This window comes from Jaculus jaculus, chromosome 9, assembly GCF_020740685.1.
Source record: "Jaculus jaculus isolate mJacJac1 chromosome 9, mJacJac1.mat.Y.cur, whole genome shotgun sequence".
Lineage (NCBI taxonomy): Eukaryota > Metazoa > Chordata > Mammalia > Rodentia > Dipodidae > Jaculus > Jaculus jaculus.
The window spans coordinates 112,004,282-112,074,056 of record NC_059110.1 but is presented as its reverse complement, the minus strand read 5'-3'; the positions used below and the strand labels follow the sequence as shown (position 1 = coordinate 112,074,056).

At 51.2% G+C, this 69,775-nt stretch overlaps 2 protein-coding genes across 4 annotated transcripts; one reads left to right on the top strand and one right to left on the bottom strand.

Annotated features, from left to right (window-relative positions):
- Window positions 1-21,532: 21,532 nt before the first annotated feature.
- On the top strand, window positions 21,533-27,132 carry Nr1d1 (nuclear receptor subfamily 1 group D member 1). Its single transcript, XM_004655452.2, has 5 exons — window positions 21,533-22,174; window positions 24,805-25,137; window positions 25,420-25,508; window positions 25,614-25,758; window positions 26,403-27,132. Exons 1-5 carry the CDS (start codon window positions 22,144-22,146, stop codon window positions 27,098-27,100), a joined length of 1,296 nt encoding a protein of 431 aa, XP_004655509.2. The 5' UTR covers window positions 21,533-22,143; the 3' UTR covers window positions 27,101-27,132.
- A 1,108-nt stretch (window positions 27,133-28,240) lies between these two features.
- Thra (thyroid hormone receptor alpha) lies at window positions 28,241-66,931 on the bottom strand. 3 transcript variants are annotated; one of them, XM_045159320.1, is made up of 10 exons: window positions 66,781-66,931; window positions 47,228-47,581; window positions 44,054-44,121; window positions 43,149-43,249; window positions 37,317-37,464; window positions 36,497-36,702; window positions 35,179-35,325; window positions 34,465-34,723; window positions 32,773-32,900; window positions 28,241-29,093 (listed from the first exon to the last, which is right to left on the bottom strand). In XM_045159320.1, the coding sequence occupies exons 2-10, from the start codon at window positions 47,278-47,280 to the stop codon at window positions 28,725-28,727; spliced, it is 1,479 nt and encodes a 492-aa protein (XP_045015255.1). In that variant the 5' UTR covers window positions 47,281-47,581; window positions 66,781-66,931; the 3' UTR covers window positions 28,241-28,724. The 3 variants fall into 3 exon arrangements, with proteins under 3 accessions (XP_045015255.1, XP_004655507.2, XP_045015256.1); XM_004655450.2 differs by lacking the exon at window positions 66,781-66,931 and adding an exon at window positions 63,911-64,067; XM_045159321.1 differs by lacking the exon at window positions 66,781-66,931 and adding an exon at window positions 63,911-64,067 and having other exon boundaries at window positions 28,241-28,976.
- Window positions 66,932-69,775: the final 2,844 nt, after the last annotated feature.

Here is a 69,775-nt window from a genome sequence, read left to right as displayed (position 1 = left end):
ATGGGTACTGGCAAATTGAACCTAGGTCCATAGGCTCAGCAGCAAGCACCTTAGCCAATGAGCCATCTCCAGCCCCAAACTCATGTGTTTTGACTGCCTAGTCAGTCCTCAGCTGGTGACAATTTGGGAAATGGAACATTGCTGGAAGAGGTTTGTTGGTAGGGGCGCACCTGAGTCCAATATGAGGCCCTGTTTCAAAACACAAACAGGGCTGGAGAGAGGTCTCAGAGGTCAAGGCACTTGCCTGTAAAGCTTAACAGCCCTGTTAAGCCAGATACACAAAGTGGTGCATGTGTCTGCAGTGGCTGGAGGGTCTCTCTTCTTTCTCTGCTTACAAGTAAATTTTAAAAATATTTTTAAGAAGCCGGGCGTGGTGGCGCATGCCTTTAATCCCAGCACTCGGGAGGCAGAGGTAGGAGGATTGCCATGAGTTCAAGGCCACCCTGAGATGACAGAGTTAACTCCAGGTCAGCCTGGACCACAGTGAGACCCTACCTCAAAAAACCAAAGTATGTATGTGTGTGTGTGTGTGCGTGTGTATTTTTTTTTTTTAAGAGGCTGGAGAGATGAGAGATGGCTTAGTGGTTAAGTGTTTGCCTGTGAAGCCTAAGGACCCCAGTTCGAGGCTCTATTCCCCAGGACCCACGTAAGCCAGATGCATAAAGTGGCACATGCATCTGGAGTTTACTTGCAGTGGCTGGAGGCCCTGGTGTGCCCAATCTCTCTCACTTTCTCTGTCACTCTCAAATAAATAAAAGCAAGCACAATATTTTTTTAAAAATTAAAAAATTGGGCTAGAGTGGAACCTTACCTCAAAAACAACAATTAAAAAGTTGGGGCTGGGGCTGGAGAGATGGCTTAGCGGTTAAGCGCTTGCCTGTGAAGCCTAAGGACCCCGGTTCGAGGCTCGGTTCCCCAGGTCCCACGTTAGCCAAATGCACAAGGGGGTGCACACATCTGGAGTTCGTTTGCAGAGGCTGGAAGCCCTGGCGCGCCCATTCTCTCTCTCTCCCTCTATCTGTCTTTCTCTCTGTGTCTGTCGCTCTCAAATAAAATAAATTAAAAAAAAAAAAAAAGTTGGGGCTGGAGAGATGGCTTAGTAGTTAATACATTTTTGCCTGCAAAGCCAAAGGATCCCTGTTCAATTCTCCAGGACCCAGTTAAGCCAGATGCACATGGGGACGCATGCGTCTGGAGTTTGTTTACAGTGGCTGGAAGCTCTGACGCACCCATTCTCTCCTCTCTCTCAAATAAATAAGTAAGAAATATTTTAAAATGTCGGGTGTGGTGTCACACATCTTTAGTCCCAGCACTTAAAAAAAAAAAAAAAAAGGGCAAGTATGGTGGGATATGCTTTTTTGTTTGTTTGTTTGTGGTTTTGAGGTAGGGTCTTGCCCTAGCCTAGGCTGATTTGGAACTTACTTTGTAGTTCCACGCTGGCCTCGGACTCATGGAGGTCCTCCCTCCTCTGCCTCCTTAATCCAGCACTTAATCCCAAGGAGGCAGAGGGAGGAGGATCTGGTGTTATGTTTATAGCAGCAAGACACACACACACACAGATGCAGATGAAAGAATTTTAAAACAGAGGTCATAGGAATGGAATTCTGTCATTCTTTATAAACCTAAGGGGAAGAGTTGGCATTAACTTTTTTCATAGCTTCAGTCTGAAGTCAAAAGGAGTGGTCATTATTCCACAAGGGAGAAAATAGTTTAGGGACTTTTTTGATGCGTACTGAATACCCATTTTTCCTAAATTCCTACACAGCTGACTACTTTCTCTCTCTTTTTTTCATGTATATATATACATATATATACACACACACACATACATACATATATATACATATATATATAATTTTACATATATGCAAAATACACACACATATATGTGCAATTTTTTAATTCGGGTCTCACTACAGCCCAGGCTGACCTGGAAGTCACTACGTAGTCTCAGGTTGGCCTCTAACTCAAGGTAATCTTTCTACCACTACATCCCAAATGCTGAGATTAAAGGCTGTGCCACCATGCCCAGCACAACACTCTTTTGTATCTAGCTTGCAAGGGTTCTGCTGAATTCAACCCTAGCTGTCAGGCTTTGCAAGCAAGTGCTTTTTCCCCCAGCAGACTTCATTCTTTGAAGAGAATCCTTACGTCGTGCAAAAAGCATGCAGTGAAGGCTGTGCCACCATGCCCAGCACAACACTCTTTTGTATCTAGCTTGCAAGGGTTCTGGTGAATTCAACCCTAGCTGTCAGGCTTTGCAAGCAAGTGCTTTTTCCCCCAGCAGACTTCATTCTTTGAAGAGAATCCTTACGTCGTGCAAAAAGCATGCAGTGAACCCTTTTATCTTCCTTCGGTCTTGCTTTCCCATACCAAAACAAAAACAACTACAAAAGCGAAACAAAACTGAAATAGCTATTTCAAGGCTCTTCTAGCATTGATTATGAAGTTGCGTTTCCTGCTCACGGTGGGGACGAACTAGGTAGTAAAAAGCGGGAATTTATTTTGGCATGTCCCCAGGTAGAGAGCATGCAGCTAGGTGAGCTGCGTGGCTGGCAGGAGCCGAGCCCCTCAGAGGGCCGAAAGGAGACCTCTGCCACCTTTTCCTTTTCGGAAAGGATGGGGGCTGGGAATCCAACCAGCCTGGAGCCTCAGACAGGCTTCCTGCTTCGAAGTTGAGCGGCTCAGAGCTCTTTCCAGCAGCGTCCCGGGCCCGAAGACCCCCACGAGCTAGATGATTGGGGCTCCCCTTCTACCCTCCACCTGGGCGTCTCCTAGAGCAGGGCGCACCCTTGTGTTTTTTCTCTCCTACCTCCCCCCCCAACCCCCAGGTTCACAACTCGAAGTTTGGTAGCTTCCCCGCGGCCAGCCCCGCCAAATTCCCTGCCTGTTCAGCCTGCTCCACGTGGACCTCCCTTCCCTGTCCCAGCAACCCTAGCGAGAACCTTCCCGTCCCCCAACACGTGATCAGTCGTCCTGTTTCCTTCCTGGGGCTTCTTTTTGGCTGGCACCGGCTAGCCACCCAGCAAAACTGCCCCCTTCAGGGTGAACGTGGGGCAGCAGGCTGGGCTGGGAGGAGTTACTGAGCGCTCAAGTACAGTAAGGGAAAGTAGCTGCCTCTGTAAAATGACTTCATACCCATCCTTAATACCCACATTGTCCTCTAATAATGTTAGGGATTACACAAAAGATGAGACCGAGCTGGACCTAGAGACGCCTATAATGCTGGTTACTCGGGAGGCCTAGGACGACAGCAAGCTGGAGGTCAGCCTGGGTAATTTTGCCAGGACCCAGTTTCAAAATAAAGGGCAGGCGTTGTAGCTCTGTGGTGATGTATCTCAGTGGTAGGACCAAGACTACTGGAGGTCCTGCAGTATGCCCCAAAAGGCTAATCCGGTTTAGCGGTTAAGGCGTTTGCCTACAAAGCCAAAGGATCCCAGTTCAATTCTCCAGGACCCGTGTAAGCCAGCTGCGCAAGGGGACGCATGTTTATAGCGGCTGGAGGCCCTAGTCTGCCTATTCTCTCTCTCAAATAAATAAAATACTTTAAAAAAGAAAGAACAAAAAAAGGCTAATCTGTGCTGGAGGGATGGTTTAGCAGTTAAGGCACTTCCTTCAAAACCTAAGAACCTAACCAGGGTTCGATTCCCCAGTACTCACATAAGCCATATGCACAAGGTGGTGCATGCATCTGGAGTTCGTTTGCAGCAGCTCAAGGTTCTGGTATGCCCATTCTCTCTCTCTCTCAAATAAAATAAATTTTTAAAAAAGGCAAATGCAGGCTGGAAAGCTAGCTTAGCTGTTAGGGTACTTGTCTGCAAAGGCGAAGGACCCAGGTTTGATTCCCCAGGACCCATGAAAGCCAGATGCATAAGGGGGCATGTGCGTCTGGAATTCATCTGCAGTAGCTGGAGGTCCTGGCGCACCCATTCTCTCCTTCTCTCTGTCTCTCTCCCTCTCTCAAATAAAAATAAAATATTAAAATTTTAAAAAAGCTGGGCATGGTGGCACATGCCTTTAATCCCACCACTCAGGAGGCAGAGGTAGGTGGATCGCCATAAGTTTGAGGTCATCCTGAAACTACATAGTGAATTCCAGGTCAGCCTTGGCTAGAGTGAGACCCTACCTCAAAAACAAACCAACAAAGAAAAGAGGCAAATCCGCTGGGCCTGGTGGTACACGCCTACAATCCCAGTACTTAGGAGGCAGAGGTAGGAGGATCATTGAGTTCCAGGGCACCCTGAGACTTCATAGTGAAATCCAGGTCAACCTGAACTAGAGTGAGATCCTACCTCAGAAAAAAAAAAAAAAAGAGGCAAATTCAAGCAAACGGGTATTGTTAAGGAAAACTATGTGGTGTGGAATTCAGGTTTTTATTTTCCCTAGCTGCAAATTCTTACCTCTATTCCAACTGTTTCCCCTAGGGTTCATTATGTTAGCATAGAACTCAGATTCATACCCGTGGAGAACCAAGAGTTCCCTAATTATGTGTACGCTGATGGGAACAGGGCCTCTCCTGGGGTAGGTGACATGTTTTGGCCTTCAACACTTTGTAAGCAATTCTCTTTGAGCTCAGGCTCCTAGTAGTGACACATCTCTAAAATCACTGTCCTGAGCCGGGCGTGGTGGCCCATGCCTTTAATTCCAGCACTTGGGAGGCAGAAGCAGGGGCAGGGTTCAAGGCCACCCTGAGACCAGTAGTGAATCAGCATGGGTTAGAGCAAAACCCTACCTCAAAAAACCAAAACAAGACAAAACAAAACAACAACAAAAAAAAAAACCCACTATCTTTCTCCTTTTTTTTTTTTTTTTTTTTTTTTTGGTTTTTCAAGGTAGGGTTTCACTCTAGCTCAGGCTGACCTGGAATTTACTAAGTAGTCTCAGGTTGGCCTTGAACCCATGGTGACCCACCTGCCTCTGCCTTCCAAGTGCTGGAATTAAAGGTGTGGGCCACCACGCCCAGCTGTCTTTCCCTTTTTTAGCACTGGGAACATTTGCCCTGCATGGGAAGAGCCCCAGGAGACCTCTGGAGGGAAAAGGGAGGGGCCAGGCAGCAAAAATTAGTCCAGTGAGCTGGGCGTGGTGGCGCAGGCCTTTAATCCCAGCACTCTGGAGGCAAAGGTAAGATTGCCGAGAGTTCCAGGCCACCCTGAGAGACTACATAATGAATTCCAGGTTAGCCTTAGCTACAGTGAGCCCCTGACTCCAAAAAAAAAAAAAAAAATTAGTACACATGGAAAATGCTAATAAAAATTAAAAAAAAAATTAGTACAGTGGGAGACCTTAGTGCACAGAATGAGGGAGCTAACCAGGAAAAGTGGGAAAACATAGGCAAATCCCAACAAGTCTACGATTTGTCCATTTAGAGAATCAGGGTTACAGAATATGCGGAGATGCACTGAAAAGGAAAGGTAGACCTAAGTAGTGTAGGGAGGCAAGGGTAAATTTAAAACCGATGGGGCTGGGGAGATGGCTTAGTGGTTAAACACGCTTGTTTGCAAACCCTGCTGGCCGAGGGTTTGGTTCCCCAGTATCCATGCAAAGCCAGATGAACCAGGTGACACATGCATCTGAAATTTGTGTGCACTGAGAATAGGCCCTGACATACCATTCTCCCTCTTTCACACACACACATAAAAATAAATAACTCAGCCTGGCGTCGTGGCACACATCTTTAAACCCAGCACTCGGGAGGCAGAAGTAGGAGGATCACTGTGAGTTCGAGGCCAGCCTGAGTCTACATAGTGAATTCCAGGTCAGCCTGTGCTAGTGACACCCTACTATGAAAAACCAAAAATAAATAAATAAAAATAAAAAACAAATCAAACAAATAAATAAAATCACAATTGTTAGTCTGGTGTGGTGGTACACATTTGTAATCCCTAATACTTGGGAGATAGAAACAGGGGGACCAGGAATTCAAAGCCAGTCTAGGCTACATTAGCTCTTTTGTCTCAAAAAAAGAAAAAAGTGGAGCCGGGTGTGGTGGCGCACGCCTTTAATCCCAGCACACGCATTCAGGAGGCAGAGGTAGGAGGATTGCTGTGAGTTCGAGGCCATCCTGAGACTCCATAATGAATTCCAGGTCAGCCTGGGCTAGAATGAGACCCTACCTCTAAAAACCAAAAAAAAAAAAAAAAAAAAAAAAAAAGTGATGGCTGGGCGTGGTGGCGCACGCCTTTAATCCCAGCACTCGGGAGGCAGAGGTAGGAGGATCGCCGTGAGTTCAAGGCCACCCTGAGACTCCATAGTGAATTCCAGGTCAGCCGGGGCTACAGTGAGACCCTACCTCTAAAAACTAAAAAAAAAAAAAAAAAAAAGTGGAAGCCAGGTTTGGTAATGCACATCTTTTTAAATTTATGTTTAAAGACACAGAGCATGGCATGCTAGGGCCTCTAGCCACTGCAAATGCCACCTTGTGCATCTGGCTTATGCGGAACCTGGAGAATTGAACCTGGGTCCTTAGGCTACATAGGCACGTGCCTTTAGCCGCTAAGCCATCTCTCCAATCCACCCGATACGGTTCTTGAATTTCCAATCTTCCTTCCCTGATCTCCTGAATGCTGGGATTTACAGGCATGCGCCACCAGGCCTGGCCCGAGGCACCTACTTTTGAGGGAAACAGTCCCAAAGCAATCAAGCTAGAAGATTGAGGACTCCGGCTGAGCCACTTGCTCTTCTATAACTCAGCATCTGTCAGCGCTCCCATTACCAGGTGCTATTTCCAGAGTCCTGGGTTTAGAGGGGAGGGTAAAGGAGGGGTGGAGATGGCGATGCTGAGACCAGATGGGCGCCTCCCCCAACCCAGCTGCAGTTGCAGCTTTTAACCACAGGGAGGCTCCCAAGCTCAATCCGAGCAAGGGAAGGAGAAAAGCAAGCCAAGTAAACCTCTAGAGGATGACTTGGGAAGTCAGGGATGACCCTGAGCAAAGAGGTGATCCAGGGTCACCCATGCGCTGCGGCTGCAGACCCCTGCATGTCTGCTGGAAGGCATCCAGCTTCTTCCCTAAAGGGGATGCGCTGAGAACTCCTAATCCTTCAACCTCAGAGTAGGCTCTGTGGTCGTTTTCTCCCCGGCTAGTTTGCTTCCCCTCACCCCCAATCTCATGGTGAGAACCATCCCCCAGCCGGTCAGAATGCTAAGGAATGCTGTGCCGTGGCTGGGCGCCAAGCCGTGGACTTCCTGGGTTTTGGGGTGGGGCTTGGCAGAGGGGAAGCCCTTTGGACAGAACACCACCCGGTTCTGCACAGCGCTCCCTCCCTCTCCCTCTCTCTGTGTCTCAAGCAAAAGGCTCCTCTGTCATGCCCTACGATCACTATCTAATTTCCTTCCCCGCCCCAGTAGGATTTCCTAGCCTGGGCAAAAACATCCACAGTGTGGTGGCGGGTGGTCATCCTGAGAATTGTGGTTTCTAGTGGGCAGGAGGGGAGGCACCTATTTTAGAGCCTGCCTTCCCTGTGGCTGGAAGGAGGCAGGGTCTCAAGGTCAGGAGCTATTAAGCTCCTTCTGGATCCTTCTCAGAACCCCATGGTCTGAAGAAGTACACCACTCCCTACATAGTTAAGCTCAGGAGTAAGCAGAGTTTCTGCCTATCTGACCTTCACTCCGCCTCCATGTCCCTGAAATAAACCGGTTGAAATCTGAACTCATGCACCCACACCAAGCCCAAGGCAACGTTCCCAGGCCTGTGTAGTGTACAGGGTGGGCTCCGCAAGCTAAGAGAAGGCAAACGCCACTTTCAAGAGGTTCTTATCCAAATGGTCACTGCCTAGAAACGTTTTTTTTTGCATTGGGGTAAGGGGAGGAGACTCTTCTTAGGTCCGCAAAGGCCTCAGCTAAAAAGTGAAAATTCAGTCCTGTGGCGCCCCCTACCTCACAGTCCCTCACTGCCACTTTTGCAGCCTGTCTGCCTGACGTCATCATCCACAGACCTGTGCCAGATTCCCAAGTTCCTATCTTGAAACCTCAGCCCCCACACCCAGGGCCTAGGGGAGAGCCAATGTAGGTCACTGCAGCTGAGCCTGCAGGGCTGTCTGCTCCTTGAGCCCAGAGCCTTTTAAGGCCCAGAGGAAGCGTTGCAGAGAAGCAAAAGAAAGAACTCCTGTAAGAATCAGACAAAAAATATATTGTTCAGAGAAAACGAAGCCTGGAGAAACCAGGAGTCAGAGCTGAGGCAGTAACAGGAACTGGAGCCTGCAAGCTGCCTGAGACGGAGGGGAAAGCCAGAGGAGAGGGCCTGGGCATGGCTCCCATCCTTGGCTTCCCGTTCTCCCTCTTGCTCTGTTTGTCTATGTAAGGAAACCCTTTGGATCTGGTATCTCTCCCCCATTCTCCAGTCACTTTCTAGGCTCAGGTTTCACTCTCAGGAGTCTGTGATTTGCCTTAGAGACCCTCTGCTTCCTCAGGCCACATCTGGGTCTCAGGAAGCTGGAATAGGCCAGTGTTGTCCCCACCCTATCCTATTGAAAGACTTTTCCTGCTTATTATCTGTTAAACTCATTTTACCAGGGAACTTCCAACCCTCTGAGGCCTCATTCTTTCCTTGGCTCTCCCTGCTCTTACCGCACAGCCCCCCAGATCAGTGGTGTATATTTGTATATACGTGTGCATATGGTATAACTAGCTCAGGGTGCCCATGGCTGGAAAAAAAAAAAAAAAGACATGGGACCATTTTCTGTTCTAGCCTGAAAACAATTTAAATCACAATCAATTGTAGGTTCTTGTTTTATTATTTATTACTTATTTATTTGCAAGCAGAGCTGCAATCAAACTCCTTTGTGCATCTGGCTTTATGTGGGTATTGGGGAATTAAACCTAGGTCATTAGGCTTTGCAGGCAAGTGCCTTAACCACTGAGCATCTCTCCTTGCTGTTGAGGCTTTTTTGTTTATTTGTCTAGCTCAGGCTGACCTGGAATTCACTATGTCATCTCAAGGTGTCCTTGAACTCACAGCTATCCTCTGACCTCAGCCTTCCTAGTGCTGGGATTAAAGCCGTGTGGTACCACACCCAGTTTGAGTTTTTTGGTTTTTTTTTTTTTAATGTATTTTATTTCACAGTGAGAATGTGCTTGCCAGGTCAGGGCCTCCAGCCACTGCAAACGAACTCCAGACGCATAGTGAATTCTAGGTCAGCCTGAGCTAGAGTGAAAAAGAAATAGTCACAGCAAACAAACTCCAGACACATTGCTCCCCTTGCATCTGGCTTACATGGGTCCTGGGGAATTGAACCCTGGTCCTTAGGCTTCACAGGCAAACTCCTTAAGTGTTAAACCATTTCCCCAGCCCAAGTTTGTTGTAGCTCAGGTCGGTCTTGAACTTCTAATCCTCCTGCTTCCACTTCTCAAGTGCTGGGATTACAGGTGTGTACAACTATGCTTAGTTTTTATGAGAAGCTGGGGACCAAACCCAGGCATTCCTGCATGCTAGGTAGGCACTCTGCCCACTTAGCTTCATCCCCTGCCCCACAACCAACTGTTTGAATAGGAAACTCAAGACAGGAAGAAGGGGATTCCCCAGTAAAAGCATCAGGCCAGATGTACAAAGGGCACTTGTATCTAGAGTACATTTGCTGAGGCAAGAGACCCTGACTTGCCTGTATTATTTTCTCTTTTCTTTTCTTTCTTTCTCTTTCCTTCCTTCTTCTATTCCTCTTCCACCTCCTTCTTCTCTTCCTCTCCTTCTTCTTCTCCCTCCTCCTCTTCCTTCTGCTTCTCTCTCTCTCCCAAATAAATACATTAAAAAAAAATACAGGAAGGCTGGGCATGGTGACACATGCCTTAAACCCCAGCACTCAGGAAGCACAGGTAGGAGGATCCCTTTGAGTTCAAGACCAGCCTGAGACTACATAGTGAATTCCATAGTGAATCCTACCTTGAAACACACACACACACACACACACGCACGCATGCATGCACAACAAACACCACAGGAAAAAAAATAGGGCAAATAGGGTAAATAAATCTAGCTTTCTCTTTCTGTCATTCTTCCCCCAGTATCCTCACACTCCTTAGAGAACTCAGCAACTCATTATTCCATTACTGTTGTGCCATTTGCCCTCATTACCAGAAATCTTGCACTCAGGAAGCACTCAAGAAGTGAGAGATTCTGGACTGGAGAAATGGCTTAGAGATTAAGGCATTTGCCTGCAAACCCTAATTACCTGGGTGACCTGGGTTTGATTCCTGAGTACGCATGTAAAGCCAGATGCACAAAGTGATACAAGCATCTGGAGTTCATTTTCAACAACTAGAGGCCCTAATGCACCCATTTTCTCTCCCTCTCCCTCCCTCTCCCTCTTCCTCCCCTTGCAAATAAATAAATAAAAATAGTTAGCCGGGAGTGGTGACGCAGAGGTAGGAGGATCACTGTGAATTCAAGGCTACGCTGAGACTACATAGTGAATTCCAGGTCAGCCTGAGCTAGAGTGAAGCCCTACATCCAAAAATAAAACAAACAAATAAAATCCAAACTGGGTGTGGTGGCAATGTCTTTAATCCCAGCATTCTGGAGGCAGAGGGAGGAGGATCACTGTGAGTTCCAGGCCACCCTGGGACTACATAGTGAATTCTAGGTCAGCCTGAGCTAAAGGGAGACCCTACCTTAAAAAAAAAAAAAAAAAAAAAAGCCAGGTGTAGTGGCACATGCCTTTAATCTCAGTACTTGAGAGGCAGATGTAGGAGGATTGCCCTGAGTTTGAGACCACCCTGAGACTACATAGTGAATTCCAGGTCAGCCTGGATTAGAGCGGAAACCCTACCCCGAAAGAAAACAAAAAACAAACAACAACAAAAATTTTTTTTAAGTGAGAGATTTTCTGCTCTTGGCCTAGGGAAACCCTTTGTTTTTTGGAGGGGGTGGTCTTTGTTCCTGACCTTTTGAACTAAATCAAACCAAGTTTGGTCATGCTGTCTGGTAAACATCCCAGATCCCAGGCTGGGAGGAGTGACGGTCTAGAGCAGTGCATCCATACTTCTTCACGCATCAGAATCCCTGGCTAAAACTCCGGTTTCTGGCCTCTGTTCCCAGAGTTTCTCATTCAACCAAGCCTGAGACGGGGCCTGAGACGTTGCATTCCTGACCCCATTACCCATCCTGACAACCAGCCCCTCACTTCCATGTTTATCATGAAGGCCTGGGTTGGTTCTAATTTTATTTATTTTATGAGGAAGGAATAGGTGAGAATTGTAAACACATGACTTCTGCTCAGCCCTCCAACCCCATCTCGCGCAGGGATCTAAGATAAGCCAAAGGGGCAAAGCAAAAGCCGGTCTCAGGCGGTTCCCCAGGCTCTATCATTTTGTATAGTCCATTGACTCCATCCTCACTCAAAGCCACTTCCCCCCCCCCAAAAAAAAAAAAAAAAAAAAAAAACATGTTTTGCAGCAGTCAAGGAGCACTAGGAATTTCCTGTGGCAAGGCAGCCCGGGCGGTGCTGGCAGGGGTGGAGGCAGCGCTGAGCCATCTGAGCGCCTTCCCTTGGCTCGGGCAGGGCCACGTGCCCCACCCCCTCGCTCGCACATGTCTCCGCCGCCACCGCCGCCGCAGCCGGGCTGTTTATGAGCGAGTTGTTGTGGTAGAAATGGAGCAGGCTGCACATGCCCGGGCCATGTGACCCGGGCAGCCCGCGTGAGCCTCCAGCCCGGCACAAACACGCTCGGCCCTGTCCTGCAGGGGCCGCGGAGATCGGAGGCTAGCGCGGGGGGGGGGGGGGGGGGGGGCAGGCGTGGAAAGGGCACTGGGCTTCTCGTCCGCAGGCCCCCGTGTCCTGCTTCTCTGTCCTTTCTGCCTCGATCCTGAGCTGCCGCCAGCAAGCATGGTTTCCGTAGGCCTGTCCACCACTCAGGCAGCCCCTGGGAGGTTACCAACCCCCCACCCTCACCCCAAAGAACAAAGGGTTTCACACACACACATACACACACACCCCTCTCCGCCCCAACCCCCGCAGGCCAAGAGCAGAGAATCTCCCAGCCCTGTAGAAGTGCTGTCCTTGACGGAGAGCTCAGAACTGGTTTCCCTGCAGCCTGGGTTCCCCAAATCAGGCTTCCTGATCCTCTCTTTCTAGGAAGGTGGAAGGCACACGCTCAGCTGCTGCTGCTAATGCTGCTGCCCACTGGGGGATCAGAACCAGGAAAGTGCTGGGTCCGAGTCGGGGACAGGGAGACAAGTTCGTCCCTTCGTGCAGCAGGGGCCCGTGGGGGTCAGGGGACAGGAAAGGGAAGAGGGTGCGCTAGTCGATAGTCGGAGCTGGGGGATCCCGGGTACAGTGAGTTGCCTCACCGACTCCTGCCCTGCCTGGGGGTGCAAAACACAAGCTTTAGCCTTAATCCCGAACGGAAGCGTCCCCTCCCCCCACCCCCGGGCACTGGAACCCCAAGACCCCTTACTTGCAGCCCTCTCTCTACTCCTGCCCCCTGCCCGCCGGTGACCCTGTTTTTGCGCAGCAGTCCCTCTCGTTGAGACCCAGAGACTGCCGGAGTCAGGCGGACAGTAGGTTAGCAGGAACAAGCAAATGAAGTGAGCACGACCCACATTTCCTCAGAGCACCGACAAACTTCGCAGATCCTGCATTGCAGAGCTAGCGCTTTTTTTTTTTTTTTTTTTTTCTAATCTCTGCTGGGCCCCTACACACGTCTGCATTTTTGCAACCAGCACAGATTTTTTTTTTTTCCCCCAGGGTGCAAACTGCGCATTCTAATGAGGCAAAGCTCCTTCCTGCAGCATTGAAAATCTCTTTGGTGAATTGCTTCTTCCACCACCACCCCCCTTCACAAATTTAGAAGAGGGGGGAAGAAGCCCAAATTTGTGAAGTCGCTTTCTCTCTCAGTCTCCTTCCCTGCCTCCCTCCCCCACGATACTGCAGACCTTCCAGCCCAACTAACAGCTGAAGAACAGGGGAGAGGGGAGAGGGAGGGGGGAACGTGAGCCTCCCTTCTTTCCACACAGGCTGAGCTGGCCGGGGTTGCTTTTTTTTTTTTTTCCTGGGCAGCTCATTGCACCCCCCTCCCCTTTCTCTCCTCATCCCAGCCAGTGTTTATGTAAGCCTCCCAGAAGCTACACGCGGTGGCCCCTGATTGCTGCCGAGGCCTCAGCTCCTCTGAGGTCTATTCTGCTCACGAGGACTGTCATGAGTCCATGTCTGGACTCCCCAAGGCAGCTGCATGGTGATGTGCAGAGGCCCCAGGAATGGGAGATGCTAGACAAGGAGAGGATCATGTGATGCAGCTTCGATGAGGAAGAAACACTGGCACCCTTCCCCCTCTCCTCAGACACACACGCATGCACACACACACACACACACACACACACACTCCCTACTTCTCTGCATCTCAGTTCACAGAAGCTCAAGGACAGCTAGTGGGCAGGTGCAGGGGCCTGGACGATGACATCACCACAGGTTCCAGTAATGATACAGCAGAGAATGGACAGGAAACTTTTAACATTGCATAGGCTGGATACCACTGCTCCTTTCACCAGGAAGAGGAATCCTATACCACATAAAAGGTCACCAAGGGCATATCACCAAGGACAAGCCCCTATCACCTCCAGGACCTTCTGATGTAGCTGAGATGGTGGGCTTGGAAAAAGGGACCCTCTTTTTGGTTCCCAAACCATCTGCTAAAGTACCATTGGTCCAGGATGATAGCTTTAAAAATACAAATTGCTCAAGCAAATAAATTAACAAGGAAGCCTTGTCCACAATTTCTGTTTGTCCTTGGTTGGCTTCCACACTTGCAACCAATCCAGTTCTCTTTCTTTATTTCCTTCCTCCCTCCCTCCCTCCTCCTCCTTCTTTTTTCTTAAATGTTTTTATGTATTGGAGAGGAGAGAGAGAAAAAAAGAGTATGGGTACCCCAGGGCCTCTTGCTGCTGCAAAGGAACACCAATCACATGAGCCACTAGTACACCTGGCTTTATCTGGGTGCTGGGAATTTCAAACATGGGTCTGGCTTTGTAAGCAAGCACCTTTAACCAATAACCCACTTCTCCAGCCCCCAATACAGTTCCTTTCCTTTTTCTTTTTCTTTTTTTTAAAGATTTATTTATTTACTAGAGACAGAGAGGGAGAATGAGAGACAGGGAAAGAACGGGTGCACCAGTGCCTCTAGCCACTGCAAACAAACTCCAGATGCATGTGCCACCATGTGCATCTGGCTTACATGGGTACTGAAATTAGACCTTAGGTCTTTAGGCTTTGCAAGCAAGCACCTTAACTACTAAGCCATCTCTCTGTCCCTTTATTTTTATTTTATTTATTTGGTTTTTCCAAGGTAAGGTTTCACATTCTAGCCCAGGAATTGACTACGTAATCTCAGGCTGCCCTCAAATTCACAGCAATCCTCCTACCTCTACATCCCTAGTGCTGGGATTAAAGGCATGTGCCACCACACCTGGCCCAATAAAGTTATTTTATTTTATTTTATTTTATTTTATTTTATTTTATTTTATTTTATTTTATTTTATTTTATTTTATTTTATTTTTCGATGTAGGGTTTTACTGTAGCCTAGGCTGACCTGAAATTCACTATGTAGTTTCAGGCTGCCTCAAACTCATAATGATCCTTCTGCCTCTGCCTCCCGAGTGTTTGAGTGCTGGGATTAAAGGCGTGCACCACCAAGCACAGCCCTTAATTATTTTTATTTATTTGAGAGAGAAAGACAGTATAGACACTATAGGGCCTCTTGCCACTGTAAATGAGCATGCACCATTTTGTGTGACTGGCTTTACGTGGGTACTAGGAAATCAAACCCAGACCAGCAGGCTTTCCAAGCAAGCACCTCTACCTGCTAAACCATGTCTTCAGCCCAGGATTTTGTTGTTGTTGTTGTTTGTTTTGGTTTGGTTTGGTTTTTGTTTTTTTGAGGTAGGGCTTCACTCTAGCCCAGGCTGACCTGGAATTCACTAGGTAGTCTCAGGGTGGCCTCAAACTCATGGCGATCCTCCTACCTCTGCCTCCCAAGTGCTGGGATTAAAGGTGTGTGCCACCATGCCCGGCTTATCCCAGGTGTTTTGCAGCAATGTCTCCCTTTAGCCCAGGTTGACTTGTAACTCCCAGTGTAGCCCAGGCTGACCTCGAATTCATGATGACCTTCCTTCCTCAGCTGCCCAAGTGTAGTTGATACTTCTAAATTGTTTATGTATGTATTTATTATTTATTTATTTGTGCGATACATGTGTGGTATCGTGTATTGTATGTGCAGGTATGTATGCAGTTGTATGTGTCCCATGTGCATATGGAGCCCAGAGGAGAGCATAGGGTGTCTTTCTCTCTTGCTCATCCACTTGTTTTGTTGAGATGGAGTTTCTCTTTGAACCTGAAACTGCTATTTTCGATCCAACTAGCTGACTAGTGACCCCCGTCGTTCTCTGGTCTCTGTTCCCCATGGAACTGGGATTACATGTGTGTGTGACCATGTCCAGATGCTTTTGTGGGCGTTAGGGAATTGAACTCAAATGGTCTCCAGCCTTCATGCAAGTAGGTAAGACTGAGAAATCTCCTAGCCCCACAGTTGGTACTTAATACATATATTATTTACTTTCCTTGGAAAGAACAATAGTGGCATAAAAACACTGAGGCAAAACACATTGGAGGAAGCTCACACCTCATCTTCTCTTTTTCCATCTTTCTAAAGAACAAGTTAGCTCAGTCCTTGCCTGTCTTCTGTTTTGAAGTTCTACCCAGATAGCAAGGCTTTGGGTGGGGCAGGAGAAGCTAGCTGACCTTTCAGAGACCAGGAAAAGGATCCCAGAGAGCAGGAAATGAGTCTCTCCCCAGGTACAGGGCTGACTCCCTAATTCAGGGGCATCCCCAGGGTTTCTGTCCAGGCTTACATCACCTGGGCAGACAGGTTTTTACCCTGGGCATTGGGTCCTTGGTGAGAAAGGAGGTGGATGGGAAGGCACCTACTGAAGTCTGACCTGTTTTCAACAAGGACCCACCCTCAGTCAGTCTGCCAGTCTGTCTGCCCAAGATTTAGGCCACCCAGGATTTGCACAGGGCGTTGCCCTGTTAACCAGAACAACTATTGACAAGGCGAATAGATCTTGGATCAAGCATATGCACACACACCCTTACATACACTCACATAATGCCATAATGCATACTCACACATGTGCATCTATCTCTACTTTATCTATTAACTTTTTAATTTATTATTATTATTTTATTTATTTATTTATTTTTTTGCTTCTCAAGGTAGGGTCTTGCTGTAGCCCAGGTTGACCTGGAATTCACTCTGTAGTTTCAGGGTGGCCTTGAACTTATTGTGATCCTCCTGCCTTTGCCTCCTGAGTGCTGGGATTAAAGGAGAGTGCCACCACACCCAGCTTTCACTTTTTTATTTTTATTTTATTTTACTTTTATAAGAGAGAGAGAGAGAGAATTGGCACACCAGGATCTCTAGCCATTGCAATCGAACTCCAGCTGCATGTGTCGCCTTTGTATGCACGTGCAACCTTGTACATCTGGCTTATGTGGGAGCTGGAGAGTCGAACATGGGTCCTTAGGCTTCACAGGCCAAGTGATGTAACCACTGAGCCATATCTCCAGCCCTATTTTTATTTTATTTTATTTTTGGTTTTTCGAAGTAGGGTCTCACTGTAGCCCAAGCTGACCTGGAATTTGTTCTGTAGTCTCAGGGTGGCCTTGAACTCATGGCAATTCTCCTACCTCTGCCTCCCAAGTGCTGGGATTAAAGACATGTGCCACCATGCCCAGCTATTTTTATTTTTGGTTTTTCAAGGTGGGGTCTCACTCTAGCTCAGGCTGACCTGGAATTCACTATGTAGTCTCAGGCTGGCCTCGAATGCATGGCAATCCACCTACCTCTGCCTCCTGAGTGTAGGGATTAAAGATGTGTGCCAGCATGCCCAGCTATTTATTTATTTTTGAGACATGCTCCCTCACTGAATACAGAGTTCATCTAAAGGAGCACAGTAGTCAGACAAGAAGCTTCTAGAACCAAGGAAGAGCTCTCTGCCTTTCATTCTGCTTCATTTATATCACTGCAAACTTCAACACCAGGCAGGGCATGGTGGCGCATGCCTTTAATCCCAGCACTGGGAAGGCCAAGGTAGGAATATCTCTGTGAGTTGCAGGCCAGCCTGAGACTACTACATAGTGAATTCCAAGTCAGCCTGGGCTAGAATGAGACCCTTTCTTGAGAGCTTGTTTGGAGGTTCTAGCAGGGGAGAGCAGCTACTTGTAGCCCCTTGACTCAAGACTGGTTCTCCTCTTTTCTGGGAAGACCATCCTCTTCGACTGGGGGCGCAGCTTCGGGAGGGACATACATGGAGCAGTGAGGGAGGAAGGGGACACCTGCCTAGTCAGCCAGATCAGCGGAATCAACCCTGGCGATCAGTGGAGTGACATTTGTCTCAGCCAGATCATCCTTACATCGAGACCTTTTCTTGAAAAATAAAAGCAAAAACAGAAACAACAAAAACTGAACACCAGGGCTGGAGAGATGGTTTAGTGGTTAAGCCCTTGCCTGTGAAGCCTAATGACCCCGGTTGGAGGCTTGATTCCCCAGGACCCACATTAGCCAGTTGCACAAGAGGGTGCATGCATCTGGAGTTCGTTTGCAGTGGCTGAAGGCCCTGGCGTGCCCATTCTCTCTCTCTCTCTATCTGCCTCTTTCTCTGTCTGTTGCTCTCAAATAAATAAACAAACAAACAAAAAACCTGAACACCATAGTTACTTCTTTCATGTGGGGTGTGGTGGTACACATCTATAATCAACACTAAGGTCAAAAAGCAGGAGGAGTAAGACTCCAAGGCCAGGGTTTGAGAGACGGCTTAGCGGTTACGGTGCATGCCTGTGAAGCCTAAGAACCCTGGTTCAATTCTCCAGGTCCCACGTAAGCCAGATGCACATGGTGGCGCATGTGCCGGGAGTTTGTTTGCAGTGACTAGAGGCCCTGGCACGCCCATTCTCATTCTCTTTCTTTCTCCCTCCCTCTCTCTGTCTCTAATAAATAAGTTCAAGGCCAGTCTGGGCTATATCGCTGGACCCTGTCTCAAAACAAGAATGTTCTCAGGAAAAAAAGGAGGGGCACTATATGAAGTGCAGAGGAAAGTGGGGGCAGAGGTAGTCCCCTCATTTGTCTCCTCTCTCCCAGCCTCTGCCTTCATACCTCACAAAGACTGCAAAACAACCTAGCTTCTTGCCAAAAGGAGTCAGGCCGGCTGGATTTCAGCTTTGGCTCCCTCTTCCTTCCCACTAGCTGCGAACTCCCGAGAGGAAGTCTTGACCTTTGGTCCTGCGCAATGTGGGCAAACACCCAGAAAGAGGCCAGGGCGTAGGCAGGACCACCAAAGCATCAGACAGAGCTGAGAGGCTTAGGAGGCCCCCCAGGCAGCTAAGGGGAGCATGTTATACCAACGGCAATGCTGAAGCTGGTGGGGAGCTAGACAGCACCCAGACTTTGAGCAGCCTTGACAGGTATGGTACTTGAGTTTGGCCCCTGGCTTTCAGAGAGCCAGGCAGGTCACAAACAGCAGGCAGCCAGGACTCAATTGCATACCTCTCAGCTCTCCTCCTACAGTGAGAGGAGGGAGAAGGAGTGGAAGTTGAGCTCCCAACCAAGTTTTCCTGAAAAGCCTCTTTCCTTGTTTGTCCTAGCCCCTCCCAGCTCCTCCCACGCTCAGGAGCAGCTTTCCAGCTCTGGGCCCAAGGGCAGGCCAGAGAATAACTCACTTTCTTTCCTCTCTAAGTTTTGTTGGAACCGAGCAGCAAAGCCAGTTCCTAGCTGTTCTTTTTCAGTATTGTTGAAAATAATTTTATTTATTAATTTGCAAGCAGAGAGAGACAGAGATAATGGGCGCACAAGGGCCTCTAGCCATTACAAATGAACTCTAGCCAGACATGTTGGCACACGCCCTGAATCCCAGCATTCGGGAGGCACAGGTAGGAGGATAGCCATGAGTTCGAGGCCACCTTGAGACTACATAGTGAATTCTAGGTCAGCCTGGGCTAGGAGTGAGCCTCTATCTCGAAAAAAAAAACAAAACAAAACAAGGGCTGGAGAGATGGCTTAGCGGTTAAGGCGTTTGCCTGCAAAGCCAAAGGACCTCGGCTCAATTCCCCAGGACCCACGTAAGGCAGATGCACAAGGTGGTGCACGCGTCTGGAGTTTGTTTGCAGTGGTTGAAGGCCCTGGCACGCCCATTCTCTCTCTCTCCCTGTCCCCCTATGTCTTTCTCTCTCTCAAATAAATAAATAATAAAATATATATATTTAAAAAGAAAAAACAAAACAACAACAAAACAAACAACTCTAGATGTTTGTGCTACTTTGCACATCTGGCTATATGTGGGTACTGGGGAATCAAACCAGGTTCATTAGGCTTTGCAGGCAATCTCCTTAACTGCTATGTCATCTCTCCAGCCCAGTTCTAGCCTATCTTTTGGGTCCCATAGAGTCAGTGGTCAAGACAGCTGCCCAGTCAAATTCATTGGTCCCAAAGCCCAGTTTATTCTTTCCTTAAGGAGCCTCTCCCCACCCTCTGCTTTGAGATGGGATCTTGTTAAGTTGTCCAGGCTGGTCTCAAACCCCTGAGCTCAAAGCAGTCCTCCTGCCTCAGCTTCTCAAGTACTGGGGCTAGTGGCACAAACCATGGTGACTATTTTACATCCTTTTCTTTGCTTCTGTGGTGTCAGACATGGTTCCCAGGCATCCATCACTATGGTCCCTGGAGCTTCCTGTAAACAAGCATAGAAAGCTTCCTGCAAGAAGAAAACCCTCCCATGAAGCACTGGGATAAGGAGGACTTGGTGAGAGTGGTACAGGTAGCTTAGGCTCACTGGCTGCTTAGTGATAATTCCATCCTCCCTACAACCCCAGCTCCAGAGGATAAACCTGTGCTTGAGAACTAGAGACCTGTTTTTCAACCCTAGAGGCAGTTACTGTTCTGAAGAGAGATGCTGGCTGTTTGACCTTGGCTCAGACTCTCCTTCCCCTCCTGTCCCCCAGGTAGGGACTCACTCTAGTGCAGGATGACTTGGAACTCACTCTGTAGTCCCAAGATGGCCTCAAACTCACAGCGATCCTACTATCTCTGCCTCCCAAGTGCTGGGATTAAAGGTGTGGGCCACCACACCTGGTTCAGTCTTTTTCTTTTAAACCTCATTCTCATTTTCATCTTCAGCAAAAGGGATTTAAAAAAATTTTTTGTTTATTTTTATTTATTTGAGAGCAACAGACAGAGAGAGAAAGAGGCAAATATATATAGAGAGAATGGGCACGCCAGGGCCTCCAGCCACTGCAAACGAACTCCAGATGCGTGTGCCCCCTTTGTGCATCTGGCTAACGTGGGTCCTGGGGAATCGAGCCTTGAACTGGGGTCCTTAGGCTTCACAGGCAAGTGCTTAACCACTAAGCCATCTCTCCAGCCCAGCAAAAGGGATTTTTAAAAATATTTAATTATTTGAGAGAGAGAGAAAAGACAAGGTCTTAGATGGGTATGGTGACACATGCTTTTAATCCCAGCACTCAGGAGACAGAGGTAGGAGGATCGCTGTGAGTTCGAGGCCAACATGGGAATAGAGAGTGAATTTCAGATCAGCCTGGGCTAGAGTGAGATCTTACCTAGAAAAACAAAACAAAAGAAAACCAAATAAAGGACACCGTTTGTCTTGCTATGTAGCTCTGGCCGGGCTAGAACTTGCTATATAGCCCAGGCTGGCTTCAATCCTCCCACATTAGCTTCCTGAGGTTGGAACTGCAGCTGTGAACCACCACGCCTGGCCAACAGGATAAAGGGTTAAGAAGATCCCTCCATTCCCTTCTGACTAAACCTCTGTGGAATCTATCTGCTACCCTCAAACGCTGCCATCCCCACTGCCCTGTTGCTTCAGGTCTTCAAAGCACTTTCACCACGCAGTTCCCCTCTCTTGTCCTTTTTATTTCCCACACAATGGGAAATGACTCACCCCAAAGTCACCTCGAGTGGGTGGTGGTGGTGTCATACAAGCAAACAGGGAGTCCCTCGGGATACCCCCACCTCTATGACACTCCTTTCCTTGGGTGTTCTCCCTAGGGGGAGTACAAGGAAAAGGGGGTCACTCTGCCCTTCTGGCTTAAGCTTTGTCCCTATAGCAGAAGTCAGAATAAGTTCTCTACTAAAGGGAAATCTCCCTCCTCTGCTCGTCTCTCCCCGAGTCCCCAGTAACCTCAGGGCGAGGTCAGTCCGGCAATCACGTGAAGCTCTCACGTTTGCTAGGTTTGCAGAAAAGGCCTGTTAGGCTTTGATCTCCCATGCAGCAGTGAAGCTTGCCAGGCCCTCCCCAGGAATTCACATGCCCCTGCCATACAGGCTTTCCAAACATGCCACCGTGACTCTTCAGCGCACTCCACCCCACTCCACTTTCAGCTCCTCCCCGCTGCCAGCAAGCGCTTTTGCAAGGCAGAAAGGGGAAATGTATGCAGTCCGCCTACTTTATCAGTGGACTACAAATCCCAACAATCTCGGCGGTGCGCAGGCGCACGGGGCTCAACGTGCCTGCTGTTGGAAAAGTGTGTCACTGGGGCACGAGGCGCTCCCTGGAATCACATGGTACCTGCTCCAGTGCCGCGTGCGGCCCGGGAACCCTGGGCTGCTGGCGCCTGCGCAGAGCCCTCTGTCCCAGGGAAAGGCTCGGGCAAAAGGCGGCTGAGATTGGCAGAGTGAAATATTGCTGCTGAGGGAACGTAGCAGGGCACACGTCTCTCCTCTTTGCGTCTCGGTGCCTTGTTTCTCCCATCACCTACTTACTTCCTGGTTGCCACCTCTCTCTCCTTCTGGGACGTCTGCACCGGGAGCTCAGATTCGCTACCCTGCTGCGCTGCGGAGCCGTCTGGAGTGGCCCCCGGTGCACTGCAGAGACCCTTCTAGCCAGAACTGCTGCAGGCTGATTATTTCTCCCCACACACTCTCTCTGCTCTTCCCATGCAAAGCAGACCTCCGTTGCTTCAGCTTCCTACCCTTCTGCAGGACTGCAGTCCGGCCACCCCAAGACCTTACTGCAGGATACCTCGAATCCTGATCTTGAGCTGCGGGGTCCACTCGCCGCCCTCAGCCAGTGCCCAGGGGGCGAGAGCAGCAATCGCAACCTCCAGTTTGTGTCAAGGTCCAGTTTGAATGACCGCTCTCAGTCAGTGAAGAAATGACGACCCTGGACTCCAACAACAACACAGGTACTGAGATAATTTTACTGCCATCATCCTTACTCTGTCACTGCCCCAATTTCCCAACCACAGCTTATAACAAGATGAACTTTGTAAAGGACTGGGGAATCCCTTTGCCCGGGGATAGGATAGCGTGCTGAAGGGCCCATTGGGTGGGATTTCCAGAGCGGGTTTTTCCTGCTGGAATGCACCAGAAGTGCATCATCACGAACCCTGGAGTCCCAAAGCTCCGTTGAGCCTAAGTGACTCTAATCCTGGGGCAGGTGAAATGGAAAGCGGGTACGAGTGGTGAGGTGAAGAATTTAGGGAGACTGAGGGCTTTGGTGCAGTGCTCTGAAATGGCTCCATCCGCCTACCCCTGCAGCTGTGCTCTCTGTCCTCTAAGGGAGGACCTCTCTCCTCTTTCCCCCTTCCTCTGGCTCCTGCAGATTCCAGGGAATCTGAGAAGCAGTGGGGCGATCAGGGCAGGAAGGATTTGGTGGGGGTGGGGGTGGCAGTGGGTCGCATCTCACGGGAGAATCCTCAGTGACTACTTGGAGCGGCACTGGAGGAGTCCGGAGCATGGTGCTTGTCCCCAGGCGAGGCACCCACAGCGCCCGAGCTCCTGGAGGGCTCACATGGCCGCGGAGCCGGGCCCACGTGCTGCATTTGTTTTCATTCAGCTCTAGCGGTGGCCGCCGTCCCATTGGTCGTTGCCTCCCGGCCCCGTTACATAATGAGCTCCGCCCCCTAGTTGCCCTGGCAACGCGTGTTCCCTTCTCTCCTCCCCTCCGAGGTCCCCGGACCCAGGACGCCCCGGAGGGCGGGACGAGGGCGGGGCTGCTGTTTGCCGCGGACGGGAAGCGGAGAAGGCGGGGTCTCGAGTTCCGGGGTTTCTCGTTGGGGAGCCACGTGCGAGGGGCACACGTGGAGAGGGGACGTGAGGCCGGCTGAGGGCCGGGCTCCCGCCCCGCCCCACCCCACCCCACCCCACCGAGATCTGGGTGAAGCTGGGCTGACTCACCGCCCCCGCCTGCCTCCTTTTCCTCTTTGCCTGCCTGTCTGTTTTCCCCTCCATCACCGCAGTAAAGTAAGATGGGGCCACCCCTAACCTCCCCCTGGCTTCAGGTTTATACTCCCCGAAGGAACCTCGCTCGTTTGACCCACTCCCCTTTTCTGATTGCACAGTTCAGTATACTGCAGAGCCAGCGCTTCCATGTCCCCAAATCTCACTGTCCCCCCCCAAGCATCTCTTTTTTTTTTTTTGGTCTGCAGTCACTTCTTCCCCCAAACAGCTACATCTGAGGATCAAAGCATAAACGGCATTACTTACTGCTTTTCACAACTCAACTCACTTTTCTCACAGAAAGGAAAACCCTTGAGACAGACCCCGAGAGGGGGACTCGATTGCTTCTAGGTCAGAAAAGCAAGTTGGTAGTGATCAGCCTGGATCAACTAGGGTCTTTTGAGTGGCCCTCACATCAGAGTCGGAAGACTCTTTGGATAATGGTCTCAATGCCCCCTTTGAGGATGGGCAAGCTAGGTCAAGTTCATTTTACCTCCAAATAAGTATCCCATCCCCCACTCCAGCCCTGAAACTGTAGGAGCCGATGATCTGTTGTTGTGCAACTATTTACAGAGAGCTGGGTTCACCCTGACCAACCTTGAGCTATTTTAAGGCTGCCCTGCCCAGTTTAGTGTGTGTCAGTGGGTGAGCAAGACATGTGCCTCTGTAGACACAGTGGCATGGCTTGTGTCAGCTCACACGTGTCTTAGGATCCTCCCTTCTCCCACCCCACCCACGGCAGGCCAACCTAGGTACTTGGCAGAGGTGTGACAGGCAAGTCTCTCTTTCTCTCTCTTTTTTTTTTTACCCCCTCCTGCAATAGCATGGGAGTAGAACCACTTGGTTGGCAATTTAACCAGAGGGCCAAAGACCTTGAATGGAGGGAGAGTGAAGGTTATCACCAATCTGAGATCTGGAAAGGAGAATTTCAAAGCCCTAGGCTGGACAATTTGTATTTCACTTCCACCTCCTGCAACTCTCAGGGCTAAGTCCTTCCTGGACTCAGAGTCACTCTGACTCATCTCTTGGAGGCCAGGAGAGCCAGTGCCTTCTCTGCAGTGCTCTCTGAGAATATGTGTTCCAGCTTGAAGGAAACGTGACTGACTTTTGTAAGATCTCTATTCTCTGCACTGGTAACTACTCTGCACAGCCTGTCCTCTCATCCCCAGGTGGATTTTTGTGTTAGAAATGGCAGCTTTTTTTTGTTTTTTTTTTTTTTTGGTATTCAGTCTTCAGGACTGGACATTATGGTTTGTCAGCGGCCACTTGCAACAAAGTCACTAGCTTTAGTTGATAGTGCCTCAGAAAAGTATCTAGGGCAGGGGTTCACTTGTTTGTGATGCCCAGAGGGGGTCATGTCTAAAACTCAAAGCAGAAGCTGAATGTATCTTTGTAAAGGGTCATGGGTGTTTCTTAGTGACTAGGTTAGCCATGTTATGGTGAGTATGTGTTGGGAGCTATTTATTAACTACAAGGTTGGGGTTCCACATGGTTAACTACTAAGAGGAACAGCATTTCAGGGACTGAGTAGCTGATATCCTCGAACCAAAGACATGATGACTGACACCCCTCTTTCCTTGCATTCTCCCATCAGGTGGCGTTATCACCTACATTGGCTCCAGCGGCTCCTCCCCGAACCGCACCAGCCCGGAGTCTCTCTACAGTGACAGTTCCAATGGCAGCTTCCAGTCCCTGAATCAAGGCTGTCCCACCTACTTTCCACCATCACCCACTGGCTCCCTCACCCAGGACCCCGCTCGTTCCTTTGGGAGCATTCCACCTAGTCTCGGTGATGATAGCTCCCCTTCATCTTCTTCATCTTCCTCCTCCTCCTCCTTCTATAATGGGAGCCCCCCGGGGAGTCTACAAGTGGCCATGGAAGACAGCAGCCGAGTGTCCCCCAGCAAGAGTACCAGCAACATTACCAGTGAGTAAATGGCCCGCTGATTTGGTGGGAGGGCAGTAGGCCAGGGCTTGGTTGATAGTCCCTTTCCTTGTGACAGTTTCTTTCAGGGCCTATTGGCCTCAGGGATTTTCCTTAGCCTTGTGTCAGCCGCTGTCCAGCCCAGCCTGGTCACCTAAGGTGCCTCTAGACATTTGGAGCTTTTCCTTACTTTTTCTCCTCCCAGAATCTCCAGCCTAGAAAGCTTCCATATTTTAGGCCAGTCGGGCCTCCCTTGCTGACCTCGCTGTCTGTCTCTTCCCACAGAGCTGAATGGCATGGTGCTGCTGTGTAAAGTGTGTGGGGACGTGGCCTCAGGCTTCCACTACGGCGTGCATGCCTGTGAGGGCTGCAAGGTGAGGTGGGTTGGGGCTGAGGGTCGGGCCAGGTGACACCCCTTCCACAGGGACACACAGGCTCAACCTAGACGGAGGTGCTCATTGGCTGCCCCTGCCTTCCAGGGCTTTTTCCGTCGAAGCATCCAGCAGAACATCCAGTACAAAAGATGTCTGAAAAACGAGAACTGCTCCATTGTCCGCATTAATCGCAACCGCTGCCAGCAATGTCGCTTCAAGAAATGTCTCTCCGTGGGCATGTCACGAGACGGTGAGACAGCATTCCCACCTCTCTGCTTCCCCCACACAATGTCTGACTTAATCATCTCTTAAAAAAAAAAAACAACAAAAAACTGCCCAGCATGGTGGCGAGTGCCTTTTTAATCCCAGTACTTGGGAGGCAGAGGTAGGAGGATCACCGTGAGTTCGAGGCCATCCTGAGACTACATAGTGAATTTCAGGTCAGCCTGGGCTAGGGTGAGCCTGTACCTCCAAAAACAAAAACAAACAGCAACAACGAGGAAACAGTCCCAAGCCCTCTGGAGTATCACCTTGAGTTGGAGGCCAGTTTGGGTTACAGAGTGAGTTCTAAGTTAGCCTGGGCTAAAGTGAGTCTTTGCCTCAAAAACAACAACAAAAAACCCAAGTCCCAAGTTGAGACATATAGATGTGTGAGAGTCATTTGTGTGGAGGATCCTCATAGGCTACCCTCCTGGGCAAAGGCAGACTTGTCTCTCATTGGTCACCTCCTGCCTGCAATCTCTACTTGGAAAATCCTTTTGGTGGGTGTGGCCTTGGTGGTTTCAAGTTTGAAGTGGAGCCCCAGCCTTTGGGGTCTTGCCCTTTCAGGAGGAAGGAGGGAACGAGTGTGAGTGTGTCTGAGAACTTCCTGACGCTGCTCTCATCCTGTTGCAGCTGTACGTTTTGGGCGCATCCCCAAGCGAGAAAAGCAGAGGATGCTCGCTGAGATGCAGAGTGCCATGAACTTGGCCAACAATCAACTCAGCAGCCAGTGCCCACTGGAAACCTCACCCACCCTGCACCCCACTTCAGGACCGGTGGGCCCCTCGCCACCTCCTGCTCCAGCCCCCTCACCCCTGGTGGGCTTCTCCCAGTTCCCACAACAGCTGACACCACCCAGATCTCCCAGCCCTGAGCCCACTGTGGAAGACGTGATATCGCAGGTGGCCCGTGCCCATCGAGAGATCTTCACTTATGCCCATGACAAGCTGGGCACCTCACCTGGCAACTTCAATGCCAACCATGCATCGGGTAGCCCTTCAGCTACCACCTCACATCATTGGGAGAGTCCCGGCTGCCCACCTATCCCCAATGACAACAACACTTTGGCCACACAGCGCCATAACGAGGCTCTAAATGGTCTACGCCATGGTCCTTCCCCCTATCCTGCATGGCCCCCTGGCCCCGTGCACCACAGCTGCCACCAGCCCAACAGCAATGGGCATCGTCTATGCCCCACCCACGTGTATGCAGCCCCAGAAGGCGAGGCACCTGCCAACAGTCCGCGGCAAGGCAACTCCAAGAATGTTCTGCTGGTGAGGGCATGGAGCCAGTGTGGAGGGAGGGGGCCTGGAAGGATGAACTTAGTGTAGGGCAGCCCAGTGTTCCTGGAGACTGAGCGTGTGAGGAGAACCTCTTCCTAGGAGAGGATGTGCTGCCCTGAGGTCTGGGCTGTGCCTAGGACTCCTTGATCTCTACTTGGCACCTGATTGCTGTTTTAGGTGAGACACTCACCCTTCAGGACCACATTCCCTAGCCCAGGCAGAATCTGAGGCCCAGTCCTGCTGGGGAACCCATGTAAGCCAACCTGGCCGTCATTCCCTTTCCTGTCCATTTTTTTCCCTCTAGGCCTGTCCCATGAACATGTACCCTCATGGACGCAGCGGCCGGACTGTGCAGGAGATCTGGGAGGACTTTTCCATGAGCTTCACGCCTGCTGTGCGGGAGGTGGTAGAATTTGCCAAGCATATCCCTGGCTTCCGTGACCTTTCTCAGCATGACCAGGTCACCCTGCTTAAAGCTGGCACCTTTGAGGTGAGTGATATTTTGTGTTCCCTGCTCTTGACCTTGAGAAGAACCCAGTAGAATGGCTTGGGTACTGGAGTGGGCAGAACTTCAGAAAGGCTTTGGGACCCTGCTATCTATCTGATGGAGGAGGTAGAACCCTTTGCCCGACTCCTCACCTCTTGGTGTTTGGAACTTCTGTCATCTCGACTGGTATAGATCAGAACCCCCTGCATCAGAACAACACTGAGGGTACAGTGCTGCCCTTATTCTAGACATTGTTACACTGCTTTTGGTGAAGTGCCTATTCCAAAGCCAATAGGATGCTTCCACCTGGGTCCCTGTGTTGCACGCCCCCCCCCCCACACACACACTGAGAAATCTAAAGCAGTATCCCTGAACCCTCTGGTGACTTTCTGGGGTGGTTTGGCAGGTTCCCCTCCCACCTTACTCAAAGTGACTGTCCCCGATTCAGGTGCTGATGGTGCGCTTTGCATCCTTGTTCAACGTGAAGGACCAGACAGTGATGTTCCTGAGCCGCACCACCTACAGTCTGCAGGAGCTCGGTGCCATGGGCATGGGAGACCTGCTCAATGCCATGTTCGACTTCAGCGAGAAGCTCAACTCCTTGGCGCTTACAGAGGAGGAGCTGGGCCTCTTCACGGCGGTGGTGCTGGTCTCTGCAGGTAGGTCAAGCTCTCGCCTGACCCGGGAGGAGGCAGACGCAGTTCAATTCAACACACCATTTATGGAGTACCTACTCTATGCCAGGCCCTGCACTGGGCACTGGGGATACAGACATGATTCAGACACAGTCTAGCTTGGGAAACAGACTCATGCCCGACTAATTATAAAACAGTGAGATAAGTGTCACAGTAGAAGCATGAACCAAGGAAGCACAGACAACTATTTCTGCCTGGGGGAGCTGGGGAAGGAGGTGACACTTGAGTGGGGCCTCAAAGGGACAAGTAGAATGTTGCCAGGCATGGAAAGGGGGAAGGGCATCCCAGGCAGAGGGAACTACAGAGCAAATAGCAAGGGAGCTTGGCCACTTGTGTGGCCTGCTTGGGGTAGGAGGGTGGTCTTGAGGGATGGGAGGGGCCAGCCTGTGGCCTGTGCTCCCAGCATTTGGGCACCCCCTGCTCTGGGGCAGAGGCCTGGGAGAAGGAGTGGCGCCCTCCTTCTCCTTCCCCTGTCGCCCTCTGAGGGGCCTCAGGGAGAGGAGGCTGCCTTGCCTGCCAGGTCCTCGCAGACCTCCGGGTCCTCGTCAGAGGAGCTCAGGGAGCCTGCCTCATCACTGCTGTCGTCTTCCCCACAGACCGCTCGGGCATGGAGAATTCCGCTTCGGTGGAGCAGCTCCAGGAGACGCTGCTGCGGGCTCTTCGGGCTCTGGTGCTGAAGAACCGGCCCTTGGAGACTTCCCGCTTCACCAAGCTGCTGCTCAAGCTGCCGGACCTGCGGACCCTGAACAACATGCATTCCGAGAAGCTGCTGTCCTTCCGGGTGGACGCCCAGTGACCCGCCCGGCCGGCCTTCTGCCGCTGCCCCCTTGTACAGAATCGAACTCTGCACTTCTCTCTCCTTTACGAGACGAAAAGGAAAAGCAAACCAGAATCTTATTTATATTGTTATAAAATATTCCAAGATGAGCCTCTGGCCCCCTGAGCCTTCTTGTAAATACCTGCTCCCCCCACCCATCACTGCGCTTCCCATCCTCCCCTATTTAAACCACTCTTGCTCTCCCACCCTCCTCTGCCCCCCCCCCCCAATTTATTCTGTTCCTGTCTCAAATCCAATACTTCACAGCTGAGCTGGCTTCTGTGGTGTGTGCTCGTTTGGGGGCGGGGGGTGGGTGGAGGGGACTACTGCCAAGGCTGGGGGGGGGGCACCTCTCCATCTGGTCAGCTTGTGGGGTGGGTACTCTGCCAGCAGATGGGAGGATTTAGGGAAACAGCACGCAAGTCTAACGGGGGTGCCCAAGGGGGTTATTTTCATCATATATTTATTACATAAATATATAGTAAAATAGACGAGCAACAATTACCATAAAAATATCTTTCTTTAAAATCCTGACCCAAAACACAACGGGGTGAAAAATCGCACATAACAGACATACTGATTGTCAACGTGGGGCAGGAGTAGGAGCCCCCGCAAGTCACCCCTACCGGTCCCACCCCTCCCTGGGGAAGGGACCTACCTCCTTCCCTGTTTCTGGCCACAACCCTCCTCCCCCCCTCCCCCCAGCACCAGCTTCTCATACATTCAGTAGCGCCTCTGGGCAGTGTCCCCCTCCCCCACCCAGGAGTTTCTAGGGCAGGAAGTACTGTCCCCCTGTGGCCGGTGTCTGTCACACGCCTGCCCGGCCCTCTCCCAGCCCTGCAGACCCACCACCCAGGAAGGGGTAGGGGCTCCTCCTCCCCCACCCTCCCCAAGTCTGAGCAGGGAGGAGGCTGGATGAGGTATGTGTGTTATAAGTGATGGGAAGGGGGGAATACTGAGATGGAGAGGCGGTGGTGGGGCGGGGTAGTGGTCATGGCTCTGGCACCCCCTTGTCCTGGCCTGGCCCCTTCAAACTACTCCCAGCAATCTACTGCCCCACCCAGCCTGCCCTAGTGCCCCGGGCCAACACTGGGGGAGGTGTGCTAAGCACCCACGCCAAGGCCATCCCCCCATTAGCACCAATGGCCCCCAGGAGAGGGCCCTGTCCCTCACTTCCACAGCAGGGACCGGGACAGCTGCCTCTCTAGAGTAGGTGCGAGGCACTCCTGAGTCTCTCTGGCTCCTCCCTGCCACGCGCACTCACACATTCGCACGGAACATACATACACACCGTTTCACTGAGGGGAGAGGAAGGGCACGGGAGGGGCGGGGGATCACAGCTCATATAATTGGGGAGGGTGGGGGGATTCCTAAGTGCCTGTAAGAGGCCATGTCCATGTCTAAGAATGGGAATGGAGGGTAGGTGTGGGGCCAGAGGAATGGGGAGACAGCAGGCAGGTCAGGAACTCCACTGGGCCCCCAGGTATGGGAGGAGAGTACAAGAGGGTTTACTCATGGGACTGGAGGAATATAGGAATCAGTACCCCAGGATGGGGGGGGGGGATAGAGACAGACAATGACAGTACAGGTGGCCTGGGAGCCCCAGAACGGTGGGGCAGGCACGTGCACAGGTGACAGCAGATGTTCCTTCAGACCCTCCAGCCAGTTAGAACACCTGAACTGTGGCGGAAGGACATTGCCCGGGATTGGGGGGGGGGCAGCATAGTATTGCCTTCCTTTCTCTCTCTCTCTCTCTCTGTGTGTGTGTGTGTGTCTGTGTGTGTGTGTGTGTGTGTCTGTGTGTGTGTGGGGGGGGGCTGTGGCAGGCTGAGGGTCAGAGTGGGGTGGCAGGTTCCCCACTGCTTAAGACATTTTTGCCCCAGTAGTGCAAAGCGCAGGAAGCCCTGGCACCCCTCCCCCGCCCCTTGCCCCATTCCCCATGGCTTCCGGGGGGCATCTGTGTCCACCCATCCATCCCTGCCGACATGCAGCTCTGAGCCCAGGGCCCTCTGGTCTGCTCTGTCCCTCCCTCTCCTCTCCTCCCTCCTACTCATGGGAGGGCCATCTCTTCCCTCCCTCCCTCCCTTTCTCCCCTAAGAAGTGGGCTGGTGGCCAAAGGAAGAGGAGGAGGAGGGGAGCTCACCCAAGTGCAGACCAACAGAGCACTCCTCACCAGCAGGTGGGGGGTGGCTCAAGCCAAAGTCCCTGAATTAGAGAAAAGATGAGGGGAGAGGGGTCCCAGGGGCAAAGGGGCGGCTGGCCTGAAGAGCTTCAAAGAAAATAGGAGGAGCACCAACTGCTTCCTGCCCTGGGCCCCAACTAAGTGCCACTGATAGAAACACTCCCATATGTGCCCACCTGCCCCAAGTCTGAGTTAGTGCATTGAGTGGGGGTGGGGAAGGAGGACAGAAGGAGCCCCGAAGACAGACAGGAAACAAGGAAACAAGAGTCCTACAGGGGTGGAGGCTCTGGAAGATGGTCAACCCTCCCCGCCCCGTGCAGCAGCATCTGGATTGTAGCTAATACTGCAGGATATGAGGAGGGAAAGAGTCTGGGCCACAGTTTTTCCTGTGTGGGTGCCAAGGTGTGGGAGAAGGGGGACAGGGAGGCCCCTGGGGCTGGGCACTTGAGAGGGAGCTGTGTGGGCAGCAGGGCAGGCAGGTGAGGGGCCAGCTGGCATCCAGCGTGAGAGGTAGATGGAACTCAGCGGGCACGAGTGGCAGAGAGCAGAGGAAGTACTGGGGTGGGGTGCCAAAGGGGCACGAGGGTGGGGGCAAGGCAAAGGGGTGCCAGGACCCTGTACTGTCAACTCACAGCTCTTATCGGCAGACCTACCCTTGGGGGTCTGCTGGGGACATCTCTCTCTGATCTGGGGTGGGGGGAGGAAGGACAACTTTCAAAGTGCATGGGGGTGGGAAGGAGGGGGTCCTTCCCCTCTGGCCAGCCTCAGCTAATAACTTAATATCATCTTTCTCTCTCTCTATCGCTCTCTCTCTTTTTTTTTTTTTATCTTTTTTTTTTTTTTCCTGTCTAGTTTTTCTTCATTTATCTTCTCCCCTTGCTTGGTTTCCAAAGTGCAGTTAGGATGACTATCATTTTTAGCCTCCAGGGGAGGAGCCGAGCCAAGCCAAGCAGTCCTTTGCACCCCAGGAATCTGGGGAAGTAGAGGCCTATTGCCTGGAGGGGAAACCTAGGCCAAGGAACTAGGCAGGGCTCTCTCATATGTGTATAGGGGTAAGAAAGGGCATCTGCCCTCCTCCCTCATGCCTCCTGGGCCTACAGTCAAGATGGCTTGTCCCTCTTAGTTCTCCTCCCCTCCCCTATCTTGTTAGAGGATAGGGCCCTGGGGACTGCAGGACTCGGGTCCCAGCCCGCCCACACTGTCCTTTCATAGCAAGTTCATTTGTTGCCCTGTCCCAGGGCTGGAGGTTCTGAGGGGGACTGGGCAGTGTGGGTGTGTGTGGGAGCTGCATCTATCCAAGGACGGGAGGAAGGAGAGAAGAGGTGTATGGGGGGGGTCTCCCTCAGCCCCCAGCTCTGTCCCTTCTCTCCAGGCTCCTCCCCACCAGCTCCGCACACCCTCTGGCCGCCTGAGGCTTTAGACTTCCTGATCCTCAAAGACCTCCAGGAAGAGTGGGGGGAAGAGTTCGGTGGGGCACTCGACTTTCATGTGGAGGAAGCGGCTGGCGTGGCAGGCCCCGATCATGCGGAGGTCAGTCACCTTCATCAGCAGCTTGGGCCAGAAGTGCGGAATGTTGTGTTTGCGGTGGTTGACGTAGTGCTCGAACGCCAGCAGGTATGCCTCCTGACTCTTCTCGATCTTGTCCACACACAGCAGGCCAGAGCGGTCTGGAGGGAGGGAAGGCATGAGGGTTAAGCACTGAGGGTCTGAAGGAAGCCCGGGGTAGAACACGGGGGACGGGAGAGGGTATGAGGCAGGTTAAGAATGGACACTGGGAACTGCCCTCTGATTGGACTGGAGGCCTGCTCCATGGGAGGGAATACATCCTTGATACTGGAAACCTAAAGCAGGGGTAGTCACGAGCCCTAGGGGTGTAATGTCTGCTGTTGTCTGGCTAAATGTATATACCATGCTCATCAAACTGCCCAGTAAGCACTTCTCTTAATGTTCATACCTATATATTAATGCTACTCTCACTTTTGGTAGAGACCTTCTCTTTTCAGAGGGCAGTGACCTCTGACTCAGAAGGCATTGTGGTGCTGGGAAGAAGTGACAGGAGTGCTCAGCACTGCAAATCTCTATCACACCTTCCAAGGCTTAGGGTCCATTGCGGAAGAGGTGGTGGAAAGAACGTAAGAGCCAAAGGAAGGGTAGGACTCCTTACAATGTGCTCCTCCAGTCACAAAATGGCCTGGATATCCATGACTTCACAGTGCCTGACACTACCTACAGAAGACCATCATAATAGGAGGAAAAGATGATGACATCAAAATAAAAGAGAGACTGATTGAGAGGGGGAGGGGATATGATGAAGAATGAAGTTTCAAAGGGGAAAGTGGGGGGAGGGAGGGTTTTACCATGGGATATTGTTTATAATCATGGAAGTTGTTAATAAAAAAAAAAAATCCTTCCCCCCCAACAAAAGGAATGGACACTGGGTCTGGGTGGCTGGAATAGACTGAAGGAGCAGCCACTTGCCTGAGGCTCAGAGAGAGGCACTGAGGACCTGGGGGAATGGAGCAACACAGAGAGAGGACACAGAAAAAGAGGGGCAGGCTTGGAAGGGGAAGAAAGCTGGGGACACAAGGAGGTCCATCCGCAGAGGGCTGGTGGTCAGCGAAGAGAGATGGAAACAGGGAACTGGAGGCTGGGCGTGGTGGCGCACGCCTTTCATCCCAGCACTCGGGAGGTGGGTTCGGGGCCAGCCTGAGACTACATAGTGAATTCCAGGCCAGCCTGGGCTAGGGTGAGACCCTATCTTGGAAAAAGAAAAAAAGAAAGGAAAGAAGGAAGGAAGGAAGGAAGACAGAGAGAGAGAGAGAGAGAGAGAGAGAGAGAGAGAGAGAGAGAGAGAGGTGGCCAACTGGGGCATAAGTGATAGGGCGGAGAGATAAGAGGGACTGGGGTAGATGGTAGATGGGAACAAAGCCGAGGGAGAGACAGGACGGGGCCTACAAATGACAGGATGGAGGGCGGAGGGAGAGTGTGGGGCAGACGCGGAGCGGCGACTGGGAGACCGTGACGGCCCCGGCGAGCAGAAATGGAGGTGGATGACGGAGCACAGGACAGGGGACAAGATGATGGCCAGGGTGAAACGGAAGTGGCCTGGGAGAGAAGGCATGGGACACAGAGTAGGTGAGATTAAGGGAGAGGGAGAATGGCAGAGCCAGGCCCCAGACAAGCTGTAGGATCCCTGAGAGCCTCTGAACCCTCCCAGCCAGTGGCAGGTACCTGTTGACATTAACAGCACAGCCTGCAGCAGAGCCACTTCCGTGTCATCCAGGTTAAAGGCAGAGAGTGACTTGCCCAGCTCGAAGATGGCATCAGAGACTACGCCCAGGCCACCATTCTTGAGCTGCTCCCGCTTGACCGCCATCTCCCCGCTCAGCGTCAGGGTGTCACTCTCGGGGTCATAGCGGACAGCTGCCCGCAGGGACATGATCTCCATGCAGCACCCTTTCAGGAGGATGATCTGGTCTTCGCAAGGCAGCTGTGGAGCAGCGGGACCAAAGATCACTCAACACCCCCCAGTGCCCCAGAGTCCCCCCTAGGGCTCTTTGTGCCGCTGGGCCGTGCTTAGACCTCACTGCACAGTTATACCTAAGAGGGAAGTTCTAGCCCACTACAGAACAGAAAATGGAGTTGCGGGGAATTTGGTCACTTGGTCAAGGTACTACCACTAGTACGAAAGCCTGTTTCCAGTTAGCCATATGAAGAATGAAGAGACTAGGCTTGACCCCTGAGGTGAATGGTCACTCTGTGGTGTGTGTGGGTGGGTGGGGGGTGCACATTCCTTCCATGTGCTGAGTGTCTGTTGGTCTACAAGAATCATTCCCTGCTCAGAGAACCTCATATTAGCACCCCATGGGGCTGGGTGACCTGGACAGTTGGCCCATATTCCCTTCAACACGGCTCCATGGTTTTCCCCTTCCATCTGCCACTCACCTCGGAGAACATGGGCAGTTTTTTGGCAAAGTCCACCACACGGGTAATGGCCGGGGTGATGATCTTGGTAAACTCGCTGAAGGCCTCTAGGTCCACCTTGTCTCCATCTGGCATGGAGACGATGGGTGACTGGCCAATGTCATCCGGCTACAGGGAGAGATGAGGGTCAGGTGGGGCTGCAGACCCCTTTCAGCTGCTCACTGAGACGCCCTGCCCGCCAGGGGGAGCTCCAAGGCAGTCCACCTAGCACCGTGTACTACAGTAGTGAGCTGTGTTCCAACCCTGAGGCCTCAACCTTGGGGCAGAGGATAGATCACGGTGAATGCTCCAACTTTGCTAATAATAATGGTGAGAAGCTGGGCGTGGTGGTGCACGCCTTTAATCCTAGAACTCGGGAGGCAGAGGTAGGAGGATCGGAGGATCACAGTGAGTTTGTGGCCAGCCTGAGACTATATAGGGAAGTCCAGGTCAGCCTGGGTTACAGTGAAACCCCACCTTGAAAAACCAAAACCAAACAAAAAAAGGTGAGAGAATGGTAGTAACAGGAATATAATAAAAATACAGCTACAATGATTAAAAACACATCACCAGGCATGAAACTGGTTATATGTTCTTCATATCTTATGTTAATCCTCATCACAAATCTACACGGAAGGTAGAATTATTACCATTTTACAGACCAGAAAACTGAGGCCTACTGCAGCTTATAAGGCCAAAGTCACATGGCTTCACAAACAATGATCTGGCTTTGGAGCACAAGCTTTTAGTGCACTGTCCCAACCCCTGGCAGGAGCTGTCAGGAGCCCCAGTTGTTCCTCTCCTTCCAAACTCTTGGCAGTTTTTTCTTTTCTTTTTGGTTTTTCGAGGTAGGGTCTCTCTCTAGCCCAGGCTGACCTGGAATTCACTATGGAGTCTCAGGGTGGCCTTGAATTTTCAAGGATCCTCCTACCTCAGCCTCCTGAGTGCTGGGATTAAAGGCCTGTGCCACCAGTTTTGTGAGTCTAACATAATGCCTGGGGCTCTCCAGGTGCTCAAAACTACTGCCACAGGACTGTGTCCTCATGGTCCCTGGCTAAGAAAACGAGGAGAGGTCATCCCCGCTCTAGAAATTCACTGAGGAGGGCAAGGTCCTGACCTCATAGAGCATGCCATCAGATGGGACAGGTGAGATCCAGAACACAACAACATACACACACAGGTGCCCACAATCAGGACTGCCAGGGATGAGAGTCCCAACTTTGGGCTGGATGAAACCCAAGAGGCTTCCTGGAGGAGGCAAGCCTTTGAGCCCGCTCTCCTCACGCTTCCCTTTGCCTACCAGAAATTTCCGCCTCTGCTTCCAATGGCTGCCCTGGGCATTGGTGCTGCGATGGGCTTCTGTGGCAACGTGGATCAGATCCCACTCTTCAGGAGTGGGCTCTGGTCGCTGCTGCAGTGATCGGATCATCTCCTCCTTCCGCCGCCTCTCCCGATTCTGCTCGATCAGCTTGCGTTTGGCCACCCGCTTTGAATCATCTAGAACCACTGTTGACAGAGACACAGGATCCTTTGCACAGCACCCTCCCTCTCCTCTCTCCACAATTTCCTCAGAAACTATTCGTTCGTCATGCATAGGTCAGGGGGAAACTGAAGGCCAGAAAGGTTAAGTGACTTCCCAAGTCACCCAGCAGTTGGGTGGCAAGAAGTGGACCACACTTAATCACCAGGAACAACACAACTCCAATTTGACTCAGAGGAATATCACGTTTCTGGTCTAATGGGCTTTCGTGAGGGAGCCTATGCTACCTAATCCACCCGCCAAGGAAAGCAGTCCTCCTCCGTCAGATGTGGGGTACCTTCCCCGAAGCTCAGAACCCTACTAGGTTGGGTGCTTAGGACTTTTCTTTTCTTTTTTCTTTTTTCCTAACTCAATCAATCCCTCTCCAAAGCCCTCAAGAGGTGATAGCAGTGGGCACCGAGGCCATGTGCCAGGCCCACACAGGATCCCATTATCCCTGTGGTGAAGGCACCCAGGCGGCATCATCAGCCCGACCTAGACTTGTCACTCTCCCCCGGGAGTACCCTGAAAAGAAGTTGTCACCCTTGAACTCAGCCCCACCACCGCTGCCTGGCTCCGCTCCCCCACTGGTGCCCCTTACGGTCCATGGCCATGCCCACAGCGATGCACTTCTTGAAGCGGCACAGCTGGCACTGATTCCGGGTGATCTTGTCGATGACACAGCAGCTGTCATACTTGCAGGAATAAGTGGGATGGAGGTTCTTCTGGATTGTGCGGCGAAAGAAGCCCTAGGATGTGGGAGGCAGAGCTGGTTCTAATCGTGACCCCTCCCCACCCACTTCCTTCAACCAGCCATGGGACTCACTAGATGAGAGGGGAAGGGAGGCAAGTACCACCTGGCATCCTCCCTCCTCCTCCTCCTCACACTGCAGGCCCAGGATTGTTGGGTCCTGCCACGCCAAAGGACCTGAAAAATACATGCTCCCAACCCCAGGCCGCAGAGAGATAGGGAGTGTCTGGTGTAGCAGAGGTAAGAAGAGTGGCCACTGGGCAGGAGAGATGGCTTAGTGGTTACTGCACTTGCCCGCGAAGGCTGAGGACCCAGGTTGGGCTCCCCAGAACCCACATAAGCCAGACGCAGAGGATGACACACGTGTACAATGTCATGCATGTGCACAAGGTGGTGCGCGGCCGGAATTCCATTGTTGTGGCTGCAGCCTTGGTGCTCTGTCTCTCTCATAAAAGTAAACAAGCCGGGCGCGGTGGCGCACGCCTTTCATCCCAGCACTTGGGAGGCAGAGGTAGGAGGATTGCTGGGAGTTCAAGGCCACCCTGTGACTACATAGTGAATTCCAGGTCAGCATGCCTTTAATCCCAACACTCAGGAGGGGCAGAGGTAGGAGGATCACTGTGGGTTGGAGGCTGCCCTGGGCTACAGAATGAGTTCCAGGTCAGCCTGGGCTAGAGTGGGACCCTGCCTCAAAATAAACAAAACAAAACAAAAAAAAAAAAGAGGGCTGGAGAGATTGGTCAGTGGTTAAGGTGCTTTGCCTACAAAGTCAAACAACCTGGCTTTGATTCCCCAGTACCCACATAAAAGCCAGATACACACGTGCTTTGCAATACTGTCTTCCAGACAGAAAGTGGCTGTGGTATTTATGCTCTCACAATTGTTAATGCTACTTATACAAGACCTGCATAATAGGAGGGGAGTTATTTTGATGATATCAAAATAGAAGAGACTAGTTGGAAAGAAGGGATTCAGTGGAGGCGGAATTTAGGGAAAAAAAAGGGAGAGTGGTGCGATATTATGATCATTGTGTGTGTGTGTATGTGTGTGTGTGTATATATATATTTATATTTATTTATTTATACGTATATATATATTCCCCCCCCCCCAAGGTAGGGTATTACTCTAGCCCAGGCTGACCTGGAATTCACTATGTAGTCTCAGGGTGGCCTCGAACTCACAGCAAGCCTCCCATCTCTACCTCTGGGATAAAAGGTGTGTGCCACCACACCTGGCTGTATTGCTGTAAGTATGGAGGCTGTCAATAAAAATATTTCTAAAAAATCAAGCAAAGACACTGTGAACTCTAGTTGTTTGTAAAGAAAAATTTCAACTCTGCTTAAGAAAAAAAAAAGAGCCTCAGTAACAAAAATGATATCAGCATGAAGAGTTAGTACTTGTCAGGGGGAGAGATGGCTCAGCAGTTGCGGTGCTTGTGAAGCCTGACGGCCTGGGTTTGATTCCCCAGTACCCGTGGAGAGCTACAAGCACAAAGTGGTGCACGCATCTGAAGTTCATTTGCAGTGGCAGGGGGCCCTGGTGTGCTCATATTCTTCCCCTCTCTTTCAAAGTAATTAATTAGAAATAAAATAAGAGGGCTGGAGAGATGGCTTAGTGGTTAAGCGCTTGCCTGTAAGGCCTAAGGACCCCGGTTCGAGGCTCGATTCCCCAGGACCCATGTTAGCCAGATGCACAAGGGGGCGCACGCATCTGGAGGTCGTTTGCGGTGGTTGGAGGCCCTGGCGTGCCCTTTCTCTCTCTCTCTCTCTTTCTGCCTCCTTCTCTCTGTCTGTCGCTCTCAAATAAATAAATAAAAATAAAAAAATTAGAAAATAAAATAAGTTAATAATTATTGAATTCTTCTATGTGCTGGGCACTTAGTAAAGCTATTCCTTCCCTTCATGCATCACTGCATTTAACCCTGAAGACAACTCAAGGGGTTAGATGACTCACTGTCTCCATGCTGTAGACTAGACTAGGAAAGTGAAGCTTGAGAGATCAATGTGCTCAAAGCATCTGGCTAAGTGGACAGCAGGTAGGGGACACGACGGCCTGGGCCCTCAGAATATATGCAAATTACCTAGCACGGGCTGGAGAGATGGTTTAACTGTTAAGGTGTTTGCCTGCAAAGCCAAAGGATCCAGGCTCAATTGCCAGGACCCACGTTAGCCAGGTGTACAAGGGAGCACATGCATCTGGAATTCATTTGCAGTGGCTGCAGGCCCTGAGCGCCCATTCTCTATCTGCCTCTTTTTCCTTCTCCTTAAATAAATAAAAATAAAAATATTTTAAAAAACTGCCCAGCATACCAAAGAAAACAGCTTTTTGGGTCTCATTCCAGACCTACAACACCAAATTCTAGGGGTGGAGCCAAGGCACCTCTGTCTTTTGGAGATGTTCTCTTAGGACCCAGATGTCCTGGGATCTAAATACCTTTTCTCTATGTTGGTATTAACTTCCCTTCCAGAAACACTTCTACTGAACTCTAAATCCCTCCTGGTTTTAGTCTGGCTGACACTGAGGAATAGAAACTTCAAACTTTCACATTTTGTTTGTGAAAGGGTCTCGTGCAGCCCAGGCTGGCCTCAAACTCACACACTATGTGTTCTTGAATTCCTGATCCTCCTGCCTCTATCTCCATAGTGCTGGGTAAACAGGTATGTATCACTTTACTAAGTTTTACAGCTTTCTCTTGTTTCTTATTTTATTTATTTGATTTTTCAAGGCAAGGTCTTACTATAGCCCAGGCTGACCTGGAATTCATTATATAGTCTCAGGGTGGCTTCAAACTCACAGTGATCTTTCTACCTCTGCCTCCCAAGTGCTGGGATTAAAGGTGTGTGCCCTCATACCTGACTCTTTTTATTTTAACCTACTTTTACTTATTATTTGCAAGGAGAGAGAGAGAGAGAGAGAGAGAGAGAGAGAGAGAGAGAGAGAGAGAGGGAATGAATGGGTGTACCAGGGTATCCAGCTGCTGCAAAGAAACTCCACATGTATTCCACTTAGTGCATCTGCCTTTACATGGGTAATCAAACCCAGGTCATTAGGTTTCACAGACAAGTGCCTTAACTGCTGAGCCATCTCTCCAGCCCCAGCTTTATATATTTTAAAATAATCTTTCTTGGAAAATCTACATTTGCAGAAGGTAGTGATCCTGGGAAAGCCACCCAGGTTGAAATAACCAAAGTACACTGCATCCCTCACTACTTAAAATATTTTGTATGGCACACCAGGGTCTCATGATGTTGCAAACAAATGTCTATCTGGCTTTATGTGGGTGGCTTGGGAGCTATTTGAATTTTTTGATGTAGGGTCTAGCTCTAGCTCAGGCTGACCTGTAATTCACAATTCACTACATAGTCTCAGGGTAGCCTTGAACTTGTGGTGATCCTCCTAACTCTGCCTCCCAACTGCTGGGATTAAAGGTGTATACCACCATGCCTAGCCAAACTGTTTTTTTTTTTTTTTTTAACAAGCTAGGTCTTTTATTTGTTTATGATATCTATTAAGCCATGACAAACTTTTTTGAGACAGGGTCTTAATATGTAGCCAAGGCTTGCTTGAAAGTCACTACATAAGCCACGCTGGTCTCAAACTCATGATCCTTCCTTAATCTCCCCAGTACTGTAATTACAGGAGTGTACCACAATGCCTGGTTTTGCACCCTTCACTCATAATGCATCACATGGATGGGTGACACTTAATTTTTGAGGTAGGGTTTTACTCTAGCTCAGACCAACCTACAATTCACTATGTAGTCTCAGTGTGGCCTCGAACTCATGGTGATCCTCCTACCTCTGCCTCCAGAGTGCTGGGATTAAAGGTATGCGCCACCACACCTGGCATGAAAATATATATATATTGCCAGGTGTGGTGGCACAAGCCTTTAATCCTAGCATGCCAGGGCCTCTAGCTGCTGCAAACAAACTCCAGATGCATGTGCCCCTTTGTGTATCTGGCTTTATGTGGGTAATGGGGAATCGAACCCAGGTCCTTAGGCTTTGCAGGCAAGTTCTTTAACTGCTGAACCATCTCTCAAGCCCAGAAAATTGACATTTATCCAGTGTTCCTTTTTTTTGGGGGGGAGGGTGTTTCGAGGTAGGGTCTTACTCTAGCCCAGGCTGACCTGGAATTCACTATGTAGTCTCAGGGTGGCCTCAAACTCATGGTGATCCTCCTACCTCAGTCTCCGGAGTGCTGGGATTAAAGGTGTGTGCCACCATGCCTGGCCTTTGTTATTTTTAAAAAATATTTTATTTTTATTTATTTATTTGACAGAGAAAGAGGGAGGAAGGGGAAGACAGAGAGAGAGAATGGGCACACCAGAGTTTCTAGCCACTGCAAATGAACTCCAGATGCATGTGCCCCCTTGTGCATCTGGCTAACATGGGTCCTGGGGAATAGAACCTGGGTCCTTTGGCTTTGCAGGCAAAAACCTTAACCTCTAAGCCATTCCTCCAGCCCCTTTGTTATTTATTTAATTTAATTTATTAATTTAATTTTATTTTTTATTTTTATTTTTTGGTTTGTCGAGATAGGGTCTCACTCTAGCCCAGGCTGACCTGGAATTCACTATGGAGTCTCAGGGTGGCCTTGAACTCACAGCGATCCTCCTACCTCTGCCTCCAAAGTGCTGGGATTAAAGGTGTGCACCACCACGCCCGGCCTAGTTTTATTTTTTAATTTATGAGAGAGCAAGAGGAAGAGAGAGAATTGTTGCACCAAGGCCTCTAGACATTGCAATTGAACTCCACATGCTTAAGCCACCTCGTGCCTCTGGCTTATGTGGGTTCTGAAGAGTCAAACCTGGGTCCTTAGGCTTCACAGGCAAGCACCTTAACTGCTGAGCCGTCTCTCCAGCCCTATTCGGTTCTTATGTGCCTGGCTCTGTGTTCAACACCCCCCACTAGCCCCCATCTTACCTCTGCCACCCACATTCCCAGCCCCTGCCATGGTGTTTAAAACAGTGCCAAGGGAAATATCCCATTTAATTCGCCCAACAACTCTATGAGAAAGGTTGTAAAATTATTCCCATTTTATAAATGAAGAAGCTGACACTCAGAGAGAGGAGACTATTTGCCTATTAAGGAAAGTATGGATTAAGATGAACAAATGAGGGCTGGGGAGATGGCTTAGTGGTTAAGGCACTTGCCTGTGAAGTCTAAGGACCCAGGTTTGATTCCCCAGGACCCATGTAAGCCAGATGCACAAGGTAGCACATGCATCTGCAGTTCATTTACAGTGGCTAGAAGCCCTGACACAGCCATTCTCCATTCTCTCTATCTGCCTCTTTTTCTCTTTCTCTCTCAAATAAATAAATAAATAAAATACTTAAAAATAGTAATAAAAGAAGTTGGCGCGTGGTGGCGCACGCCTTTAATCCCAGCACTCGGGAGGCAGAGGTAGGAGGATAGCCGTGAGTTCGAGGCCACCCTGAGACTACATAGTGAATTCCAGGTCAGCCTGGGCTAGAGTGAGACCCCACCTCAAAAAACAAACAAACAAAAATAATAATAATAAAAAGAAAGAACAGATGCATGAGAAGAAAAATGACACAACAGGTAAGGTTTAGGTTATTATATGTTTATAGATGTCATGCCAGGCAAGTGTGGAGAGGCTGAAAGGAAGTGAAGGGGAGTTCAGGCACTGGGGGAGGGGCGGGAAATGGCTGATCCATACCTTGCAGCCCTCACAAGTAATACAGCGGTAGTGATAACCGGTTGCCTTGTCCCCACACACGACACACTGCTCGTCTTTGTCCAGGTAACTAGGGATATACCCTGGGAGGGAAAAAGGGATGGAAGAAGCTGGCATGGCGTGGATCCTGCCAGAAAGGCTCCTGTACAATACCCAACCCCATCTTTGCCTCTCTCCTTCAATTCCCGGTCCAGCCTCGCTGAAGGAGAGAAAGGAAGAATCTTGGAGATGCTGCATGGGCGGGGGGGCGGGGGGGGGGCGGGGCAACTTGTCCATTCCTTTCCCTACAAATATGATGCCTCAGAATTCTTTTTTTTTTGTCCCTTCCAGGCTGATTCATACTTTCTTTTTCTACCCTTCCCTCCCCTTTCTTTCTTCTCCTCCCCTTATTTCTTTTCTCCTTTTCTTTTTTTTTTTTCCTTCCTTTTTTTTTTTTTTTGAGCTGGAGTCTCACTATGTTGGCCAAGCCAGTCTTGAATTCCTAGGCTCAAATGATTTTCCTGCTAATAGTGTCCCAAGAACTTGGGGCTACAGGTGGGTACCACTGTGCCTGACTAAGGCTTTTTTTTCTTGCTACATCTGCATGACAGGATAAAGCAGAGAAGACAAGAGATAAGGAGGCCATGTTAGGAGACTATAGACCCCTGTTCCTCAGCTTAAGTCCTGATTCTGGTGGGGTCTTCAGTGGGGGAGGGAATATAGGAAAATGGAGGAGGCGCTTTCTGACCCAATTTCCCCTTAGAGGCCAGGACATGAGCCCAGGTCACTGTTCTCACCACCACTGCTCTCTAGGAGACTCCCTCCAGGGACACGGGAGGTCCAGGTCTAGGCCCAGAGTGTTCCACAGGGCTGGGTACAGGGAGAAGGGCACATGCAGCCAGGCTCACCTGACATACTGCTTTTCAGGGAACATTGGCCGTTCTTTCTTTTTCGCTTTCCATCTGGTGACCTGGCACTGGATGGGGGCAAAGTGGACAGAATCACAGAGCGGTCTTCAGGCAGCCCGTTCTCATCCAAGAGGCTTTTACAATGCCCCAGCTCCATCCAGCTCCCTCCATCTATGTCCTTATTCTACCTCCCACCCCCATGTCAGCTGACGAAGCTTAGAAGGGTCTAGCTATCTGGTTGCTGCTTGGAAGAGATAACGGGCTTGGCTGGGGAAAAAGCATGCTCTTAGGGCCCCAACACACGCACACAGACACACACACTAACATTATTGTAAGGCCTCAACACATATACATAGACACACAAGCGTGGTTCTAAAGTCTCAATACACACATATACTACACACACACACACACACACACACACGTATTGGCATGCAGACAAGCATATGCACTGCAGATTTAAACACCATCATCTATAGGACATCGCATATTTAAGCTCTCGGGATATGGCAAATATGCTGAGAGAATCCTCGGAATATTCGTAAGGCTATGTAACCTTTAGAAAACACATATATATGCAACGGAACACCCACGCTCATGAATAACGATGCAGCCGTCAGTATAAAGCCAAGTATGGTAAGAAGCACGGGAACCGACATATCTGGGCAACTTTCAGGGCATTCTCCCTGTGGGTTACAATGCCCCCAGGATGTGCCCACGTGTTACACAGCCCTCTGGACAGGCAGCTCACAGTATGCACACATGTGCTATTTAACAACCCACACCACCGACTGAAAACACATGCGTCGTCACCCTGTTCACAGCCTCCACTTAGCAGAGCAGCAAACGGAGGTGCCATTCCTGACGGTGACACCGTGCACTACAGTCACCAGGACGAGGCCCCGAGCCCCTCTGCGGCATTAACAGCAGCTCTTGGCCACTGCACATGTATGTCACCAAGTTCTCCACATACGTGTTACATAACCTCAGAGAGCACGCACACACACACACACACACACACACACACACACACACACACACACACAGGTTACATAAGCCTCTACACGCATGCACGGATTGTATAACCCTTCCACACCCATCCCGCATGTGGCATGTTGCAGGGCCCCTCCTCCTAGAGCCACATGCAGCTCCCAACACACTGACACAGTGACCTTGACCAGGGTCACGGTCACAGACAGTCTTGGGTTCTGCACCCTCATGGGGATTAACCCTGTCTGGCTCCTACCAGGCTGGGGGTGGGTGGGGTGATTAGGCCTCCCTCCCGCCTTCCAGAGGGTGAGTGAAGGGGAAGTCAGGCCCCAGCGGAGCAGGCGTTTGCAGCAATTCCAGGCTGTCTCCGGATGTAGTCCCAGAGACAGCCACAAGATGGCGCAGGGACGTGGGGGAGGGGCGGGTGGCGAGAGGAGGGGCTGCAGTCCTTTGGGACTAGGAACGGGCATTCCCGCCTTTGTCCAAGCCCTAAGGGTAGGCTCTCCCAGACCCGCAGCAGTCTGGGAAGGGAAATACAGGGGACAGCAGTGACTGACAAGGCCAGACAGCCCTTCCCATAGTCTAGCCTGGGGTGAGGCTGTGGGGGAAAAAGGCTTATCCATCCAGTACCCTAGGCACCCAACTGGGGGGGCCCATCCACTTTCTCTGCCCCTCCAGGGAACCAGTCTTGGGCCCCAGGGCTTTGCCTGGCCAGGCTTCCGGCTTCCTGGCTCAGGATCTGATCTCCTAGGCAACTGCCGGCCACACTGCTCCCCAGAGCACCCCCCCCTCCACCCTCACCCTTTCCTTGGCCATAGGCACAGGCTGTACCCAGCTCCTGGGACACCATGCCAAATGGGACAGAGCTCTGTGCCACTTGGAGCCCATGGGAAAGGCAGCGACCCTTCTGGTCTGCTCTAGTGCGGTGGCATCAGAGGTAACCGGTCTGCAGTTGTGCGCTCAGGGCAACGCCTCCTCACGGGCATGTGAGCGAAATCTTCATAGTTGGCAAGTACTCCCACTTCCCGGGAGGATCCCCATGCCAGTGCCCACCCTTGGCCATGAACAGGGAAGAGCATGTGGGACTCCTAATAGATTATAAATACACGTGTGGTCTATGACTGATGGCTATTGGTGCCTGTGCCTGGAAATGTCATGGTATAATGCACCAGGGCTTGTGGACAACACACATTTGTTAGGCAGTCAGATGGTGTACAGGCGGGTAGGGAGCAAAGAAGAAAACAGCAAAGCCATTCGGATCACATTGGCTCAGGTGAAGGCGACGATGACGGAGGAGACAAAAGTTTTTTTTGTTGTTTTTTTTCAAAAGGGGTTTTTGAAACTGCCTAGCACTATCCAGGGAGAGGCCAGCCACATGCTGCTCCCTGTCCATGTCACTTCCCCATCCAAAGTGGGCATCTTTCAATCCAAGTGGCTAATTCCCTGCGACATCTGAACATGCCCTCATCTCCTGGACAAAGGCAGGCAAGCAGGCCTACTGGCTTCATGTCCATCTCCAGAGGTGGTTAAAAGACACTGTCTGTGGGCTGGAGAGATGGCTTAGCTTAGTTAAGTGCTTGCCTGGGAAGCTTAAGGACCCCGGTTCAAAGCTTGATTCCCCAGGACCCACGTAAACCAGATGCACAAGGTGGTGCATGTATCTGGAGTTCATTTGCAGTGGCTGAAGGCCCTGGCATGCCCATTCTATTTCTCTCTCTCAAATAAATGAATAAAAATAAACAAAAACATATATACAGGGCTGGAGAGATGGCTTAGCAGTTAAGCGCTTGCCTGTGAAGCCTAAGGACCCCAGTTCAAGGCTCGGTTCCCCAGGTCCCACATTAGCCAGATGCACAAGGGGGCGCATGCGTCTGGAGTTCGTTTGCAGAGGCTGGAAGCCCTGGCGCGCCCACTCTCTCTCTCTCCCCCTCTATCTGTCTTTCTCTCTGTGTCTGTCGCTCTTAAATAAATAAATAAATAAAATATTATATATATATATATATATATATATACACACACACACACACAAAAAGACACTGTCTAAAGGGAAATTATCCCAGCATTTGGGGGGGGCAGAGGTAGGAGGATCACTGTGGGTTCAAGGCTACCCAGAGAGGAACTCTCTTTTACCCACACAGGTACCCACGCTAAGAACTAGCATTACCAGGTTGCCAAACCCATTACCTGTTCTCCTCTGGGTCCGACCCACACTCCACCTTGCTTGGCTTCTGTTCCATTCACTTCAATTCCATCCAGGATGCCCTCCAGCACGCCAAGAGACTGGGGTGGGCACACTGGCCCCCCCGCACACCCACAGGCCACCCACCCCCCGCCACCCAGGCCTCAGGGCACAGCACCCATGGTACCCCGCCTCAGCACTTGGCCTTTCACACCATGCCCAGCACCCCGAGGGGGGCAGGTGGTGGGAGGGGCCAGGGAGTGGCAGGTGGGAGAACTGGGGAGCAAGCTGGGTCAGTAAGGGGAGGGTCCTGGCTAGGGGCTGGGGAAGTCTTCAGAGTCTTGTCCTGCCAGAGATCCCTGTGGAGAGAAGAGAGAAACAAGGCTAAGAAGGTACACAGGGTCTGGGGGTGGGTGGGTGGGTGTGCAGGATTCCTGTGGGGGCAATATTTGGAGATTGTGGGGGCCCAAAGCAAGTTGGTAGTGGGCATGGAGGTTAGGTGCAGGGACAGGGCCACAATAACCTATACCACAGGAACAAGAGGCAAGACTGGAGAACCACATCCAAGTCCCAAACATGGTGAGGGATGGAGGGAAAGAATGAGGCCATCTATGCAGCAGGTAACAAGCCTGAGTACTCACATTCAAACAAGTGCCTGACTTTTTTTATCAGTGTCTTATTAAGTATCAGCTACTGTTACCACCTTCCAACGAACTTTTCCTATGATCCATCAATATTATTGGGGCAAGAGGGGACCAGAGACAAGCAGTTTGCAGCACAGGCATGGAGGTACCCGTAAGACCAGGGAGGCATAGAAATTATGAATATTCAGGGCTGGAGAGATGGCTTAGCGGTTGAGTGCTTGCCTGTGAAGCCTAAGGACCCTAGTTCAAGGCTCGGTTCCCCAGGACTCACGTTAGCCAGATGCACAAGGGGGCGCATGCGCCTGGGGTTTGTTTGCAGTGGCTGGAAGCCCTGGCGCGCCCATTCTTTCTCTCTACCTGCCTCTTTCTCTGTCTGTTGCTCTCAAATAAATAAATAAATGAATTAACAACAACAACAAAGAAGAAATTATGAATATTCATGTTAATGTCAGCTTATTTATTTATTTTGGTTTTCCAAGGTAGGGTCTCCCTCTAGCCCAGGCTGACCTGGAATTCACTATGCAATCTCAGGATGGCCTTGAACTCATGCTAATGCTCCTCTACCTCTGCCTCCAGAGTACTGGGGTTAAAGGCGTGCACCACCACGCCCAGTTGTATTAGTGTCTTAATGGGGAGCTGACTTCCTCGCTTCCTTCCTGGCCCAGTAGTGACACCCCAACTCCTGCCCCTTAGGAGTTTTTCAGGGCCTCCCCCACTGAGTCCCAAATCCCATTGTCCAGTTGGAGTACGAGAAAGTAGCTAATTCACCTGAGCTGCCATCCACCAGGATGGGAAAAGGCAAGAAAATGAACATGTGTCAATGTTGGCTGAATGAGAACTTTGAAGACTGAAGAGCTGGGTGTGGTGGCCCATGCTCGTCATCCCAGCACTTGGGAGGTGAAAGGAGAAAGATCAGGAGTTCAAGGCTAGCCTCACTACATAGTGAGTTCAAGAGCAGTTTGGCTACTTTTTTTTGGTTTGTTTTTGAGGTAGGGTCTTAAGTATAGCCCAGGCTGACCTGGAATTCACTATGGAGTCTCAGGGTGGCCTCAAACTCACGGCAATCCTCTTACCTCTGCCTCCCGAGTGCTGGGATTAAAGGTGTGCATCACCACGCCTGGTTTAGCTACATAAGACCCTGTCTCAAAAAAAAATTTTGGGGGGAGGGGGGAAATGGCTCAGCAGTTAAAGGTACTTGCTTACAAAGCCTGGAGGCCTGAGTGTGACTCCCCAGCATCCATATATGTCACAAATTGGTGCATGCATCTGAAGTTTATTTGAAGGGGCAAAAGGCCCTGGCATACCCATACTCACTCACCCTCTCTCTCTCTCTTAAAAAATAAAATAAATAAATTTGCACTTAGAGGGCTAGAAAGATGGCTCAGTGGTTAAGGCACTTGCCTGCAAAGCCTAAGAACCTAGGTTCGATTTTCCAGTACTTATGTAAAGCCGGTGGCACATGTATCTGGAGTTCATTTGCAGCCACTAGAGGCCCTGGTGTGCCCATTCTTTCTCGACCTGCCTCTATCTCACTCTCTCCTAAATAAATAAATAAAACATGTTTACAAAATTTGCACATGGAGCCAGGCATAATGGTGCATGCCTATAACCCTAGCACTCTGGAGGCTGAGGCAGGAGGATTACCACGAGTTCAAGGCTATCCTGGGCTATATAGTGAGACTTTGTCTTAAAAATAAAATAGGGCTGGAAAGATGGCTTAGTGTTTAAGGCATTTGCCTGCAAAGCCTAAGGACCCAGGTTCGATTCTACAGGTCCCACATAAGCCAGATGCACAAGGTGGCCCTTGCATCTGGAGTTCATTTGCACTGGCTAGAGGCCCTGACACGCCCATTCTCAATCTCTCTCTCTGTCTCTAATAAATAAGTAAATATAAATCTTGAAAAATAAAATAAAAAGCTAGGTCAGGCATCGTGGCTGGCGCATGCCTTTAATCCCGGTTTTGTGAGGCAGCAGGGGTAGGAAGCCTTCCATGACTTCGAGGCCATCCTGAGATTACAGTGTGAATTCCAGGTCAGCCTGGGTTAGATTGAGACCCTACCTTGAAAAAACATAAATAAAATAAAATAAAAGGGCTGGAGAGATGGCTTAGTGGTTAAGGTGCTTGCCAGCAGAGCCAAAGGACCCAGGTTCAATTCCCCACTACCCATGTAAAGCCAGAGGCACATGTGTGTGGAGTTTGTTTGCAGTAGCTACAGGCCCTGGCATGCCCATCCTGTCTCTCTCTCTCTCTCTCTCTCTCTCTTTCTCTTTCTCTCACTCTCTCCAATAAACAATATTTTAAAAAAAAATTGTTCATTTTTATTTATTTATCTGAGAGCAACAGGCAGAGAGAGAAAGAGGCAGATAGAGAGAGAGAAGATGGGCACGCCAGGGCCTCCAGTCATTGCAAACGAACTCCAGACGTGTGTGCCCCCTTGTACATGTGGCTAACGTGGGTCCTGGGGAACCGAGCCTCGAACCAGGGTCCTTAGACTTCACAGGCAAGTGCTTAACCACTAAGCCATCTCCCCAGCCCAACAATATTTTTAAATATTCATTTTTTAAGTATTTTATTTATTTATTGGGGAGAAAGAGGAAGGAACAGATAGAGTGAATAGAAGGCACACCAGGGCCTTCAGCAACTGCAAATGAACTCCAGACACATGTGCTACCTTATGCATCTGGCTTATGTAGGTTCTAGGGGAATTAAATCCAGGTTCATAGGCTTCACAGGCAAGCACCTTAACCACTAAGCCATCTCTTCAGCCCTATTTATTTTTGAGAGAGAGAGACAGACAGAGATAGAGGCAGACAAGAGAGAAAATGGGCCAACCAGAGCCTCTAGCCACTGCCAACGAACTCCATCTGCATGCGCCTCCTTGTGCATCTGGCTTTACATGGGTACTAGGGAATCAAACTTGGGTCCTTTGGCTTTGCAGGCAAGCACCTTAACTGCTAAGCCATCTCTCTAGCCCTAAAATATTGTTAAAAATTATAAACAACACTAGCAACAACATATAAAGGACTTTCCAGATGAAGAGATTTGAGTCTCAGAAAGCTTAGTCACTCCTTCGAGTTCACCCAGCCAGGAAGCAGGTGGCTCAGGAGTTACAACCTCACAACCTCGCTCTAACACCAGACTTGCTCTGCTATTTGGAGTCAGGGCAGTGGCAACTCAGGACCCCCCTCCCTCTGCAGTGCCCTTCTAAGGCCCTCACTATAGGCCTTGGTGCCTTGTCTGCACACACGTGGGCAGGTGCAGGCATGTGGGAAGGGGACAAAGGGTGCAGCTCCCCACATACAACTCCATCACGTGGCTGCGGCACCAGAGACCTCGCCCTGGCCCCCCCGCCCCGCCCCTAGGAGTTGATAAGGAGCCAGTGTGAGAGGAGGGGGCAGAGATAAGCCAGGGCACTGGGCAGGGCCAAGGTGGCAGGATGGGGCCTCTGTACCCAGGCAAGCCCCTGGAGTGGGGAGAATGGGAGGAGCACAGAGAAGTGGACTGTTCTGTCTCTGACACCCCCCAGGCCAGGACTGGGCTCTGGGGGCTGGACAGGAGACTGGAGGGGGGTGAGTGGGGAGCCTTAGCCCAGGGAGCCATCAAGAAAGTAGGTCAAGTTTTTCTTGGCTTGTGGAGAAATTCCTGTTATAAATTTATAATGGCGTAGCCAGCCCTAAGGGGTGGAGGTGGGGGAGGAGAAGGAGTGGGTGGGGATGCCCAGGGCTGGGCACTGGGGCCTGCTCCTCTCTGCCAGAACAGAGGGGCAGGGGTGAGGGGCGCTGTGGGGGCTGGGCTGGACAATGGAGGCTATTCTGTTCCCAGGGCTGTCTGTGCCCAGCAAAGCTTCATTTGGTCTGTCTGTCTGGGTCTGAATGTCTCTGTCTCTCTGTCTCTCTCTCTCTCTCTGGGCCTGGGTGTCTCCCTGTCTCCCCCCCTAGGCTGTGCCTCGGTGCTTGGCACACCCTGGCTGCGGTGCTGCCCCCGCCTGTCTCCTGCCCGCCTGGCACACTGCCACCACTTGTTTACAGAAGCTGGAAAAATCCACTCGCCAGCCTGAGGCCCAAGCGCCCCCGGGGGAGAGGAGGAGGCAGACCCAGGAGTGGGCAAATGGAGAGAGGGGCAGCCCTAGGGAACAGGCCTTGGAGGCAAGCAAAGAAGGGCCAGAGTGTGTAGAAATGGGTATTAACAGCTGTGGGCTGGGCCAGGCAGGGAACCCCAGCAACAGCCACTGGCATGGGAAGCTCCTGCCTGAGGCCACGGCTCTGGAGCCCCTCCCCCTACGTCCCACCACTACCAGTTGCTGCGGGGCAGACCTGGGGCAATGCCAACCAAAGCCACCCTGTTTATTTCCCTCCTCCTCAGCCCAGCCTTAACTCCAAATGTGTCTGGGCACTGCCAAGGGCTTGCACGTGCCCCCTGGGGGAGGGGCAGGGTCCTTGTTTGCCCCACCTCTGTGTGCTAAGCTGGATGTGCCCTGGGCCAGTGCGTGTAGCTTCAGGCTGTCGCTCACCTCTGGCAGTAGGAAGACCAAGGAGCTGCCCTCACTGCCTAGGGCACTCTTGCCCGGTACTTAGCAAGAGTCTACAGCCCCTGGGGAGTCCTGGAAGCCTCTCCAGGGATGTACCTGGGCCTCTGAGGTATCACTGAGGCCAGGCAGAGATCTCGGCACGCAGGTTGGCACAAACCAGGCGGGTGCCTTGTCAGCTGCGGTCAGGAAAAGTTCATCAGAAGAAGAGGATGCAGAAGGGGATCCACCCTGAAGGGGAGCCTCTTTCCCCTCGCAGGAACCCAGCTTAATATTCCCAAACTCCTTCCTGGCACATTCTTTGTGGTGGCAAAGCTCAGCCCCACAGACGCTGAGGGGGTGGAGCTGTAGGGTTCTGAGATTCAGCTGGACAGCAAGACCCACCTGTTGGCTGGCCTGGCCACCCACTCCTTCTTTGTCAGATAAGAGCTGCCGGGTGGCAGCTTGGGCAAAGTGCCCGAAGAGGGGGAAGCATTTCATTAAGCTTAAGTGCTCCTGCGATGGGGGGGGGACGACAGTGCGGCATCCATGGGCACCATGCCAGATTCCCACAGCCGCCTGTCCCACTCTGCACTTCTGCAGATCCCCGGGACACCCCCAGAGGAGTCGTGGGAAGGTCGGCATCTTTGAGGTGCTGTGTCCGCCCTCAGCATTTAGCTGCGGATACCGTCACACTTCCCAGTCTCTGCCCTGGGCTTTGGCCCCACCTTTCTGGGGCACCTGAACTTTGTCCTTACTGCTTTGAAGGAAGCCCGGCCCTCCTTGTCAACCACACACAGACACGGACACACACATATGTGGGCGGGGGGGGGGGAGGCAGAAAAAAGGGGAGAAAGAGGAGGAGGAATCAGGTATAAGCTGTGATGGGAAAAGAGGGGAAGAAAGGAAGGTGGGGAAGGAAGGGCAGAACAAAGAAATGGGACAGAGATGGGTAACAGAGCTAAGGATGTCAAAGAAATAGAGGGAAAAAGAAGGGAGCCTTGGGAAGGGGAAGGGGAAATGGGGGGGTGAAAGACACAAAGGAAGGGGAGAGAGATGAAGGAGGGCAGAAAAGGGAGAAAGGTAACAAAGAAAGACTGGTGGGGGGTGTCTCTACCCTGCCTTAAGTCCCACCCCATGGAAGCTGGGAGAAGGGGGAGTAGGAATGGTTTCCACGGTGACAGCTGGTTCTTGGTGGCCTGGCATGTGGGCTATTAATAGTGCTGTGGGTAGGTTCACACCTCCCTCTCCCCTTCCCCTCTGCCTGCCATTAGGGTGGTGGGGGGAGATCTCTCCCCAACCACCCACTCCCAACCCTGACTCCACACTACGGAGCCAAGAAAGAGTGATGTGGAGGGGCCAGCACAGCCATCGTGGCCCAAACACACATGGGCATGCACAGGCAGACAGGCATCTGTGTGCAGACGGGTCCCGGTGCCAACATGGGCTCCCGCAGGCAGCCACCAACCCTACGGCGGGCTGGGGGTTTGCGGCCACGGGGAAACTGCAGTAGTAACACGAGTCCCATGTGAAGGGTGACATGGTCCCCAGAGCTGGACTTCCCCAGAACCCCCAATCCCACTCTCTCAGGTATGGATCGGGGCAGGGTTGCCCCACCCAATCCTCTGCTATTCTAGTGCCAGGAAAGAGTGAAGGCAGGAAGGCAGGCACTATTTGGCAGGTGTGATGTGGCAGAGGAGTACACACAGACTCAGGCACAGCTTGGCCTGTGCGGGGGGGGGGGGGGGGGGCGGGAAGAAGGAAAGACAACCAGGCTCGGTGGGCTCCTGCTGGGTCCCCAGGAGATGGGATTCTGGAGTTTAAGAGCAGTGACCCAGAAGTCAGATCTCCTACCTACCATGCGGCTAGGGAATGGGAAATGGGAGTGGGGAATGTACCTAAGGGGGAGACTAGCTGCTTAAACAAAGGAGCCTCCTGCCCCCCCCCCAACAATGAATATAACAGGAAATTCCCCCCCGCAGGTCAGAATCAGAAAGACATAAACAGCAGCCTAGCCTTGGGCCAGATGCCTAGCTCCAACATCAAAGACTGTGCTTTGCAACCCACTCCCCCATAACCTCACCCACCTGCTCTTCTTCTCCCCCCTCCCCTGACCCAAGCCAACTCTATCAGGCATCAAGATGTGTTCCTGGGTCTAAGGGTTACCCCTGGTCATGTGCTGATGGGTAGCTGTGCCCACACCTATGCGCAAAGAGCTCAGGCCTTTCTTCACCAGACCACAGAACTTCAGGGCCTCTGACTCAATTCCCCTCTGCAGGAATGTATGCAGGAGATCCAAGTAGACAAGAAGGCAGAATTAGAAGCACCCCCAAGCTGGGCATGGTACATTTCCCCCACCCCTCCCCTGCAGCCAGTGGGTAATTGGAGCTGGGAGCTGGGGCAGCTGAATGCTGTAGGCATGAATGTCACGGGGCCAAGGCGCTTGCTGCAGATGGCATTACGGGCACAAGGCTTGGGGTGTCTGTACTTCCCCCTGGTAAGGCAGGAGGAGTTGCCTGCCAGCTACAGGGAGCATCGGCGCCGAGGAAGGGAGGGGATGTTGGAGGGGGAAAGAAAAGCAGTAGGTTCTAAGCACCCCGTGGAGGCGGGAGCCAGCCCCCAACCCAGTCAGAACTGGCCTAGGGAATGAGGGATAGAGAGAGAGGGGGAAAAGGAGATACAGGAGAGGGAGGGAGGGTGGCAACAGGAAAAGGAGGAAGAATCAAAGGGATTAAGAAGTGTGAGAGAGAGAGAGAGAGAGAGAGAGAGAGAGAGAGAGAGAGAGAGAGAGAGAGAGAGAGAGAGAAGGAGAGGGAGAGCAAGAACATAAGCACAGCAAATGCAGCTGAGTCTCCGGCACACACATGGACACGTGCGGACACACACCCTCATCGCGCATGCGCAGAGCGGCAGGGCTCCGGTCCCCATTCCAGGAGATATTCAGAGCCCTCCCTAGCCCACACATGTACAAAAACACTCTCCCATGAACGCATGCACAACACACCCACTCACTTATGTGTACGGAAAAATGCTGATAGCCACCAAAGCCCACCCCATCCCCCTCCCCGGCCCTGGTAAAAGAGAAAATGAAATAGACAGCCAGGGCTTCTGAGCCAAGAGCCCATCTTTTCCTTATGGGAGGAAGAGAGGAGGAAGAGGAGGTAGGCTGGGCACTCAGCCCAATCACATGGCTCTTTGCCAATGCTGGAGGTGTGGCTATGCCTTTGGCACTATCTGGTAACCCTCAACCCAAGCTCCTCAGGCCAAGTGCCCACCTCAAAGCAGAAGAGCAGAGCATTTCTGGGCACAGAAATACTCACCTTGCTCCATGGTCTAGCTATAAATTTCTGACCTCTCCGCACATACAAGAGGGAGGTCCCCATTGGTACCCCCGTTTTTAGCATGCCAGGTGACACTAAGGTAAAACCACATGTGCCTGACTGCATGAGTCACAGATGTCTCAGTGAGAGGCAGGATGGTCTCTGGTTCCTGGTGGCATGTGCTAGCCCAGGAAGGGAGGAGTCACCAATTACCATGCCAAGCAGCAATATGGATTAAACATGCTCTCATCTCGTCTTATCATTTCTTTTTTTAAAAAAAATATTTATTTTATATATTTTTTTATTTTTTAGTTTGGTTTATTTTTATTTATTTATTTGAGAGTGACAGACAGAGAAAGAGGCAGAGAGAGAGAGAGAATGGGCACGCCAGGGCTTCCAGCCACTGCAGACGATTTCCAGATGTGTGCGCCCCCTTGTGCATCTGGCTAACATGGGTCCTGGGGAATCGAGCCTCAAACCGGGGTCCTTAGGCTTCACAGGCAAGCGCTTAACCGCTAAGCCATCTCTCCAGCCCATTTTTTGGTATTTTCAAGGTAGGGCCTCACTGTAGCTCAGGCTGACCTGGAGCTTACTATGTAGTTTCCGGGTGGCCTCGAACTCAAGGCGATCCTCCTACTTCTGTCTCCCCAGCACTGTGATTAAAGGTGTGCACCACCATGCCTCGCTACTTTATTTTTATTTACTTAGTTGTTTGTTTGTTTTCAAAATATATTTTTTTTATTTATTTGAGAGAGAAAGAGGTAGATAGAGAGAATGGGCGTGCCAGGACCTCCAGCCACTGCAAATGAACTCTGGATGCATGCACCCCCTTGTGCATCTGGTTTACGTGGGTCCTGGAGAATTAAACGGGGGCCCTTAGGCTTCACAGGCAAACGCCTTAACTACTAAGCTATCTTTCCAGCTCTATTTTTTTTGAGGTAGGGTCTCGCTCTAGCCCAGGCTCACCGGGAATGCACTATGTAGTCTCAGGCTGGCCTGGAACACAGGGTGGAGGTGCTGGGATGAAAGGCATCGCCACCATGCCCAGCTATCACCTTATCATCTCTGTAGTGCTAAGGAGCAAATTTAGGATATTTCATGCATGCTAGGCAAGTGCTCTGCTACTGAGCTACACTCTCACCCATAAAATGATGCTCCTCCCCACCCCCTAGGTAGGTTCTCACTCTAACTCGGGCTGAACTGAAATTCACTATGTATTCTCAGGGTGGTCTCAAACTCAGGGCAATCCTCCTACCTCTGCCTCCCAAGTGCTGGGATTAAAGGCTTGTGCCACCATGCATGGCTTTGTTTTAATTTTAATTTTGAGAGAGAAAGAGGCAGAGAGAGAGAGAGAGAGAGAGAGACAAAGAATGGGTGTGCCCGGATCTTCAGCCTACTGTGAGTGAACTCCAGACAAGTGTGCCCCCTTGTATGCATATGTGACATTGTGCACTTGCATCACCGTGTGTCTGGCAATGTGGGACCTAGAAATTTGAACATGAGTTCTTAGGCTTTGTAGGCAAGCGCCTTAACCACTAAGCCATCTCTCTAGCCCCCAGCTCCATTTTTATAATTTTTGTTTTATTTATGTGTGTGTGTATATGTATGCCAGAGTCTCTTGCCATTGCTAATGAATGCCCATCCAGCTTTACATGGGTGGCTAGGGAATTGAACCTGGGCCAGTAGGCTTTGCAAGCAAGCACCTTTAACTACTTAGTCATGTCCCCAATGTTATGGTCTTTACCCTCACCTTGAATGGGACAGATATCATTGTTTCTATATAATAAAAGCCAAGGTCCAAGCCAAGCCAGGCATGGTAGTGCACACCTTTAATCTCAGTATTCAGGAGGCAGAGATAGGAGGATTGCTGTGAATTTGAGGCCAGCCTGAGACTACATAGTGAATCCCAGTTCAGCCTGGGTTAGAGTGAGACCCTACCTTGAAAAACAAAATAAAAAACCAAACCAAACAACAACAAAACCCCCAAAAACCCAGGCCCGGCGCTCACGTTTTGCCAGGCGTGGTGGCGCCCACCTTTAATCCCAGCACTCGGGAGGCAGAGGTAGGAGGATCGCTGTGAGTTCAAGACCACCCAGAGACTCCATGATGAGTTCAAGGTCAGCCTGGGCTAGAGTGAAACCCTACTTCAAAAAATAAAAAAAAAATAAAAAAATAAAAAACCCCACAAAACTCAGGCCCAAAGTTACACAACTGTTGAGTGGTTAAAAAAAAAACTCAGCCCTGAGTGGGCATGGTGGCGCCCTCGGGAGGCAGAGGTAGGAGGATCTCTGTGAGTTCAAAGCCACTCTGAGACTACATAGTGAATTCCAGGTCAGCCTGAGCTAGAGCGAGACCCTACCTGGAAAAACCAAAACAAAACAAAAAACAAAAACAACCGAGCACCCAATTCCCAGTCTGCACTGTTTCTGTATACCACAACTACCCTCACAAAAGTTCTGACATTCCCCAAGCACCTCTGCAGCCGTGAGAACTGGCATTGAAGATTGGCTCCCATTCCAAAGACTCCAGACCACTCTATCAAGAAGCGCTGTCCATTGCCCTTGCTTCACCTTGAAGGACAGCCGCTGAATAAATGGGGCTTGGGGAAGAGAGGATCCTGATCGTCCGCTCCAAAGAGGCACCCCATGACAGATCCAGGATCCCCAGGTGCCGTGTGTACCATGCTGCTCCACACTTATTGTCTCTTTCTCTCTGCCACCTCCTCTCACCAATGTGTGCTATGTGCTGGGGACAGGAATCTGACAACTGTGGGCCAGCGCTAAGTCCTGACTGATGGATGGTAGGTAGATGGTTTGCTGGGCTTTTGGAAGCAAGGGCCCCTGAGCCCTTCACTAGGTGTGGGAAGATGGCATTGCTTAGCTTGGAATCTTTCTCCCTTGCTCTGCCAAAACTCATACTTGCCCCAAGAGAGATGCAATGATACCCAAACACTCACACATGCCTTTAGCTGAGGAGGTGTGCCCCAGGCTGAGATGTCGTGACTCTGTAAGCTAAAAGGTGAGAGTCAAAGGAAGGTGGGCAGAGAGGGGACTGGGCTTTCTTCCATACATTGGTTCCAACTTGCAAAAGGATGTGGGAGAGAGAGAGGTGGTATATGAATGGTGCAGATGCTGGAGGCTGGAGACCCCCTGGGCCCCACTCATTCCCATTTCTGTACGTAATGTTAGGAGATCGCTTCTCCACCGCACTTCTCCAAGAAATCCCAGGGTCCCCAGGCTTCCAGGTTTCTTTATATTAACAGCTAACACATATAGCTTGATATAAACTTGGCATATTTTGAGAGAGGAGGAGGTTAAGATGTGGTTTTACTGTGTAGCTAAAAAGGCTAGCTTAGGGCTGGATAGATGACTTAGTGGTTAAGGCACTTGCCTGAGAAGCCTAAGGATCCAAGTTCGACTCCCCAGAACCCACGTAAGTCGGACACACAAGGTGATCCACCACACAAACTGCATAAGTCTACAGGGGGGTGCACGCATATGGAGTTCGTTTGCAGAGGCTAGAGGCCCTGGTGCGCCAATTCTCTCACTCTCTCTCTTTCTATTAAAAAAAAAAAAATCTGGGCTGGAGAGATGGCTTAGAAGTTAAGCTCTTGCCTGTGAAACCTAAGGACCCCAGTTTGAGGCTTGATTCCCCAGGACCCACGTAAGCCAGATGTACAAGTTGGTGCATGTGTTTGGAGTTCGTTTGCAGTGGCTGGAAGCCCTGATGTGCCCATTCTCTCTTTCTGCCTCTTACTCTCTCTGTTGCTCTCAAATAAATAAATAAACAAATACACACACACACACACACACACACACACACACAGGCTCCTTAAAAAAAAAAAAAATCCCTTGCTAGGCATGATGGCATATGCCTTTTATATCAGCACTCAGGAGGCAGAGGTAGGAGGATTGATATAAATTCAAGGCCACCCTGAAACTACCTAGTGAATTCAAGGTCAGCCTAGGCTAAAGCAAAACCCTACCTTGAGAAACAAACAAACAAAAAAAGGCTAGCCTAGACTTTCTAGTCCTCCTTTTTCCCTAGCCTCAGTGCTGGGATACAGGCCTATGTTAACACACCTGGCTGTGAACTGAGCATTTTAAAAACTCATTATATACATATACACATACATATAAATACATGTAAATATTTTTAATTTTACTTGAGAAAGGTTCTCATGTAGCCCAGACTGGCTTCCAGCTTTCTATGTAGCTGAAATTGGCCTTGAACTCTTTTTTTAAAAAACACTTTTAAGATTTATTTTATTTATTTGCAAGGGGAGAGAGAGAGAGAGAGAGAGAGAGAGAGAGAGAGGAAACAGAGAGAATGGGCATGCCAGGGCCTCCAGCCACTGCAAACGAACTCCAGAGGCATGCGCCCCTTTGTGCATCTGGCTTATGTGGGTACTGGGGAATCAAACCTGGGTCCTTTGGCTTTGCAGGCAAGTACCTTAACAGCTAAGCCATCTCTTCAGCCTTGGCCTTGACCTCTTGATCCTTTTACCTCAGCTTCCCAAGCAATTAATATATTTTAAAACCTACAAATGTCAAAAGCTAAATGAGGTAGATATTATCATCCCTAGTTTACAGATAAGGCAAAAAGGAAGTTAAGTCTTTTTCTCAAGGTCACACAACCAGAGGGAGGCTGAAATAGGATTCAGATCCAGGCAATCATGCTACAAAATAAAGCCAAAACAAAACCAAAACTCTGCTCTTAACTATGACAGCATATCACCTTCTAGAAGAAAGATGGCTTGGGGCTGGAGAGATAGCTCAGTGGTTAAGGCACTTGCTTGCAAAGGCTGACAGACCAGGTTCAATTCTCTAGTACCCATGTTAAAGGCCAGGTGCACAAAGTGGCCAATGCCTCTGGAGTTCATTTGCAGAGACAAGAGGCCCTGGTGTGCCCATATCTCTGTGTCTCTGTTTTCTCTCTCTCTCTCTCTCTCTCTCTCGCTCGATCGCTAGCTTTCTGTCTTTCTGCTTGTAAATAAATAAATAAATAAATAAATAAATTTTTTTGAAAAGAATGATGCCTTGTTGTCATGTTCTTCAATCCAGTGCTTCCTCAATCCCAGCATAACATAAGCAGCTGTAGCCTCAGAACCAGGCCTGAGGCTGGGCAATGAAGACACAGCTGTTGGGCATCTCTGAGGTGGGTCTCAGCTGCCACGGGTATGGATAAAGGCCATCACCAGTCCCGCTGTGGACACAGCTGGGTCCTGCCAGCTCCCGCCACTGCCCAAGGGGGGCATGCTTTTCCCGCCCTCCTGGGTCAGTTAAGGGAGGAGGAGCCTCCTCACTGCCTTCTAGAGGAGCTGCAGCCTGCACAGAACTGGTGTTCCATGGCTAGGTCTAACAGCTTGAGGGGTCAGCACAGGCAATAGCTAACTCCCCCTTCCCAGCCCCCTCAACTTGCTGGCCAAACCACAGCTACAGGCACTGAGGAAGAGCAGGATGTCCTGAGCAGCCAGCTGAGCCCCTCGCCCCACCCCCCACCCCAACCTCCTGCTGACCCCAGAGGCAGGCTGGGCGGGGCACAGGGCCTGAGTTTGAGCATTAACAACTGGAAAAGTATGAAGAATGTTGCTACCAGTTAGTTCCCAGCTCTGAGAAGAAAGGCTGTGATAGAAACAGAGACAAGCTCAGGGTGAGAGTTAAGGACTGGCAGACAAACAAGAAGAGACGGGGGGGGGGGGGGGGGGGAAGAGTCAGACACCCCAAGACAGAGCAACAGAAAGAGAGATAGAGTTAGAGAGAAATTCCAAGTCAAAAATACACATCACTCATGCAGACACTCGCCAGCATATGGCCTGCTAAGGAAAGCTTCCAAGTTTGGACAGGAGGGCCAGAGGTGAGAAAAGGGGAGGACTCACAGTGGGAGGCAGGCACTGGTGACAACTGAGGATCCCCAGGAATGGCCCAGGCAAATGACCCCAGCAGGCACAGCCAGGTCTCCGTGGGCTTCCAGGGAAGGGATGAGAGAACAGCCAGAGAGCCTCCCCCAGCTCTTCCCAAGATACCCCTCCCCCAGCAGCGTGGACAATCCCAGCTCCTAGAATTCACTGGACACGCTTCAGGCCCATGACTCGGCTCTCTGGAACCCCCTTGCACCCACTTTTCTCTTGTTTCACTGTCTAAAAGAAAGGAAGAAGGGGGGGTGGTTCATTGCTACACAGTGGCTGAGCCTAGAAGAAGAGAAAAGAAAGAGGGGAAAGTCTATGTGTCTCTAGGTGTGTGCTTTGCTCGCCTGTCCCCTTTTGCGGTGTAACCACTGGGGTTATCCGGACAGTGCCAGACGGACCTGTGACTGTGTAGACCCAGCCTGGTGCAAGGTTCCTGCACCTGAGTCTATGGGACTGGGCACAAAGAAAACGCACCTGTGCCTGGCTCTTCCCACAGTCCATCAATTAACAAGCGTTTACAGAGCGCACCCTGTGCTGGGCTCTGGGTGGGATCCAGAGCTCTTCTCTCGGGGTCTCAAGGAGCTTGCCATCTAGCAACTGGGAGGTATGACAAGGGACAATGACGGCAGTGTTATCGGGAATGCAGGCTTTGCACCATTATGCAGGGAAGTCTTTTTCATACAGGCGAATCTAATTTTCTCAGGAGCAGGGATTGCATTGTCCACAGGACCTCGGAGCGGCACAAGGAAGAGTCCAGGAAAATACTTGTTGCTAAGTTGTGTACACATGTCCTGACGGGTGGCTGCGTCTACGTTTGACCGAGTGACAGTGACTGTCATGGCAGGCGATGATGACTGCATGACTGGGCACATGTGAACACGTGTGTGTGTGTGACTCTGAGTGGCAGGGTCTTTTGTAATGGTGCGGCCGTGTGCAACTGCTCCATGCGCATGCATGCATGCGATAGTGACTTTCTCTGTGTGGGTGACAGTTGACTCCTCCTTGCCCCTGTGTGTGACAGTATCTCGTGTGACCCTGTGCGTGGGTATGTGCATCGCTTGGTCTCCCTGCTCTCGGTCTCTCGTGGGTGTGTCCCGCCCCTCTGAGCTCCACAGTACAGTGGCAGCCTGCCTCTCTTCCCTTGTCCCCATGTGGGTGTGTCCCGTAGCTCCTGTCCTTGAATCAGCCTGGGTGTCCCTGGGTGTGCATGTGGCTGTGTGGGCATATCTGTGTCTGCATGTCACCTCTGCTTTCCCCCTTCATGTAGGACAATGGCCCCCTTCATCCCCTCCCCCTTCTGGGGCCAGAGCCAGCATTCAGGGGCAGGCTCCCATCTCGCTGGTTTTCCGTCTGTGAGCCTCTTTCCCCCCCCCCCCACCTCCAATCCTTGGAACGGGTGGCTCTCTGTTGCCTCTGACATCTTCCCAGGCCTTCCTTTCACAGTGGACAAGGGAAGGCCCAAGACAGAAAAGGGGCACCGGAGACACGTTGCAAAGGAAGGGAAACAAGGGAGGGGGGGGGAGCTCACATATAACACAGGTCCATTCCTTTCTCTCTTCCCCTACCAGCAGCCAGCAGCTCTCCTAATTATCCAGAGACCATCAAGCACACCCTCACTACTACACACACACACCCCACACACACTCACACCCCCATCCCAGCCGCCGCGTTTTTGCAATTAGGAGTGTTGCAACCACAGAGCCATGCTTAACTGGGGAGGCGGTGAGGGGAGGGGGACTTCCCTCTCCCCCAGCCCATGCAAGCCCCGATCACAAGCAATGGTACTCACACTGCCCTCTGCAGCTGGAGGCAGCTTTGCAAAGAGCATTTGGCCTCCGAGGTTTGGGGGGGGGGGGCGGGCAGGCGGGGGGGGGACACAGACCTCCGGCGCACCGTAAACAAACCTCGGCGCGGCGGGCGGGGGAGCCTCGGCAGCGGGGGCCCGGCCCGGGAATGCGCAGCAGACCAACCGGACAGAGGCCGGGCGGGCCCTCGAGGGGGAGGCCCAGACGCCATCTCCGTCTGCGAATCCCCCCCCCCAGCAACACACACACCGGGGAGCCCACCGACCTCCTCCTAGCAGCACCTCCCTTCCCCGGGGCGTTAAGTTGCAAGCTCTGGGACAGTGACAGGGTCATCGGGGCGCCGGAAAATAAGGTGGAGGTTAGCGGTGGGAAGCCCCTAGGCGGTCCCCACCCCCCCCAACCCCGACTTCAGCCCGTCGGCGAGCTGGCCAAGGGGACCCGAGGCTTTGCATAATCAATCGCGACATATTTGCATATTAATGCCCCCTTCGCTCCCTCCTCCTTACCTCGGCGTGGCGCGCGCTGGACCGGGCTGGGACAGCGACGCAGGGTGTGTGTATGTGTGTGTGTGTGTGTGTGTGTGTGTGCGCGTGTGTGTGTATGTGTGTGGGGTGGGGGGAGGGTCTCAGCGCCCCGTGCCGGGGGCGTCCATGGGGGGCCGGTAGGGCCCGGGCCGCCCGCCTCCAGCGCCGGGGTGTGAGTGCGAGTGAGCGCGGGGGGGGGCGGGGGGCGAGTGTGGCGGCCCCGCGGCTCCTCCGGCAGAGGCGGCGGCCGCTCTGGCTCCTCCCTCCCCCGCCCCGCTCCGCTTCGGTTGGGGCTCGGGCTCCGCGCGCCCGGCCCGGCTCGCGGCTGCTCCCTGCAGGCCGCCGCCGCCGCCGCCGCCGTGGGCTCCCGCCCCCACCCCCACCCCCACCCCCCACCCGCCGCCGCCGCCGCCGCCGCCGCCGCGCCCCGGGACCCCGGCCAAGCTGCTCGGCCCGACACCCCTCCAAACCGCTCGAGCCCTGCCTGGCCTGGCTCGGCTCGGACTCCTCCTCGCCTTACCTACCCAGTGCTGGTGGCCCGGGTCGAGCGAGTGGTATTTGGTGACACATTTTGGAAAAGATGTCATTAAAAAAAAAAAAAGCAAAAAAAAAAAAAAAAAAGCTTTTACTCGCAGGGAGAATGTGTGTATGTTTTGGTTTACACTCTGGGGTAAGGGAGGAACTATCGAGGAGCTTTTTGCAGCATATAAATTCGGGGCGGGAGAAAGGGCGCGGGAAAGCCAGATTACCAAACGCCAGGTGTGTAGAGTTCATTTGAGAGTTCGGGTCCCTTCTCCCCCAGGAACTCTCTGCGTGACCTTGAACAAATCACAGCTGCTAGGAGTGCAGCTTCCTCCGGTTTAAAATACAAGGGTTGGACTGGTGACTTCTGAGGTCCCCTTAACTTCAATCATCCCGTTTTTAACCTTTGGGGAGGCTCGCGCCACGCTCCCCACTCCCCTCTCGTTTGCAACATCCATGTCGGATCTACTGCCTCGCTTGCAAACGCCCCCCTTTCTTCACAGAAGCTCTTTCTATTCCACGCCACCAGCCGTTCCTCAACAATCTGCTCCCCCTGCTGAGCATGGGGAGGGGGGCACCATTTGCCACAGCTCATCCCCCCGCCCCTCCCAGCTTCTGTGAGGTGGTTATTTCCTCTCATTTACCCCGGCTGGTACCGGGACTAATCAAAGGATGGTGCCTGCATATAAATGGACTCCCTTTCCCGGAGCTGAGGTCGGCCTCTATGCCAATCCCAGACCCTTGCGCGCGCGCACACAGGAACGCACGCGCGCGTTCACACACACACACACACACACACACACACACACACACACACACACACACACCTGCTTTCATGGACATAAAATCCTGCCAATGACGCCAGAGCCCCTTTCATCTCGGGATCTCCTAGCGCCAGACAGAGGTCTAATTGCCCTAGCACCCCCCCTCTGGCCCCGCCGGTTCCCCCGCTGTCATTAGCCCAGTTTTACCAGCGGGGGCCATAACCATCCCACGGCTCCTAGGGCGGGGCTCCTGCCTCCACAGCCTTGGGGAGGAGAGTGTGTGTGTGTGTGGGGGGGTGCTCTGCTAATCGCCCAGTTTGTACTGGGCAGAATCATTTGTTGACTGGGATTCTAACAGACTAATCAAGTTGTTCTACCCTCGTTCCCCCGTGGTTGTCAGCCACCTACATCCTCAGCTCACGAGGAACCACTTCTCTTACAAGGAGTATTAAGGGTTCGCAATGCGTGGGGGAGGGGCAATTGCCTCTTTTGGGGGGGGTTGTCCCTTGGGACCACAGGGAGGAGAAGGGCGCCTGGAATGAAGGGGAAAGTAAAGTAGGCAGGGTGAGGGGTATGAGTGCCGGGAGCCTGCAGTGTGCAGTGGCAGCTGCAGTGGGGAGTTGAGGCTGCAGTGTGCAAAGAGCGAATCTGTTCAGCCTGGGCTTCCAGTGGACATGCAACAGCTGCAGCGTGAGGCTGGAAGCTGCGGCATGCAGTCGGCGTAGTGTGGAGTGGGAGGCGCGTTGAGGGTGGCTGTCTGCCAGTTGATGCCGACTCAACAGTGATCAGGTTTGGCTGTAACCCTGGGGGGGTGGGGAACCAGGCTGCAGGGTACAGGGATCAGGAAACATGTGCTTCCCAATATGGAAATAGTCCCCTGGGAATGAGCTGCCTAAGGAGTGGGGAGATAGACCAGGGGAAGTACAATTATATTCTGCCTCAACAGGACAGAACTTTGAGACAGTGGTGAGGTCCAGGCAGTAATCTCTACCGCGGGACCAGGGAAAGGGACGATGAAATCCAGAAAGGTGCCATTATTTTGTCATTCTGTCTTCTGTCTTTTTTTTTTTTTTTTTTTTAAACAAGGTCTTGCTACATAGCCCAGAATGCCTGGAACTCATCATGATCCTCCTGCCTCTGCCTCCTGAGTGCTGAGTCCTGGGATCAAAGGCATGCTCTACCACTCCTGGCCATTCTGTCTTTCTCCACCACATCTGTCTTTCATGCAAGGTCCTAACGATGTAGGACGTTTTCTGAAATGTTAGACATTCCTCCCCAAATGAAATCCGAGAGCCATTGTCACCAAATGAAGCACCTCCCAATCCACCTTTACTCAGCCCCTGCCAGGGACAGAATGGGACAGAACGCAAAGACAAAAGGTCTGACATTCCCATTTTCTCCTGGGTTCTCAATACAGGCGACAGAACTGGACAAGGGCAAGATTGAAGGGCATGCTGCCTCCAGAGCCAACATCTCCCCAAATGCCAGGATCCAGTCCAGGTCTGGGCTTATAGCCCCTGTCCTGGTGTTGCATCATCCCTCTCACCACCCGCTCACCCTGCCCACCTGTTTTCCTGAAGCTTCTATTTCTTCTCAGACTCAGTTCATCCCCAGCTTATGTTCTCTCTTTGCCACGAACCCTCTCACTCAGATTCTCCCCTCCTATCCCCCCATCTATGCTTCAGAGCATGCTTTGCACCTATGGTGAAGCCGGAGGGTGGGGCATGAGTGAGACCCTCCAAGAGGCTCTGTCTGCCAGCCCCTTCCCCTCCAGCTTCGATTTTGGTTGCCAAGGAAGCAGCAGGAACAGCCTGTTCTCTGGGCTCCAGTGGGAGCAGCCATGCCCAGGCCCCTCCCCCTTTCCTTCCCTCAGCTCCCTCCCTTCCTCCAAACTGTTGCTAGGAAGCACCCCAAGATTTCTTGAGGGTTCCATCCCCTAGGGTCCGGGGATGTCTTTCTGCAGAACTTGCCCCCAAAGCTTAGCAGCTAAGACCCTACCCCGCAACATTCACCTCTGCTAGGAATCTTGTATGTCCCTAGCGATTTGGAGAAATGGAACAGATGGGTCTCTCTTCCATCCAGCCCTGTAGCTAGCTAGCTAGCTAGCCAAGGCCTCAGTAGTTCATTTGATGCTGGGAGTCAAACTGAGAGCCAGCACACTAGCTCTACCATCAAGCTTCACCCCTAGCCCCCATCTTGTCTTGACTTCTTGGGCTTTGAGTAATGTCATCAAGGGATAAAGTGATCAGCAGGCATCCTGTGGCTTGGCAAATGACTGCATTTATTGGGGATATTCTGGAAAGATGGCAAAGAAAACTGAGGTTCCACCAGCTGAGAGAACCTAAACCCAGATGTTTCTTCCTCTCAGTTATCTCCCAACCAAGAAGTGATGGAGGGGGCTGGAGAGATGGCTTAGAGGTTAAGCACTTGCCTATGAAGCCTAAGGACCCAGGTTCCAGGCTCGATTCCCCAGGACCCACATAAGCCAGATGTACAAGGTGGCATATGCATCTGGAGTTCATGTGCAGTGGTTGGAGGCCCTGGTGCGCCCATTCTCTCTCTCTGCCTCTTTCTCTGTCGGTCACTCTCAAATAAATAAATTTAAAAAAAAAAGTGATGGAGGGGCCTGGATGGATGGCCTTGCAGTTAAGACACTTGCCTACAAAATCAAATGACCTAGGTTTGATTCCCCAGGACCCACGTAAACCAGATGCACAAGGTGGCATATGCATCTGGAGTTCATTTGCTGCAGCTGGAGGTCCTGGCACACTCATTCTCTCTCTCTCTGCCTCCCTCCCTCTCTCTCTCTCTCTCAAATAAATAAATGAAAAAATATATTAAGCCAGGCATGGTGGCACATGCCTTTAATCCCAGCACTCGTGAGGCAGAGGTAGGGATTGTCATGAGTTTGAGGCCAGCCTGAGAGTAGAGTGAATTCCAGATCAGCCTAGCCTAGAGTGAGACCCTACCTTGAAAAAACAAAAATAAATAAATAAATAAACTATTTAAAAAGAAAGAGAGGGCTGGAGAGATGGCTTAGCTGTTAAGCGCTTGCCTGTGAAGCCTAAGGACCCCAGTTTGAGGCTCAATTTCCCCAGGACCCACTTTAGCCAGATGCACAAGGGGGCACATGCGTCTGGAGTTTGTTTGCAGTGGCTGGAAGCCCTGGCGTGCCCATTCTCTCTCTCTCTATCTGCCCCTTTCTCTCTCTGTCTGTCACTCTCAAATAAATAAATAAAAATGAACAAAAAAAAAATTAAAAAAAAAAAAAAGAAAGAGAGAGAGAAGGTTGGAGAGATGGATTAGTTGTTAAGGTATTTGCCTGCAAATGCCTGCAAAGCCAAAGGATCCTGGTTCTATTCTCCAGGACCCATATAAACCAGCTGAATCTGGACTTCGTTTGCAGTGGCTGGAGACCCTGGCGTACCCATTCTGTCCCTCTCTTTCTCTCACTCTCTCTTCCTCTTTCTGTCTCTCAAATAAATAAATAAATAAAATATATTTTAAAAAAAATAAGAAGAAGCCGGGTGTGGTGGTGCATGCCTTTAATCCCAGCACTTGGGAGGCAGAGGTAGGAGGATCATTGTTGAGTATGAGGCCACCCTGAGACTCCATAGTGAATTCCAGGTCAGCCTGGGCTAGAGTGAGACCCTACCTCGAAAAACCAAAAACAAAAAAAGAAAGAAAGAAAGAAAGGAAGAAAGAAAGAAAGAAAGAAAGGAAGAAAGAAAGAAAGGAGGCAGGCAGGCAAGCCAGGTGTGGTGGTGCATACATTTAATCCCAGTACTTGGGAGGCAGAGGTAGGAGGATCACCATGAGTTCAAGGCCACCCTGAGACTACATAGTGAATTCCAGGTCAGCCTGGGCTAGAGTGAGACCCTACCTCGAAAAACCAAAAACAAAAAAAGAAAGAAAGAAAGAAAGAAAGAAGGAAAGAAAGAAAGAAAGAAAGCAGGCAAGCAAGCAAGCAAGCCAGGTGTGGTGGTGCATACATTTAATCCCAGTACTTGGGAGGCAGAGGTAGGAGGATCACCATGAGTTCAAGGCCACCCTGAGACTACATAGTGAATTCCAGGTCAGCCTGAGCTAGAAGGAGACACTACCTTAAAAAAAAGAAAAAAAAAAAAAAAAAAAGGACTGGTGAGATGGCTCAGTGCTTAAAGGTAAAGGTGCTTGTTTATAAAGCCTGATGGCCCACGTTTGATTTCCTAGTATTCATGTAAAGCCAGATGCACAAAGTGGCACATGCATCTAGAATTTGTTTGCAGTTGCAGGAGGCTATGGTATGCCTATTCTCTCTCTCTCTCTCTCTCTGTCTCTCTCTCTCTCTCTCTCTCACACACACACACTCAAGTAAATAAAAAATATTTTTAAAAAGCCAGGCATGGTGGCATATGTCTTTAATCCCAGCACTTGGGAAGCAGGGGTAGAAGGATCACTGTCTGTTTGAGGTCACTCTGAGACTCCATAATGAATTCCAGGTCAGCCTGAGGTAGAGTAAGACCCTACTTTGAAAAAAGACAGGAAGGAAGGAAGGAAGGAAGGAAGGGAGGAAGGAAGG

Bases quoted from the DNA above. Each gene is read 5' to 3' on its own strand.
- Thra (XM_045159320.1), bottom strand. From the start codon at position 47,280: ATGGAACAGAAGCCAAGCAAGGTGGAGTGTGGGTCGGACCCAGAGGAG. The intron at 36,703-37,316 runs GTAAGGGGCACC...CTCTGTCAACAG, and splicing joins TGTGGGCATGGCCATGGACC to TGGTTCTAGATGATTCAAAG. The intron at 35,326-36,496 runs GTAGGCAAAGGG...CTCTCCCTGTAG, and splicing joins AGCAGAGGCGGAAATTTCTG to CCGGATGACATTGGCCAGTC.
- Nr1d1 (XM_004655452.2), top strand. From the start codon at position 22,144: ATGACGACCCTGGACTCCAACAACAACACAG. The intron at 25,138-25,419 runs GTGAGTAAATGG...CTCTTCCCACAG, and splicing joins GAGTACCAGCAACATTACCA to AGCTGAATGGCATGGTGCTG. The intron at 25,759-26,402 runs GTGAGACAGCAT...ATCCTGTTGCAG, and splicing joins CGTGGGCATGTCACGAGACG to CTGTACGTTTTGGGCGCATC.